The 71,479-nt window shown below is 41.5% G+C and overlaps 2 protein-coding genes across 3 annotated transcripts; both read left to right on the top strand.

Moving 5' to 3' along the window:
• The first annotated feature begins 18,900 nt into the window (after window positions 1-18,900).
• Window positions 18,901-50,695, top strand: NAP1L1 (nucleosome assembly protein 1 like 1). Of its 2 annotated transcripts, none has more exons than XM_030478258.1 (15): window positions 18,901-19,180; window positions 33,111-33,145; window positions 33,842-33,930; window positions 36,406-36,508; window positions 39,677-39,818; window positions 40,277-40,357; window positions 40,595-40,723; window positions 41,208-41,279; window positions 41,947-42,086; window positions 43,701-43,846; window positions 43,937-43,956; window positions 45,176-45,298; window positions 46,304-46,336; window positions 46,726-46,776; window positions 47,903-50,695. In XM_030478258.1, the coding sequence occupies exons 2-15, from the start codon at window positions 33,129-33,131 to the stop codon at window positions 47,936-47,938; spliced, it is 1,182 nt and encodes a 393-aa protein (XP_030334118.1). In that variant the 5' UTR covers window positions 18,901-19,180; window positions 33,111-33,128; the 3' UTR covers window positions 47,939-50,695. The 2 variants fall into 2 exon arrangements, with proteins under 2 accessions (XP_030334118.1, XP_030334119.1); XM_030478259.2 differs by having other exon boundaries at window positions 19,048-19,180; window positions 40,598-40,723.
• A 5,201-nt stretch (window positions 50,696-55,896) lies between these two features.
• Window positions 55,897-60,711, top strand: PHLDA1 (pleckstrin homology like domain family A member 1). Its single transcript, XM_030480286.1, has 2 exons — window positions 55,897-56,931; window positions 57,109-60,711. Exon 1 carries the CDS (start codon window positions 56,456-56,458, stop codon window positions 56,924-56,926), a length of 471 nt encoding a protein of 156 aa, XP_030336146.1. The 5' UTR covers window positions 55,897-56,455; the 3' UTR covers window positions 56,927-56,931; window positions 57,109-60,711.
• The last annotated feature ends 10,768 nt before the right edge of the window (window positions 60,712-71,479 follow it).

The raw sequence follows: 71,479 nt of genomic DNA, 5'->3' as shown, positions 1-71,479 counted from the left end.
GAGTTTACATCTGATTTTCGTGGAAATTCATTAGTAGTGGGGGAATCTTTTAGATAATCTTCTGAATGATTATTCCTAACAATTTATGTTCCAGTATTCTGACCAGCCAACCTTAAACAGTTAGGGAAGACAAACATGAAAGTGACTCACATCACCTCATTTTAGCCATCTGAATAGCCATCCCACCAAGAAAGAGACACCCTCAAACCCTTCAGTGAAAACAGTTTGGGAGATTGGATAAAATTTCTCTGAAAAAACCCCTTCACAGAATATCAGAAAATAATTTGATGAGCTGCTGAACCATAGTGTTTATCATCTTGTCTGTCTTGAATTTGTTTGCATGCACTGCTATAGATTGATATCAGAAACTTGCTATTGGAACAAGCATCTAAGACACATCACATGTCAGCTGTTGTCACTGTGTTTCACATCATAAACTGTAGATGTGTAAGACCAAGATGCATCTTTAATGCAGCAAGGATTACAGTAAGATGCAACACAGATTACATATACAGTATATTATGTTAAAAAGAAACAATAAGATGAAAGATTAAGAAAATAATAGAAAGAAACATTAATTTCTAAAAACCAAGCTGTCTCTTTCTTTGCAGAAATGTTGAAGCAGCATCAAATATTCCAGCCACATATGTGCAGGCTGATATTCCTGTGCCCCTCAGTGTGCTCCTCTGCAAGTGGTAGATGGAGCATTTAATTTTTTTCATTCTCACCTACAGATGCCTCAGACTCAATTCTTGTACATGTGCAGAATAAGGAACAACAGCATTGGTTTTGATGCTTCTGTCCTGAAAACCAGACTGCAGGGGAGAAAACAAAATTTCATCATTTTCATAGCTCCTTTGTAATGACATCAGGTGTCAGCCCTACAGGCTCTGGCACAGAGCAGAGGGGTTTAGTGAACCTCTGCTGACCAAGCACGCAGGAAGCAGTCTAGCCACTGCAACATGGAACTTGGCACAGATTAATTTGTCCTGCTGAGAAGCATACATTATATATAATGCCAAGACATGGCAAAAATGAATGGCTCTGTATGCCTTCTCACTTTGGAACCCATTGTCACATCTCATAGTCTCAGGGTGGAGCTTCAGGATGGATTATTACTTTCTTGCCGTCCTGCCCAGTATGCCTTTTTGGGACTGCTGTTCAAAGATTTTGGAAGAGGAAGTTTAATTTGAGACGCACCACAGAAATGTGAGATTACACAGCAACTCTTCTGCTGGAAGATACTCTTCTTCCCCACTGCCCGTGGGAAGTTTCAAGCCCAGTAACTTGCTGTTGGCAGTGTTGATAGACCAAGAAAATAATGTTTGAAAGCACGAGATACCCTCTACCCTGTCAACTTTCCAATCAAGTTGACATACAGTAGTGCTGCAAAATGCAGCCTGCAGATAAATGGAGACTCTGAGTTTCCAGTGCTATCAGTCTGGCATGTTTTCTGAGTTCTAAATTCTCCTGAAGATGTAAATGGGAGTGGTGAGGAGGAGAGCTAAATGCAATACTGGTATCTTTGCTTCCCATCAAAATGCTAAAATTAAATCTTTTTCAGTAAGAATTTCCATTCAAGAGTAATGTCAACTATGAGAGACAAGTACATTGTTACTAACCGAATAATTTTTTTTATTTTTTTAATCAGAAGACAAAATAAACTGGCAGAGAACATCCAGGATAATATAAATCCATTTAATTAAAATATTGCATTTTACATATGTTTGCTGTTTTGGGGTTTTTCATTTGGTTGGTTGGGGGTTTTTTCTTGTGCTTGGGATGCTTCCAGCCAAAGGTCTAGCAAGTTATAAATAAACAGATCAAGGTACTGCAAACATTTTTTCTCCTCTTCAAAAGTGGAAATAGAAAAACAATCCAAAAGGGAACAGGGTCAGAATGATCTTTACAGTTGCTGCAAGGACTGCCTGCTCAAAGTTGGAATTATGGGATTTTTATGCATCATCTGACCTTGGTTATTGAATGAGTGAAATGAAGCAGAAAGGCAAGATATAGTTTTCTTGCTTAAAATAATTAATGATTTATACCAACAGTATGCAGTGTGTGATAGTAAACTAGCACAAGAAGGGGCTTATGATGATGCCTGCACATGGTGAAAGGAGATGGGCTCTTACCTGGTTGCCCTCATTCTGCTGGTGCCCCTACTGATTCTGAGCCTTGTCTGGATAAGGACTGTAGAACCAGACTTGCATCTCCTTTGGAGTCCTTGGCTGAGATGAAGCAATTCACCTTCCTGCTTCTCTCTGCCAGACAGGATTTTCCCCAATGTTCACAGAGGATCAGATCTTTGCTGGGCTTATTGAGAAACCTCAGCCATAAGAATCTACATGAAGAAAAGGTGGAAGAAAAGGAAACTTCTTTATTCCCTTTATAAAGAAAAGGAAAGAAGATGCAGAGCATGTGGAATTAAATCTCAACCTGTTGAGTCCTGGGGCATTATTGAAATATCTGCCCAGTCTTATTCTCTGCAAAAGCTCAGGCTGTTACACACAACTTTAGGACCCCATGTCTAAACTGCCAAAACCTTTGTGGAACATCTGTGTGTGTGAATATGTGTCTGCCATTGAGCAAAGAGAAGAGGAAGGGGGAAAAAGAAGAGAATATGAGACAGAGCAGGAATTCAGAATAAAATACTGATACCTGTCATTGTCATCAATAGTATAGAGTTACAGGTATCAGCACCGCACTGATCAGCACCTTTTTCTTGTGATAAGGCAATTGAAGGAGGATACAAAAACAAGTGCTGTTGAGCACTGTGCTCAAGGACCTTGGTTTCTTGTAGGCTCATTGTAACTGGAAGTACTCACTGAAGGCTATCTCAAACTGGGCCATTGATAAGCTCTCTCTTCTACCTGGAGTGTTTAGTTACCTGATAAGAGAGAGGTGGTTCTTTCTGTGGTCTTGCTTATGTCCCCATGTGTTTGGTTTACAGAGCCGGCGGGAACTGTGTTACTTCTCTGTTCTCCACTTCTCCCTTGAGTTAGCTAAAATCCACCAGTAGTTTACGATATAGAGTGGGAGGAATGGCACAGTCAAGAGACAGACTGGTAGGCAGGCTGACAAAAAGCATGAGCTCATAATTACGATTTCCTTCAGAGGAGAAATTAAGATTGTCTGGATTTTTTCCCCTAACATTTGAGATCCTGCACATTAAGATTTAAAATAATTCACATGAATTCACATCTAAGGAATGGCATAGCATATTTTCACATAGCCCATTTCTTCTCTCCTTAGCATCTCTCACCTGAAAATAGTGGTGCTAAATGGCACTAAGGAGGAAAAACCTTATCAAGGCAAGTTGCTTGAGTACTAAAAATCCGTCTACCTGCATACCATGTCTGTGAAAAGTTCAGCATAATCTGAAACTCATGTCAATCATGGAAAAACTCACTTTCTCTCCCTCTCTCCCTCTCCCCTTCCCTCCCTCTTTCCCTTCCATGTTACTTATGGAAGTAACATGAGTGAATAGCAAAAGAAGTGTTCTGTGAGAGAGAACCCGCTCAGTGTGATGATAGTCTGACTTTAAGGACTAAGCATCCATTTTATTTCAGCTGCTCCATATTATTTCTTACATGGTTCTGTTGCAAATCCTTATTGTTATTTTTTTAGCTCTCCTAAACTGCCATGAGTTCAACAGTATTCTTAGAGGGATCCTGACTCTCTTATCCTTCATCTGAGCAGAAGTAGGTATTGTGTTTCCTTCCCACCACCCTTGCTCCTGTCATTGGCTATTTAATTCAAATCTGAGTTATTTAAGGGATTTATAAGCTTAGCTTTCTAAACCCTGCTTAAGTAAAATTAAATAAACCCCACATTCTGAATAGCATCTAAATTCAAAATGAGGGCAACTCATCTTCTCCTGCTCAAAAAACCTCCAACCCTAAAAGCGAGTTATGTTTGTGCTTTGAGCTCAACCCTTTCTCCCCATGTGCTTTGAGCTCAACCCATGTCTCCCTGCCATGCCTGGGTGGGGATTCACTCCCGTCTAGAAAATTACATTTGAGTTTTCTCTTTTTATTTTCAGTTATTTTCTATTCTGATTTTCCTTCTACTTTTTTTTTCCCCCCTCTTTCACAAATCCACTATCCCACTCACCTTCCTTTCCTAGCACTTTCTTGCCTCATTCCACTTTACCCTTGTAACTCACGCACTGGCCATTTAGATGCTGTTTCTGATTTTTGCTTCTCACACCAGAAAGAACAGGTCTTTGGTTCCTCTTGAACCTACCAAAGTCCACTGCTTATCTCACATTCGAGTAAAAACATTCATGATAACAAAGCCTGAATTAGTATCTTCTTGGATCTGTTGCCTTAGGGCGTACATTACTTTCCAGCAGACTTTCCCAACTGGTTAAATGTGTACATTTCAATATAAGCATTAATCACATTCTTATAATTCTTTGTTGCACAGAATCATTGCCCTGTTGAATATGCAGAAAGAGCACTGACTTAGGTAGGACTACAGAAAAAGAAAAAGAAAGGCAAAAATTCTTTAACTATGCTAAAATACTAAAAAGCATTTCAATGGACACAGGAGAACTACATGTTGTTCCTAGAGCTTGGTGGGACTTTGGGAAGAAGACGTTGATCAGATGATAAGAATGTATTTTAAAGTATCTTGAAAAGAAGAATCTGTTGCCTTCAGAATACAATAGACCTAATTCCATATTTGGTTGAACTGATAGTGTCTGAAGGTTAATCTCTGAAGTTTTCTTCTCATCCTGCTGTGACTCTTACAAAATGAAATACTCATGAGAAAAAATATGACAAAAGCTGATACCACTTCCCTATTGTTTTGTTAAGGTTTGGGGTTATTGTCTTAATCCGCTACTCATTTTTAGCTCCCACTGAACAAAAACAAGAAGTGTCTTTCTTATCCCATGAATTTTTAAATTCTCACGATGATAGGATCTTCCAAAACAGAAGGCCCTGTCGTGTGAGGCCAGTGTAGGCAAAATTGATCTTGAAGCTGGGTCAGCCTAGAATGCAGTCTGTGCTAGGTGTTCCTCAGTCTCTTTTCTTTCACTTTGCATGAATTACCAGGAGGAAGGAGGACCTATTTACCTAATATCCTCATGGAAAATCCATGAGTATTACCTTTAGGAAGTCCACATCAGATCCCAAAAGACTGTCCCAACAGAAATCAATTGAATATGTATATTTCCAAGAAAAAGAAAGATAGTTGAGAATTCACACTTTCCACTGAACAGCTGTTTCATTGGAAAATTCCGAACCAGCTGTAGCATATGGAAAGACAAGGTCAACATGACTCGGTATTGTCATCTCCTGTTCCTTGGAGGATTAATATGGATCAGTAATAACTGCAGCAGCCAGAGCAATTAATAATGGAAAAGGTGCTAATGCACATTGATGAAGTCAGCAGAGGCAGAAATTTCTTACCCGTAATATTTTTGCCTCCTTTTTGATCCTTTTTACACCATGAGCTGAGCAAAAAATTGAGTTTTTCTGCTTCTAAGGCCTGACAGTTCTTAAATAAATGGAATTATGTTTAATGATACTATGACTGCAGGTAGGTGCCTGGCCATTAAAATCCTGCCTGAGTTTCCACAGTTTTCCTGCAACCTGTGCTTCTCCTTTGGAGTTCCATGAAGTTCATTAACTCAGGGACCTGAGACATCTTTATTCTGTACATTATTTTATCCACACATGAAATATGCAGGTCATCAAAGAGGGGTGACTATGCATTCCCTGTACATGGCTTTCTTCTTCCTTTAAGCTGAGGAATCCTACTTGGTTAGGTCCTTTATAATGCTTGCATGGCCTCTAGCAAGACCCACCAGGAACACCGGAAAATCTTACTCTCTAGGTTCATCTGCTATCTTTATCTTTGATGAAAAGTCAACCTGAGCTGTCATCCAGGAAAAATCCTTGCTAGGTGCTCAGGCTGATGCTCTTTATGGTCTTCCTCTGCTGAGGGCTCTGGGCTGGATGCTGTCTTAATGAAATGACTGCTGCACAGGGGAGCTTCTTCCTACCTCCCAGATTGACTCTGCAGGGAACAAGAAAAAACCTGCACTGGGAGTGGTCTGTTGTTGGTTAAGTGCAGGGTAAGGAATGATAGGGCAAAGGAGGAGCAAGAACAAGTAGGTAGTCTCATTTTCCGAGCTGCCTCATCCTTTCCCTTTGAAATACCCTTCAATATAACATACTTCCTACCCAAAATGTCTTTGGGCCTTTACTAGAGATACCTTAAATTAGAGTTTGCCTTGTCTATTTTTTTAGTACTGTACATCTCATGTATGGCACCTGCAAAATGCCACCTGCGGTTGACAGGGAATGCAAAGCACAGATTAAATGCAAAGTCTAGAGCACTGAAAAGTGTTCTAAAAGCATGAGGTTAAGAAAAGGATACATGGCATACAAACCTAAAATTTTCCCCCTAAGATTACACAGTGGCCATTAGTAGTCACCTGTCTATCTGAGGAACTTCTGAAGCACACCAGGCTCCCATAGAAAGGAGGAGGGAACAGAAAGAGAAGCAGTTCAAGCTGCAGTCTGCAGAGCTAAAAGCAGAAATTTCTGTTTCTCTGTTTCCAACAGGAAGAAACCAATTTGTCAAGATAAGAAATAGTACAGGATAATAGTACAGGATAATAATGTCTCTTGGTAGACAGGAACATTGGAGCAGAGTACTAAGTGCTATCTCCTGCCTGTGAGGGCAAATGCATCAAAACAGTCAATGTGGCAGAGAACTGGGAAAGTCTGTAAGTGTGTGGTGATGGCATGCCATCATTTACTAACATGCAGGGCATTCCTGCTCTAAGTGACCCACTTAATGGTAGTATACTCCCAGTAAACATGACTAATGCAGATGAGGCAGATAAAAATACACATGCTCATACTAAAGAAGAAAAGAACTTCAATTATACTGTTCCAGGGAAATAATCCCATTAAACAAAGGCTGCGTACAGACAGGCCTCTGAGAAGCTGCACACTAACAGGATGAAAAATCAAAGCAAAGAGCAATTCACTGAAAGATGCCAAACTGTTCAGTTCAGGTTCAATGCAGAAGTACTTCTCAGAACCAGAGCACAGATGTGCACTGATGCATGCTCTGTCTGCTGCCTGCCCTGCTCTCTGATACAGCAAATGTAAAGCTCTGTTAAAATTACTGTTCTTTTACATCTGTGCCACATGTGGGTACCCCTGTCAGTGAGGACACATTGCCTAAGTGGGAGAGTACAACCCTGAGCTCCCAAGCCCATGGAGGAGCCTTAATCCTGGAGGATTTTTAATCTTTTCTAATGGCTATGCTTTTTCCTGCTTTTTCCAGGTTGCCTGGAGTGTACAGACACCTATCCCAACACCTCAGCAGTCGTGACAGTAACTCTTCAAGCCCAAATCAACAAGTGAACGTTTTACAGTATATAAGCCAGCTTCATTATTTTTCTTGCCAAGTAATGCATGAAGGTTCACAATCACCGACCACTGCCTCTGCTTCAGATTTTTTTCCAGAACACTCTGAAAGCAAAAAAGAAAGGATACACAATGATAAGTAAGCTACTGAGAGTATAGAACGTATTTATAAACATAGACAATGCAAACAGTTAATTAGCTGCAGCCAGTGAATTAAAATTCAGGAGGCCACACACATTTTCAGTTCCTGAGAAGCTGGCTTCCCATCTTAGTTATGTCTAATGTGCCTTTTATTAAGGTACCAACGTTTGAACAGAAAATAGTTATTGTTTTAACGATTTGTAAAACTTTACATCTTTCCTGACAGAACCCTCGGGTCCCTGCACCCGATACACTTTGTTGTATCTGCCTTCCCAGCCACTAGCTAGCAGATGTGTTGAGTTCATTGGTAGGAATGTGAAAACAAATATGGGTAATGCTTGTGAGGTAGTCCGACCTTAAATAACAATTATCATTCACAGTTATTGATTACAGGGATTGAAGGCTAACACTGTTTGGAGCCAGATGTGGAGACTGCACCGAGCTGCAGTACAGCACCAAGTGAAGCCATGCAGGAGCAAGACTTCCTTGGCTTCAGGCCATGACATGCCACACTAAAGAGCAAGGCAAGGCCACACACACAGGCTGAGTTTGGAGGGGCAATACATCAGTATTGCCCATTTTGGCCCTGGACTAGGAGCCAGCAGGGCTGGGGTCAGACTGGTTATTTAGGAGCAGGAACATGGAGAGAAGGAACAGAAGTGTGGCTGCTAATGAGATCCTAGGAGACGGAAAAGCATCCAGGTGGCTGGCTACCACCGTCTGCCGCGTGGGATCTGGGAGGAATGGTTGTAGAATTAGGTATTTTTGGAGTAAACAATAGCAGATTGGAGGATTCCTCCAGTTCATTCAAAGTCAAGAGCATATATTTGTAAAGCAGTATCTCATCAACTCATATTTTATCATTTAAAAAAACCCTAGAGCTCTGAGCATGCTAAACATCCATAAATATTTGGAGCACTACTCACCTATGAATTTATATCCCATTTACAAATTACTTAATTAGTTTATCACTATCGCTATAATACAAATAATTCCAGTAATTCCATTTTAATGTTATAAACTGTTCTGTAACGTGTAAAGTATTCTAAATACCATGCTATTCTAATGCAGATATTCATGCCTGAACGTCTAATAGGGAAGGATATAAAAGCTTTACTGTTAGATTGCATGATAAAATGTAGTAGTTTATAGTAGCAAACATTTATACTAGTATTTTATAGTACCTAATATATTGATATACAAAATGTCACCACTTGGATAGCTACAGATAATTTAAAAATAATACGTTAATCTAAATGTAACACCAGTTAGTTAGAGAAATCACAAGAGCTCCAAGGTACAATTTACTTCAGAAACAGACAAAACTTCTCTAGAACTTTATGAATTCTGGAATTTACTGAAGACCTGTCATAATATTTATTTATATAATCCTGAATTTATATAGGACATCTCACTTTTACAGAACTAATTTTATTACGCCTGTCCCTTCCTAAATCGAAGGTAGGAATAATTTTTAACTACATCTGTATTGCCAGTGATGGCTGGTGCTTATAAGTTATTTATGTTGAAATCACATTATTTTTCATTGTGCATTAGCAGTGAATTCATGACTGGCTGTCAGCTATTAAGGAGTAATCAGAGAACTGGTACTTGGGCCTTTGACACAAGCGGAAAGTTTCTTTCAAAATCCCTTCACTGATTTTGCAGAAAGCCACTTTTCACCACTTCTGAGTTCCTTGTTATTTTGTCCGCTACTAATTGTTCCTCTGGAGATGAAAAAAAGCTATTCCAAAGTGATGTTTTTCCAGAAAGTTGCTTATGTAACACATGCACATTTGGATTAACAAGTCTGCTTTCTGTCTTTTCTCTCTGTCTAGCTTCACTATTGGATCAGATTATCTCTTCAGCTGTACAGTATCTTGTTTGGATGAATCCCCCCTGCTTAAATGCTACTTCGTAACCAGGTATTTCTAGCTCACTCCAGATTTGTTCCCTCAAGGGACGCATACTGACTATAGCAGCTCCAGGCTACCATTTAGACCTTTTAGGAATCTTGACCATCTTTCTTGTCCTTCTGGCATTTGCCAGAATTGTGGCATCCTAGCACAGCAAATTCATGAGATAAGGTATCCTGAGGACAAGGAATACATCTGTCCCAAAACAGCAGAGCTGTGCTTATGGAAAGGACCAACCCATCTGATAAAATTTGCACATCTGCTCACACCTGGAATTTTGCAGCCACCATCGAGTCCCAGCAAGTAATTCCCAAGCATAAGAGGAAGAAGGGACGTAGGCGGCCACTGAGGGCAGTCAGGTGATCTCCGGAGGAGATGTTACCCTTACAGCCCCAAGCCAAACAACCAGACCCTACGTATCCTCTCTGCATTTTCAGACCCAGACTCCACTATGGAAAGCAGAAAGGAAAACCAGCACTAATAAATACACTGAGCAATTCATGCTCCAGGTGCTCTAGGGCACCACCAGCTTTGGCAGGTACAAGGTGCCCAAACCACTTCTGCTTTTCTTCACTTCAGGTCCTCAAAATAATGCTAGGGAATTTAGATTGATTCAGTAAATGCACATGCTTACATTTGAGCTCATCCTCGAGGCCTTGTGTTGTCATTAGACAGAAAGAGGCATTTCTAGAGCACAATTCATCCCACCTTCAAGGAGGCAATTAAATCAGCCCAGGTGAATCACCCTGTACAACAGCTTATCTTTCTCCACTATTAAGGCAACCCAGGAACGTGGCAATATTGAAGCTGAGAACATGTGGAATTAATTCCACCCCTTATTTTTACAGGCTTTGCTTACTTCATGTAGCAAATCCCACTTCCTTTCCTTCTCCTGTCCTTTGCAACTTCCCTTTATTTTTCTGCCTAGTTTCTGCCCTTCATCCTTTTTCAGCTAGTGTAGATGAAATGCCACAGAGTTCTTAAGAATGGCAGGTCTGCTTATTGCAGTGGGAGAGAGAAGATGAAAAGTAAAAGCATCAAAATAAAGCAACAAAACAAAATGACAAGCAAAAACTCCAAAGCAGTTTTATCAGTACTTTCAGCTTTTTAAATACTGTTATATTTCATAAGAAAACAGCCTAAGTTAGGCTACAGATATGATTTGAAATGCATAGAGATTATAAGACTAAATGATGAAGAAGCAGTCTGCTCTTCTGCAGAACACTAAAATGCTATATTTATAACCACGACCCAGCATGGCTTTATAGAAAGAGACCTAATAAACAGCAGAGAATATAGCCAACTTCCAGTTCCCCAAGCGTGCAGGCTCTCTTTCCCCATGCAAATTGGTCATGTAAATCATGGAGAACAATTCTGATTTGCCTTCTACGTGAACATTTTGGAATGAATCAGACAGATGTGAGCATTGTGTGTGTTAGACATGCTGAGCTACTGTTCCGGTGGTTTTAAGTTAATAGTATTACATTGCATTTTTCATTACGAAAAATTTAGCTGAGGCTTTTTTTCCCACCTTTTCAATCTCACATCCTTTAACATCAAATGTCAACAAGGCTTTTATGTGAATATTACAGAATCATAGAATAGTTGAGGCTGGAAGGCACCTCTGGTGATCACCTAGTCCAATCCCCTGCTCAAAGCAGGAACAGCTAAAGCAGGTTGCTGAGGGCCATATCCAACTGGGGTTTGAATATCTCCAAGGATTCAAATTGGCAACCTGTGCCAGTGTTTGATCACTCTCAGAGTGAAGAAGTTTCTTCATATGTTTAAATGGAATTTCCCATTTTCCAATTTGTGCCCATTGCCCTTTGTCTTTTCACGAGGCACTGCTGAGAAGACTCTGGCTCTGTCTTCTTTACTGCCCCCAGGCAAGTGTTCATAAACAATTATAAAATCACCCTGACTCTTCTCTTCTTGAGACTGAACAGTCCCAGCTCTCTCAGCCTCTCTTCACAGGAAAGATGCCCCAGTCCCTAATCATCTTCACAGCTCTTTTCCAGACCCGATAGGTATGTCCATATCTCTTACTGGGGAGCCCAGAATTCCAGATATATCTCATCAAGGTGGAGCAGAGGAGAAGGATCACCTCCCTTGACCTGATGTGACCCAGAAGGCTGTTGGCCTTTGTGTCAAGGGCACATTGCGGGCTCATGTTCTGCTTGGTGTTCACTGGGACCCTCAGTCCAGGTTCTGCAAAACTGCTTTCCAGCCTATCGTTCTCCAGTTTGTCCTGTTGCCAGGAGTTGTTCTTCCTCAGAGGCAGGACTTTAAATCTCCCTTTGCCGAATTTCATGAGGTTCCTGTGAGCCCATTTATCCTGTGGCCTCTCAAGGTAGTGCAACCATCTGGTGTATCAGCCATTCCCCCCAGTTTTGTATTAAGTTTTGCAAACTTGCTGTGAGTGCGTGCTGTCCTACCATCCAGGCCATTAATGAAGATGTTAAAACAGTATTGGCCCCAGCACTGACCTCAAGATACACCACCAGTGACTGGTCTCCAGCTGGACTTTGTGCTGCCCATTGTAATACTCTGGGCCCAGCTACACAGCCAGTTTTCAGTCCACCTCACTGCCGATTTATTTAGTCATCTGTTTCTCTATGAGGATGTTATGGGAGGCTGTTGAAAGTGTGCTTTTAACGTAAGTAAGAATAAGCATCCGCTGCTGTCCCTTCATTCTCCGAGGCAGCCATTTCATCATAGAAGGCTACTGGGAGGGTTAGGCACAATCTCCCTTTATTTGAGTGCATATGCTTGAGGTACCCTTCAGTCCTGTACTGCCGGTTTCAACAGCCCTCTTGTCCACCCTGTATGTGTTGCTTGCCGACCCAGCCCACCACTTCCTCACTAGGCTGTGGGTTGTCATTTCACTCCCCATCATTCCCAGTTTCAAATGCTCTTTACCAGGCTGGCCAGCCTGTTGGCAAAGATGTTTTTGCCCTGCCTAGTCAGGTGGGATCCCGTCTCTTCCCCAACAGTCTTTGACCCTCACAAAAGACCCATGGTCATAAAAACCAAATCACTGTCATTGACACCAGCTGCACAAACAGTTGTTGATCTATAGGATTTATTCACCCTTTACTAGCAGGATCAAGGACAAAACCACTTTGGCCCCGTGCCCTCACCCAGAATCTTGCAGCCCTGTTCAATAGGCTCCAGGTCTCCCCTGAGCAGCACTGGCATCCACCTGGAAGAGCAGCAGCCGTTAACAGTCTGAGGACGGGACAAGCCACATCAATGTCTCCACAGTGTCCCAGATCCAAGCAAACCTCCCTAGACAGCAGTTCAGGTTGGTAGATAGGGGCCTTGCAGCAATATTAATATCCAGCATGATCTTCTGACCAAAAGTTTGCTTTGGTTATTCCAGTAAACAGGATTGGAGCATCTTAGAATCCCATCAGGACAAACTCGTCCAGGTGCCTTCTGTTACAGAAGAGGTGTCAGTCCCTGACAGATTGTCCTGAGAAACTGTGTCTGGGAATGTGCAATGGTGACGTAAGATACCACAGCCATTGAGCCAAACTCAACAGATCTTCAGCTGAATAGCCTTCCCTTTCCTTTTTAATCCTCTCAATTTAGCCCCAGGCCAAAGCTACAGAGGAAGCAGTATAGGATTAAAGAGAGAAAACAATCATTACAAAAAAATTTTACATATGCACCTTTTCTTACAAATTTACCTAATAGAGCTGGTTCATATCCCTATGTTGACATTCTTCAGACAGCTTCTACTGTGCAGCTGATCAGCCTTTGAATGCCATCTGCTTGACGTGCTCTGTTTCCAACTATAATTTTGAGACACAAAGTTACATAAAACCTAACATTTTTTGCTGACTAAAGTCAGGTAGCTGCAATTCTTTCCACCCGTATTCTGCACTGCTATGTGATGCCAAGGTACCTGTCTTCAGGCAAAAGCATTTTCCGTCCATGTTGCTGAAAAGAACAAAGTTTTAGAAAAATGTATTGAGAAAAGCAATTGGTTCGTGTCTGTGTCTGTGCTTATGTGAAGGTTCACTGAGAAATGAGGCTGCAAGGGAGGAAGGAACAAGCTCTCCTGTGCCAGGCTGTTCTTTGATTAGAGCTGCTGAGAATTATTTTTTAAAGGGCAAGGTCAGAGATTAAATTGGTAGTTGTCAATTCACTGAAAATTAAATTGCTCATCCAAAAGGGTTAGTCTTAGCAAATGTTTCAACTCGAGAAGTGTATGGGACAAAAAGTTCTAAAATCACCAGGGTTTCACTTGACATTTTTTAATAATAGAATGCAAGATTCGAGGTTTATTGTGATTTTTAATTGGAAATAATACTAGTAAAGACACCGAAATTGTAAAAATAAAACAAAATTATTGAAGATGATCTAAATAGAACTTCTGGATTTGCTCCATCTGTGATTTTTGCAAGGAACAAGTAGGGAGGGATTATAGTCCATGAGAATGGGTTATTATCTTTTCCTCCCTGTATTTGGGATGCTATTTTTTGATATGGCTCAGAACCATTTCCTGCCCAGTTCTGGGGCTGAATGTATCTCCTGTCTCTACCAGGGGTGCTTCTGTGGGCGTTTTTAACAGTAACAGATATACTCTGCATATAGTTTTACTGTCATGTTAAGAGTTAGATACATTAGGACCAATCACAGGCACTACAAGAGATGTAGCTCCTTCTATTTAATGTCAATTTTTTTCTTATGGCTTAACTAATTTATATGCATCATAAAAAGATTTGTTCTAATGTAATAATTTAATAATTTATCCGTTTCCACATCCAGCTTCTTTAAAAACTCTATTCTACAGGGATACTTGTTAGCACAGATGCTTTTTAGATAGAATTATTTCACAGTAAGTGCAATATTTAAAAAAACAACCTGCAGTGAGTTCTAGCCCCCAGCAATGACCCTAAAAAACACCAAATGCACCGTACTTGAGATTTTAACTGCTGTACTACCTCTAAAGTACTTGCACATTCATTTCTTCATCAATTTCAATATACTTGTATCACTTACTTCCCCCCACCCGTTTATCACTCCACACTGTAACCCTATTTTCTACATCTTTCCCCTAAGTTGGATTGTTCTGGGCTTTTTGCCTGTTATTCTTGGTTTATACCTTCTGTACCTATCAGCAGTCCCTATAACGTAAGAGAAGAGTCACGGTTTAGTCCCTGGAGAGTTAAAAATATTGAGAAATGAAAGATGTTGAAGGTTTATTATGTCAAAAAGTGTATAATCACATTTCAGCACTTCACTTTTTCCAAGGCATGTCATTTTTCTTTGTCTTTTGTTACAGTATCTCAAAGGTTACCCACACTGTACTCCTTTAGTTTGCTGCTACCCTGACTGCAAATGTGTTCCCTGAGGGAAAATTGGCTCTCATTGCACAAAAGCAAAAGCAAGTGCAAACCAGAAATCTGTGAGAGGTGTTCATTCAGCTCCATGCAGGGATTTGCATGATTTGCCATGTGATAGTTCAGCAGAACTTTCTGTGCTGTCTGTGGCACTGTTTATAAACTATGACTTGTTTTCTGGGATTATGTACTTTCCTTTAGAAAACAAGTAGTTCCTCAAAAAGTAAACAATACGTGGAAGAACTAACAACAGCTCTGCACTGTATCGTTCATTGGCTAGCCATGTAATTTGGAATAATCGTTCAGTAAGAGTTGAAAGAATTGCTTTTTGCCACAGGAAAGCAATTCAGTCTTTTAAAAGGAATACTCTGGATTCACTGTTTTCATTGTGTACTGGTAAACCTAGTACTTCTGCACAGGATTTCAGTGCAGTTTGAAACTGTACCAAGGAAAAGGAATCTCTTTGTGGCACTTGGGGAACCTTGGGGTTTTTTACTCTGTAAATAGTTCAGTGAGGGTGTTCTCATTTTCGGTGACTGATGATAACCTCCATGGTGATTGTAACTCAGCCAGCTACCACAGAGAGAAGCAGACAAGGAGCGCTCATATCATCCCTCGTTGTAACCCAGTGCTCACATGAAGAGCACTGCCAAGAGATTTCAGGAGAGGGTAACCTTGGGCAGTCAGTACTTTGGAAAACAGTCAGGGGCGAGCTGATCTGAAACAGCTAAGTGCAGAAAAAAATGTGTGGTCATAGTTTCTCATACATTGCAGGTCTGCAGCGCTGAGCAGATCCCGAGTCCTGTAAAACTGAGCCTTTGGTAGGTGCCAAGCGTGCCTAGTACTCTGAAGAGGTGTCTAGGTGTTCACGTAGTCAGATCCAGGTCCATATAAAGACCTTTTGCATTTTTCTGTTAGTACAAAAGGGACTGAAAGCAGCTTAAATCTTCAGTGAATCACCCGCCACAGAGGAGTTCTTGATCCGAAATATGCACACCAAGCTCCATGATCAACACATTTTCTAAGATAAACACTGTCGCTTTAGCTTAGCTGCAGCCTGAATGCAGCCCAAGCACACAGGGTGCATGCTGGGCTCAGGAAGATTCAGCCTGGATGTGAGTGCCAAACTCGTTTGTTGCAACAGGCTGTTACAGAAATACTGGCTTCACCTTCTGCAACGGCTTCAGTGCTTGCCCTGCGCCAGGCCCCTGCACGTACAAAGCAAGGCCTGTGCTCCATCCCCGAGTGTCCTCACGGCCTCTGCCTGGAGACAGCCCCTGCCTGAGCCTCCCTCTACAGCCAGCGTGCCAGCCGGTGCTGCAAGCTGTGGGACTCAAAGGAGTCAAAGGTGAGCGTGGCTGCTAAGGCCTGCACTCAGGGGCAGGTCAGATTCCTTTGTACTTCACAGCTCCATGAAAAAGACACTTCAACTAGCATGGGAGTGACCCAGTTCGAACTTGTCTTCTGCTGATCTTGAGCAGCAATTTGACCTCAAGTCACTGTTCCCAGGAGACTTCCCCCTTCTATGCCATAGAGCAGTTCTAGTGTCTCTTATCAAAGCTCTTCCAGCTTGGAGAAAACTCTGTGTCTCTGCCCATCCAGTGATCATACCTCCACACTCCTTACATGCATGTTTTAAGGCTTTAAAAAAGCTTCAAGATGTAATAATGAGGAAAATATGTGAGAAAACTAGAAGAGGAATGAGGAAAATAATCCGGAGAATAATCTGATGCCAGTATCTAATGTGTTCTCGGGTGATTTGATTCCCATTGTTCAAAAAAAGGTGTTATTTTGACTATCAGTGCAATTCCAATGTAGTACTCCAACTACCCAGCCAGGTTGAAACTAAAAGTTGCAGAACATGATCTAAAGCATGGGAGACACACAGAAAGATGAAAATTCAAAGCAAAGAAAAATATATAGGCCATTAAAACTCAAGTATATGTTTAATTTCAACTCAAGTCTGACTTTAAAGTTTCTTTATTCTCATTGTCACGACTGCACAGATGTCAAAACCAACCCAAACTAGAAAGCTTGCATGTGTATACGATACAGGTATTGTAAGAAATAGGCTTGTCTTTTCCTCTTCCCATACACCTGTGATGGCAGGTACTATGCGAAAGCAGGAGTGGTGTCCGTATGTCCTCTCCCTTGTCCCTTCCTACTTAATTGTTCACAGAAACGGCTTCTTATTGAAAAAATGTTGTTCAAAAACTGCTAAAGAGCTGTGGTATAAGGACTTTGGTTTTATTTTGTCTCATGAGAAGGGGATGACGTACCTGACTAATGCGAAACCCCTACAGATTATCCGTGAATTTTGGATAAAAAGGCATTTACCCCAGTCTAGGGATACGCTTGCAGTTTAGGCCTGCTTAGACCTGTCCCCACACCATGTCCTCTGCTGTTGATGATCTTCCCCTCTACTCCGCTCTGTTAGCTTCTGCACATCTCCTTGCTGCTGCACATGGTTCCTCCGCAGGGGTCACCAGGCCTCACCTCGAGGTTCTGCACGTCACGAGGCAGCAGGTCTCTCCAAGACGAGCAAGGCTAGCTGCTGCCTTGTGAGTCACTTGTTTACAGAGGGTTGCCACTTTAGCTGATTGAATAAAGGGAACATCTGCAATAGCACATAATTGGGGTTGCAATAAATACCAATCCATTGCATGCTTTTATCAAATGCCTCTATACACCTCTGCTCTCTTCGTATTTCCAAGCACCGGACACCTCTGATAAATAAATAATCAGCACTTAGTACAATTTTAGAATCTGAGGGCTGCAAGGGGGCTACAGGTACTTTCACTTTAGAGTCATGTAATATTTCCATCCTGTTTCTCCCTAATTCTTATGACTTGGACTATGCTGTGCAACCTTTTGCCAGGATCTTTCTTTTGGAAAGGATTTTTCTCCTTACACTTTTGCCATTTCTAGCTATTTGAAATTACATGTTATAAAAAAGCACACCTCCCAGAATTCATTGTGCTGGGGAACAGTGCATCCTTAGATTCTCTCCATAAACTTCTGTCTCGCAGATGGGATTTCTCTACCACAAAAAGCATCTGTCATATACTGGAACAAAATGTGTGTGGCGCTGTACAGTCAAGAATAAGGTCCTTTATCTTTTGCTTGTTCTTAATGTAGATTGTATTGCAGATACTAAGCAGATCCACCAGTTTTATTTCCTCTTTTGCTTTCTGTTATCATTTCCATCATTTAAATAGCCACATTTGGACTGCAGATTGTTTTAGACAAGTAGATGCAAGAATTTAGCAAAATATAAAGAATACACATTAAATACGGGGTGATATATCCCCAGCAAACAGCTCTTATGCCATCACACCATATGTCTTGTCCATCCCAACTGTCTCTAATTACATTTGAAATCACTGGCTCGTTCCAGCCAAGGGGAGCTAAGAGTCTCAAAGACATTTACATTTCTCTAAGTATACTGTGGATCACAGATGTCTTCTCCAAGTGTGCTCCATGCTGTTACTCAAGACCATGTGCATGGGAGGGAAACCCTAGAAAGGAATCACTCTTAGGAAAGGCTTCGCTTGGAGCTTGCAGTCAGGCATCAGAGGTGTTTGTAGGAAACCAGGCTGCCTACGCGAGCGGCAGGCAAGTGCGGCAGGTTAAAATGGGAGGGTTGAAGCTGTTGCTGCCTCAGGCTGTCCATCCTGGCCGAGGCAGGAACCATCGAAACTCATGAAACAGCGCTCGAACCACCACGGTTTTCAGCCTGGTCGTTAAAGGTAAGTAGTGCTGACTGTGGTTTTGTGGTAACCTGTGCGAATAGGGTTTACCCGTTTGAGTAACTTCTATTTGTGCTCCCTTCAGAAGCGCTCGCAGTTGAGGTTTAAAGCAGCGCTAAAGCGGCCGGGGCAGCACTACACCCCGGCTCGGCAGCAGGTCACCCCGCAGGGCAGGAGGCACTTTCAGCGCCACGCCGCGGCCCACCAAGCGGGGCAGCACCTCCGGGTGCCTCCGCTCGGCGCGGGCCGGGCGGGCAGGGTGCCGCGCAGGCCAGGGGCACCGGCGGGCCCGCGCGCTGCCCCGGGGCGCGCGGCGGGTACGTGCCAGGACACACGTCCCGCCCGGCGCGGCGGCAGCGGGCACGCGGGGACGGCGCCCGCCGGGCCACGGCCCAAGCGCCCTCGGCCAACGGCCGGCGCGCGCCCGAGGCGTGGCGCGAGGGGGAGCGCGCGCGCGCGCGCGTTGCCAGGAGACCCGCGGCGCGCGGGGGAGGGGGAAGGGGGGGGTTTGCGTGGTGACGTTAATTCTATATGAGCGCGAGCGGCGGGAGCTCGGGTCTTTTTACCGCCAGCCGCGCGGCGCCTCCTCCTCGCTCCTGAGTCACCGCCAGCCCCGGCCCGCGCAGGTACCGGGCGGGGCCCCGCCGCGGGGCCAGCGCCGTACCGGGCACCGGGGGTGTGTGCGGGGGGCGAGGGTGGCGAGCGGGGGGGCGCCCGGACCCCGCTCCCGCGCGGGGAGGCCGCGGGTGCCGGCCTGGCCTAGCGGGGCCCCGAGGGCGGTGGTGCCCGCGCCGTCCCGAGCCTGTCCCCGGCGGCCCGCGAGGTGGCAGCGCGGCGGCTCGTCCGGCCCCTCGGCGGGGAGCGCTGCGCGCCGCGCTCTCCCCCACTCCCGCGAGTCTCTCCGCCGCGCCCCGCGCAGGGGCCGGAGCGGGCCGCGCGGCTCCGGCCGGCGCTGAAGGCGGGGGGGGAAGGGTCAGCGCGGCAACACGTGGGGCTGGAGCGGCGCCGGCGTTGCCGCGGAGGGGGTGGGCAGCGAGGCCGGGAAGGGGCACGGGAAGGAGCGGGTGCGTGTGTCTGTGTCCGTCCAGCGGCGGGCAGGGACGCGGGAGGGGCTGCTGGGTGGCGGTGGATGCGCACATGGCGGAGGGGTGGGGGGACGATGGCAGCGCGCTGTGGCCTTGTGCTGGCTCCCGCGCCTTGTTCGCGCTCCCGTGCGGGCAGCCGCGGCCGGGGCGTGCTGTGCTGCGCTGCTGCTGGCAGGGGGACCCAGAGATTCAGGGAGGGTATGGGCAACTCGTGCTTCCTGCCTCAGGAACCAGCGTTTTTCTGGAGTTCGACGCGCCGCTTCTTTGAGTGCTTGCTAGCTGGTGTCACCCGAAAAGAGGCGTTAGCTTTCCGCCTGGTTGTAGATGTGCTCCTTGTCCACAGCAGTGAATGCAAGAGGTGCATGATGTTTGTCACCAAGGAAGGCTAAGAAAGTACCTGGCAGATCTAGTAACTACAACTGGAAGTATTGGCTTGCATTTAGCATTTGTATGGATCTGTCTACATATAAAACATATTCTGTCTACTCCGTATTGGATGTTTAGGGGACCTACACTGCCAGTATATAACGCTTTCAATATTTAATACAAAACCTTCCACATTTGCTTGCAGAAGGGAACATAAACCTTTCTACAAGTGACTGTGCTACAGTACTAATATGTCAGCATCTTCTAGAGTTTAACTCCAAGCACACTTCAGTTTTGTGTGCGTCCTCTTGTTTGAAGCCCCATAGAGATACACTTAGATTTCATGCTTTAACTCCTTTGAGGAAGGTAAGAGAAGCAGGCACTGGGTGTTCAAGGTATGACAAATGCTTTCCTCACCCCTTCTACTTCTTTAATGTCTGGTGGTGGACATGGCACTGATAAGGCAGGAGAATAGTGCCTGATTATTTTCAATCATGAAATAAAACTTGAGTGGAGAGCTAAGGCTTAAGACTGTGTACAGCTGTAGGTAGTTCCTGACAAAAATGTTAGTAGTCATCCTGCTATGCCTGTTTTCCAGTGGTACACTCCTTAAAGAATAAAAGCACTGTGCTTGGACTGGAGTAAGGTGAATGGCTTCCAGTCTCTTGTAAATCCAGAAATTATCTTAATTCTTAGGGCAAAACAGAGTTTGAACTCTGCATACATTGAAATATGAGTGGCTTGGATGCTTCTGTACCAGGCAGAAGTTTAGGCCGCTCAAGCTTCAGCTACCTGAAACATTGATACAAGCGCTTAGAATAGGTCATCAATACCCGAACTTAAATTTGTGTGGCCCGCTTCCTCCTGCAAGGTACATATATGTATTAGCAAACTCCCCTCCTTTTTTTTTTTCCTGTATTTTTTGGCAGGCCTTGCATATCATGTGTTCTGGTTTCTGAGGGCAGAGGGTTGTAGAATGAGAGTCTTGCGCACAGGTGGTAGGTCTGGTGTTTTTCAGAGCCCCTGGTTCCTCCCTGACATTCACAGGACTAGGAAGTGAGTGTTGGGACTGCTGGGAGTGCACGGAAGTACTGCCCTGCATCTGTGCAGCCAGCCTGGAGTCACAGGAAGTGCCCAGAGCACTGGATCTGCTGCAGCACTGTGTGTACAGCTGGTCTTGTGTTTCACCTAGCCCTGACCTCACTCAGAAACTTCCCGGGAGCAGGCAGGGGACTTGTTATGGTGGTCTGCTTACTGAGCACCCTGGAAATGATTGGTCTGGGTTTTTTTTACTTTGCTGCTTGCATAATTGACAACGAACATGTGTGCACAAGTGAAACCGAAAGCAAGTTATTGTGGGCATGTATCTTATGAAGTTGTTAACAGTCTTGAAGTTTTAACAGTTTTCACAACCCTGAGTGAGACTTGGGTCTTCCAGGCTGAGACAATGTACTTTAATACAGAACTCCAGATCTTCAAGGCTTACTATATTGTTAGTTGCATTGATATAAATCTGTTTATTCAATAGCTTCTAGAAGTTGGAGTAATTGTAACATGGAGAACTTGTGTCACTGGGGCAGAAGTTGTACTTCTCCAGGGAATAAGATAGCTTCAGGATTTGAGTTTCAGTAGTGAAAAATCTCAGGGGAAGCAAGACAGACATCATCTGTTATGAATTTTTAATTGAATCCTTTGGTGAAAGCCAGTTTGTTTTAGTAGACCAAGGGGTGTAATGATCATGCGTGTGGTATCCATACCTTTTTGTTAATATCGTTGTAACCCAATTTGTCTTCAGGTTCTTGTGACACAGTTGTAAACATGCTGTATCTCAAACTGAACATCTGATTCTTATTTCTTCGGGCAACTTTAGGAATTGGACAGATAGCAGAGAATGGAGATGCAGGTGTTCTTTCAATGCCTGTTTGGTTTTCTGCATTTGTATATACATTCAGTGGGACTTCAGCTCTGGGTTTTTCCATGAGTTGATAGTGCTTTGGTATTTGTGTGGTACAGAAGATAGTACTTTGCAGACAGAAACAAGACTTTAATACCGGTTGTATTTTACTAGAGTTGAGGGGTTTTCTGAGTTAGCTTCTGCTCTGGGCGACTGCATTCCATCTAACTTCTCATTAGAAAAGCCACTAGTAAATAATAGAGCAGAACTGAATGGTACAAGTGGTGTTTAATCCAAGGAATGGTTGTGATGATGGGTTTAGTGCTTATAGGTCAGTTTTAATTTGTAAATTACTTTGAGCTCAAAAGTGATTATAATTAAAGTTAATTCAATCTAGCTGATTCTCACTCAGCTCAGAGCTTAGTGCAGTTCCTCATCACCTAACATAGTTGATCTGGAGAGTAGATCTGGTGTTATAATGTCATAATTTGTCTAGAAAACCAGGCGTGCCTGGAAGGCATCACAGAAGTTGCTTGGGGATTCAATTGATGACCTTCTGAAAAAATTAAGCTATTTAGAAGCGATGCGTGAGGCTTCTGAGGACTTCCTACACTCAACAATGTTGATGCAGAGAAAAAATCTTCATGATGAATCTCACGTATATAATGGTAACTTTGACCTTAAGTTTTCAGGAAGACTGCATATATTACAGACTAAAACTTCTCTTGCATTTAAAAAGAAAAAAAAGAAGAAAAAAGCTTTGCTAATTTACTTTTGTTATATAGTTAGTTTTAAAATAAACATAATTTAAGGTTTGAAATAATTTATGCTCTCCCTAAAGATTAATATTTTAAATGAATTTATGTATGACCAAAACACAATCTGCATCTTAACTACTGTCAAACATTAGACTGGAGATCTTTCGTAGGTGCAGAGCTGTTAAGATTTTAGTGTTGGAAAATACAGATGCTTTTGGGGGCTGAATGTATGCTTAAATGTACATTTGCACAGACATAATTTGTCAGTGTCTCAGTTTAAAGCTTAACTTGTGCTAATGAGTAGGCCGTTGCACATCAGCGGTTTCAGCTGGTCTTGGTAGACTTTAGAACAAAATACTACCAGTTGATCCTTAGTAGCTTTTTATGATCAAAAGGTGAAAGCAACTTCTTAGATCTGAAGGCTTCAGTTTCTGGATGTACCTGCAGCTGTGAAGTGTTCAGTTGCTGATTTGACATTTATTCTTTAAAAACATACCACCACCCCCACCCAAATTGCAACCAAACAACAAAGAAACCCTCACCCCAAACCTGAGAGATAGTAGAATTATTCTCATTTTCAAATGTTGGAAATTCTGGTTAAGAGATTTGACTAAGCAGGTACCTGAAATCTAGAATGGATGAAACACCCCCAGGTTAAAATCATAAATATTGTTGGCTTTTCTGACCATCTGCGGTAAAAGTAGTTCAGTCCACTACTTTATCTGGATATGTTGTTTAAAATGAGATGTTTCAAAGGAAGGAGGGGCAGTTTTCACACTTCTTGTGGGATGACTTGCCCATGATGGAAAGTTTCCTGGTCTTTTCACTAGAGCCTAGTCCTGGCTCTAGTTAAAAACCTTGTCTTAAGCATTGGAAGGTTAGGCTAGGGGGGAGGGGTAGCACAGGAGGGGACATGAAATAAAACAATTCTTTACATTCAGACCAATTTTTAATCAGTTCCTCTCGAACTTCCTTTTAACTTGGGTATTTTTTTGTTACTTCTCATTGTTCATCTCTCAAATACTAGTAATCTCAGTTTTAAAACTGCTTCTGTTCCTCAGGTATTCATGTTGCTAGGCCTTGAGCTGATCTGTTTCTTCTGTGATGTTCAGCAGTGAATACAGTGGTTTTATTAACGATATGTTACTGAAGTGTATAATAATCGTGTTTTTCATTGTGTGTTTTAGTAACCACATTCATTTCAGGTCTTGACTACTTCTGCTTGTTGAGTAGCAGTCTTCAATGGGCTGCATGCAGTTGTATCTGTGTCTTTACGCAGCATTTTTTTGACCTTTTGAATTCTGATTTAGTTTGAGTTGCTTCTTTTAATATATGTTACTTTAGATTTTAGTGCTATTTTGCCTCGCTTGGGTCACCCTTTTAAGCAGTTCTTAATTTCACGATACTCCAGTTTTGGATGTTACTCGTCTTGACTTTGGATGATTAAGTATGAGCTGGTATTAAGTGCTTTATTCTGTTCCTTGTGTGTGCAAGGGGCATCATCAGAAACGAGCTTGCTGGTTTTGAACTGATGAGATCTTCATGACATGGCCTCTTGAATCTCTCATCACCTTCACTGTTATAGAGGTATCAGGTACTTCTACTGATGCCAAAAGCATGATTGAGTGAAACTCACAGAAAAGAATGTTTATGAAGGTCACTTTGTAAATAAGGCTCAATTTCCTTGGCTTAAGTTCTTCTCTACAGGTGTAGTATATGTTTACAAATGCTTTTTAAACTCTGCACCTGTATTCATCTAAAAGTGAGTTACTGAAAACCATAACTATGCATATATGCATATACTTCTGTTGGGTCTTCCTACCAGTTGTGACATCTCGCCCCAACAGGCTCTGCAAGGTGTCAAAGTTAGGTGGTTTTAGTGTTCTTTATGTAGTGAATGTTAGATTGTTAGTTGAAAACTGGATGTTTTAAGGTTTGCAGTTTAGTAATAGCTTTGTTTCCATGGAAAAAATATTGAGCTGGAGCTAACAAAGAAGTTCCTAAATATATTTTACGAATTTCAGTGGCTTCTTGGGGCACAAATGAATTTACAATATTGCATTTACCAGGTGTTCCAGCAAAAACACGCAGTTGAAACCTGTACACGTTTTTCAGTGTGGGTTTTTTTTTTAATTTCTTTTCAGATAAGGATGTCTAGATGTTTTTAGTCAAATTGGATAAAAACTTTAATGCTGCAGTGTGTGAGTCTTGCAGATAGTGTAACTGCCAATATGGTTGTGTTTGATTATGTGGCAATCTCAGTAGTTAACTGATACTCTCCTTCATTTAATATTGTGGCAAGGTGATCTTTTAAACTGTTAAAATGCACTCTGCTACCTGAAGTACTTTGTTAGAACGCTATTTTTGTATTACTTGAACACTTTTTAAGAAACTGAGTACCTGTACCAACATGAATTGCAAAGAGAAATATTCTCTTACGAAGGTTTAAATATCTTTTTTGTATGAAGATTCTCATTTTGGCCCTTCAGGATGGCTGCTGTGCTCCCACTGTCAGTGATAGAAACAGCAACAAGCTATACTGATTAGCTCTTTTTTTTTTTTTTTTATTAAATCTTGTTTAAATTTTTCAGATTTGAATTTAAACTCTGTATTATCAAAAAATGAAAGGTTGTTCTAAATAGAAATCAGTAGGTTTTCTGCTACAGAATCTTGGCATCCAGAACAAAGGCCACATTGTGTGTTAATTACCCTATTTTTAGAACATGATCGGGGAGCTCAGATCAGTGGCAGAGACAAACATGCAGATATAATGCAGTCTGGATTTTAAATCGTAATTCTGTAGTCGGTTTACTTAGGGAGACTTCTTTGCTGCAAGAGTGAACAGGCACTACCTACAATTCAATAAAAGTGTTACAAAAATAGAGGAGTTTAGTATTCATTGATTGAATCTCCATTTCCTGATTTAAAAATTAGTTAAGGGGAGAGCTCTAAGAAGTGTTTCTGCATGAATGAAACCAAGTCCTGCAGTCGCTAGTAACTGGGTTATATATATATAAAAAACATATATTTTTGTTTTGAAGAATTTGAGTTTTTCCAATCATGTAACTGGTGTTCTCATGTAAGTTGTAGAGCACTTCAAAGTTGAAATGTGAAAAATCTATGTTTTCATGCCATAACATGTATTTTGCGGAGGTCTGCAAGCACTGTTGTATCGGCAAATGGTTGAAGCTGGGGCCTTTATCTCAGGAGTAATTAGGAAAAGCAAAAAATACCACTTGAAGGGGAGAGAGCAGACGGTTTAAATTAATTGTTTTATTACTTGGGTCAGCATTATCATGATTTAGTATTTTTATCTTCTACAGCCAGATTCTCAATTTTGTCATGTTATCACAAGATGTTACAGCATACGGTAACTTCAAACCTGCTTAGCCCTATTCATGAGTTGTTATAAAAGCTACTTGCCTGTGGTGGCCTCTGTTTCTTGACCCTGCCCTGTACAGGTCTAGCCCTGTACAAAGAAATAGCTAGCACTTTTTTTTTGTAACTTCCCAGCTGTTCAGGCACTGTTGATGGAAGGAAGGGGGTATGCATAGTTAACGAAGAACTGTGATAACCTTTTCCAGCAACGTTTGCCAGTTACGTTGACTTTCACTGCCAGACAATGTTCCAGTCAGCTAAACTCTGTGTTGCCTTTTAAAGGAGGCATTTCTCCCCTGTGGTGATGTGAGCGCTTTCCATTTTGGTCAATTTAGCACTTGCATGTAGCTAAAAATTCTGAGTGTTTTGTGAAGCACCACTACTCATCTGAATTTCTTAGCCTTCTCCGTTTGGTTTAGATGACCTCGCTCTAGCTTCTGCTAAAAATTCCCATATATCCTCGTGCCAGTTAGCATTTTTGCTGTTGCATGTCTTCTGGACACAGTGGATGAGTTGGTGCTTGCGCAGTAAACTGCAACGAAACAGAGGGGTTTGACTTACTGCAAGGGTCCAGTGCACCTTCTCGTGACTGTGTTGAGGAACCTGCATTCCTTGCTTCCATTGACCGTTTGTTCCTTAGTCTCTTTATCAGACCTTGATAGCATTTATTATGTCATACTCGTTTTCTGTGGTTGTGTTTGGGCAATTTTAATTATCTGCTCTAGGTTTGAAAACTTGAATGAATTTAGTCAATTTTTGCCTCCTACAGTAACGGAAATCTTTTGTTAATAGAGCTTCGAGGTGCTAATAAAAGGAAATTGTCTCAGGAGAGTTCAGTGGCTGATAATGTCTTTCACCAAATAGATGTGGTACCTTGATGTGATAGCGTAAGACTACTCTGCTCACTTAGAGACTGTTTTTTTTGGGGTTTTTTGGGGTTTTTTTTTCTTGACCTTCAGCTTTCCTAAGAAGGCATTTTTTTCCATAGTATGAATGATAAAATCTGTTTGCAATGCATTGCTTGTCTGCCTATGTTAGTGGTAGGTGCAATATCCTCTTGTTTCATGACTAATTTCCATGCTAATGATAATAGATGTTTCATGAATTTGTTCACACAAGTAAAAGGGAACACTTGGTCTTCTGCTTGATTCCCTTTTGAAATGGCATTTTAAAATCTGATACATTATTCAGTTGCTTCTTTTTGAAGAGGAACTAAATGCTTTCCTAGTTACTACTGAACTGTGTGATCCTTTCTCATGTAACAGTTTTCCTATCTGCTGGTTGGTACCATAGCTGCTTCTAACAGTTGTGAAACGATTGATACTGGGTTTTTGGGTCTTGTTACCAAGAAATTTGAAGTGTGTAACTCTGCCAGGTACTATGCACTTTTTAAACAGTTCAGCCATCTCTGACATGAGACTGCTCTATGCAGCACATCTGAGCTCTTTAAAGAGAGCTACAAACCTCTCTTAGTGGTTTTGAGCAAACTACTAAACAATTATTTTGAACATCTACAGTCAAAGAGTGTCTTTTGATGGATCTCTACGTGACTGTTTTCTTTTTTTGAGGTTGATTATATAAAGAAAAATGTTACAAGTTGCCCTCGTGGAATGCTAGGCAAGAACATCAGTTTGAAGTAGCTTTCAATGAATATATTGCTCTTGAGTTTCCCAGTCTGTAGTGAGAGTTGAACTTGGCTGGTATGATGTCATTTGTCTGGCACTTTTGGTTTCTGCATGCATTGCAAATAGTTTATAGGACTTAATCCTGATGATTTTTTTTTTTCTACAACTGGCTGTCCTGTAGCTGGACCTCTCTTTTTCACTGACATCTCACTTAGTCCACTTAGTTTGTTATCCTATGTTGCAGCTTCTTAATCCTATATAGGGTTCACTTGTTTTGAGGGTTTTCTGTTAAGGTATTGCTTTCAGTTGCCCAAAGCGTGCCAGAGCCAGAAAGAGACTGATACGTGTATGTCTATGGACAGGCTGACTTATTTGCAGTGCTCTGAATTATTGACTACTGAGGAAATTAGTTTGGGCAAGAGGGCAGATTTTTTTTTAAGATGCGCGTAAGAAAGGTTTGCCTGTAGTTTAGGTCAGATATCCTTAAAAAGCCCATTCGTGTTCCTTGAACTGCTTGAGAAATTTCTTCTACTTGCTATTGCAAGCTAATTGTGTGAGTAATTCCTCTAGAGAAGAGGAAAGGGTGTTTCCTGAAAGGGAGGGAATGGGCACCCTTTGTGGTATCTGCAGTGATGCTGAACAGCTGAGATCCGTTGGCAGTCTTCCAGCCTTAGGGTTTGTGCAAAAACTGTTGTTTTGCTGGAGAAGGGGTGTCTCAGGAATGTCTTGCCTCCTCAGCTGACTCCTGATTCACCCCGCTGTGGCCTGTCTTCCCGAGGCTGAGCGGATGTCAGGGTAATCTAATACTGCCATGCTTACTTGGGACCCTTAGAGCTGATCTTCAAAAAGAACAGGCCTCTTGCCAGAGCAGTTGTATTCTAGCTGTAATGCGGATGGTGCTGCTGTGCAAACTCTGACTGGTTTCTGTGGGGATAAAGGCAGACTGGAGAAAAAAAGAAAGATTGGGGAGGGCTAAAGATTTACAGTTTGTGTTTCTGTCTTCACTTAAGCAAAATTACTTAGTGAAGAAACAATAACCCCTGAAAACTGGAAGCTTACTAATGGGTAACTTGAGGCAATAGCAGTATTAGTTTCTGCATGCTATCAAACTACATTTCTTAAAAACCATGACAGATTAGAGAGGTGAACTGTCCTTTGAACATCATGATGATAGCAAATTTTCATACGGTTCTGGTAAAATTCAAGTTTTTAAGGGAGTTATAGCAATTTTTAGTAATTCTGCAGGATGCAGTCAAAACTGTGGCTAAGCTTGTGCTGGATTAACAGTCTCCTAACTTTTTGTTTTGAAAAAGAACACATTTCTTGTGATGGCAGGTAGGCTTGTGGTCAAGCTTAAGCTGTCTGTATGAAAGAGCCTCTGGAGAAGTTGCATTGTAGCTTGCTTTTCTGTGCCTTTGATTCATTTTTGTAGCACAAACTTCCTATGTGCTCTCTTTAAAGCCCTGCAAAGATAACCTTTTTTCTTGTATTTCTGCTTATTTTTACAGAGAATAGCAAAACATTGTAAGTGAGGCCTCTGGGTACCTCTCTATTTGACCATAATGCAGTGCCTAGTGGTGGTAGCTGTTTTAAGTAACAGGAAAATAAAATATTTTACAAATAAGGAGGTTATTTTTCTGCTGGCTTTTGAACAGGGAAGGAGGCTACCCTTTATTGGCACTCAAAAGCCTTTTCTTGGAGAAGGCCTAGATTATAAGTAGTATCTCAGCCTAGGGCAATCGCCTAGACACTGAGGCTTGCAGTAACACACCAGCTGTAGCCGGGTCTGTTATAATCTTGCACTGACAACTAGTGAGCTGGTATCTCCCAGGAACTACTTCAAGGAGTGAAACCAGTGAATGCTTCTTGCTGTTCACATGCCAAGGTGCAGCTGCTGTTCGCAATGCTGAATGCACCTCTGAAACAAACCGGCTGCATCTTTCTTGTGGAAAGCTGAGTGATACAAGTACTATATCTTATGGAAAGCTGAGTACTACAAGTACTTAGTTTTGGGGAAATACTGCAAAATAAATCCTGCTGTGGTATATTTTAGTATTACTGATTATGGTACATACTGTATCCAAAGCTCTGGATATGAGACTGGCACCTTGTATCAGGCATTGTGTAAAAATAGTGGAGGCTGTTTGCTCTTAAGGGATGCATTTTCTCAGCGCTCTTCTGTCTCCGGGTTTTTTTTTTTTACCAGTAGAACTGTGTTTGCAGCAGAGCTTATGGTTGTTTAAGTACGTGACAATAAATTAAATGTGATGCAACTATATATCCATGCTAGTGGGTTGCACAGATTAGTCTAAATGTCTGCCAACATAGTTGAGTTGGCATAGCGCCTTGTATCCTCCTCATGCAAGAACTCTTGTCTAGAGCTGGCAGATGACAGTGTCATGACAAACGGTAGTATCTCCTCAGTTTGCAGAAGAACTTTTCCAACTGCAAATGTTCTGATACTGAGTTGTGTAGAATGTGGAGGCAAGGTTAAAGGATGAGACATGAAAAAGAGTGATGCAAGAAGAATAGGAGAAATGGACTGAGGCAGATAGGAACACACCGGAGGGAGGTTCTGAAGTTGACAGCTGCTTGATAAGTCTATTTTAATTTAAAAAAAAAAATCTTTGAAGAATGTTATTCAAAGTCATAGAGTAGACTGGGCCATAGTTGGAAAGCATGTAGTGCTTGCATGGTTCATTTAAAAGGCAGGAAGCAGAGGGTAAGCAACTGCCCCTTGCAGTGAGGAGAGAGCGGGGCAGGCGCTGGGCTCCCACGGGGTGCTGCAGTGAGATGAATTCCTTCAGTATGGTCATAAGGTACCTGGTAAAGAGGGGAGAACAGTGAAAGGATGAAGGTTGCTGATGACAGGTAGTTGTTCAGAATGGTGAAAATGAGGGCCCACTGAGGAATTCAAGAACACAAAGACTGCTGCTAAAAATTCCTCTGCCACACAGCTGTCCAGTGTAGAAAAATCTGACTTGGTTATGATCTCTGAGCTGAATGTTGCAACTCAGAAATAGAATTTTAGCACTTGATGCTTGGGTGATAACATCAGCTTACCTGCATGCTTTCAGGGAAGATGAGGACTACTTTATGGAATAAAAATTTATTATGATGTTGTCAAATACCCACACTTCCTGAGGCAGCGTGTTTTTCCTTAATATGATTGAAAGCTAAAAGTGTTTCTGGGGGAATTCTTGCCATGTCATTGCTTTTTTTAATAGGCATCTGTTAATGGCCAGTGTTGGAGATGCCTATTAAAAGAAGCAATGACATGGCAAGACTTTAAGTTTTTAGGCATGACTTGGTCATAGCCCATTTCAGGATCTCATTTAGAAAAATGAAAAGTTTAAATGAACTGTATGAACTGTAGAAGTTGGTCTCTTTCAGGAAACATGTATCTAAGGTGTTTCAGCTGCTGTTTCAACTAGCCCACTAGCTTGGTGAGACTACAGGGTTTGTGTTGTCACTGGTCACGCTTCTGAAAGAACTGCCTCTAGTTTTATGGAAAAGCTGTATTTGATGGGGAGAATGGAGAGAGGAAATGCTGGTCTCTGCAAGGAGCAATAATAGTTATTGAATATGATCACTGTCACATTTGCATAAAAATGTGAAGGGCAGGTGAGCTGTGCATCTTGTGTTCATTTGCACAGTGATACTGTCAGTTTCCTTGAAAAGGTCCTGCATGAAGAACAAGTTAAGAGGAAATGTGTAAGGAAAGATGGTATATTTTGCAGGGATAAAAACTTCTACAAATCAGAAATAATGCTAATTGTTATGTCACTCAAGAAATAGAGATATCTAAGTTAGAGTTTTAATTGTAGTGTGCTTTCAGTTTCTGTAGGTCTTCAGTCTATCCTATCTTTTGAGAATGGCATCCAAAGGACACTCTTTGGAATTGCTATATAGGCAGCTTGCATCCGTGTGTAAACCTTAAGTCCCAAGACTGGCAAACGTGATCTGAATTTTGGGAAACTTAAAATGAGTAAAAAATGTTACTGGAACTCCTCGATTTCTTGCTGAATTATTAGATGTCCTTCTGTTTACAGCAGTGCTGCCATTCTATTTGATAACAAATACTGTATTTTTCTGAAATAAGTTGACAATTAGTTGGTTCTCTACTTTTCCTGCATACTGGGGAATTGAACCTTATTGATTACATACAGTCTCTTAAATACTTCATTGGCACTATAAAGTTGTGGTCCTAAATGAAGACATCATACTTCCTTCGCATGTAATTGTTGGGAAGTAGTTATGATACCAGGATAATGTGTTTTTATTATATTCTATTTTATACATAGAGTGTTGGAGTTAAATTCTAAAGTTTAGATTCTAACATGTCTCTTCATAATGACTGTTAATGCCCTGATCTTACTGGGACAACACTTTGACTAAAATTCTTATTGGCATGCATTATAAGGAGTTAAACTTCCTGAAGGAAACTCAAATTTGTTTAGCTTACTGGGCAGCAGCTAAAATGAGGACTTAAAGCAGTAGTTTCTATGCTTCCTGGGCCAGTGGATTATTCTTGGTACTTGCTTTTGCTTGAACTGTTGCACCCGAGACAGCATTAATAGGGCAATGTTTTCATGTGCATAGTATTGTCTCTGATTTGAAGCTACCCAAAACATCTTTTCAGAGACTAGACTGAAGTAGTGTTTTGCTGGTGGAGGATGTTTTTCATCTCATAATACATTTGCGAACATAGCTGCTTAGTGGTATGCAAGATTTGGAGTGATCTCAACGTATTTCTAGTTATTTTGTCTGGAATGTGTTCATGATGATGCTGAGATACTTAAGAAAATTCTGATCATTCAGGACATGGAAATTGGTCTTGTTAAATAGCTTGGCACCTGACATCAATTCTTTACTTAAACTTTCTTGCTGTTCTCTGGGTAATCTGAGGAACTACTTGGATTGTGTTTCTGAAGTTGGGATTAAAAGTAAAGCCACAAAAGGCTTCTTTAGTACTAAAATAAACTGATTTAGCTATATGTATCCTCTGTCTGCAATTACATGTTAGAGTAAACATTTACCAACAGGGTTCTGGCACCCTTTTTGCTTTAGTTTTTCTTGGGTTGTATTTTGATTTTATACTTAGATAGGACTACTTTTCAATCTGTGGTACTAGTACAGTCCTATGATACAAAATTCAACATGGAATTTTGCTGACACTTAAATTTATGTGAGTGGATCTACTGGTTCTAAACCAGAACAAAGTTTTTCAGTGTTCTTGTATGCTTTAAAGTGAGGGCTCAAAGTCCATGGGAGATAAGCCACTCTTCAGATTATAATATGTATTTATCCTGTTTCTTAAAGCTGACACAGTTCGTGTTTGTTTCTTTTTTTTTAGGGTTATGGCACTTGCCTGTAGACCTTGTAAGTGAAGTCTAATGCTGTGGTTCTCACTCTTATATTTTTTTTTTTTTTTTTTTTTTCCCCTCTAGGGTTTGAAATCTAGGAGAATGGCAGACATAGACAAGTAAGTAAAATCTGTAGGTTACTCTGGCTCTCACTGTGCCCTCTGCTGCACTTCAGATGGCTGTGATCTCCAGGTAGTTGATAGACAGGGTCTAGGTAAGGATCTTCTCACTGTGGCAAGATGGGAGGTTTATAGTGTGTGGAAGAAAAGTTTTAAATTGGGTTTGGGATCTTGATTATAAGTAAATCCAAAACTGCAACAAGGCACCAGTCAATATACTATGTTAGCTGGAATTCTGGAGGGGAAGACAATATTGGTACTGCTCATTACTCTTGTTTCACTGTATGTAGATTTTTTTCTATACTTTGAATCCTCATTTTATGGCATTCGAAGTATGGTCTAGGCCAGCCTACCCCCAGTTCTCGAGGCCTGCACATCGTAACAAAGAGGATGTATAGAGCATATAAAAGAGGCTTTGACTTGTTGATATGAACAGGAGCTGAATGAATTTTTTTGTAAAAAGGATTCTTCAAAATTCTGGAAAGTTGCTAGCTCTTTAAACAGTTCTGAGATTGCTAATGTGAAACTTGAATCTATGAAGACAATTTTGGCTTTGGCTATTAAGACTTCTAGCTTGTCGTAGATCAAAACTGATGCAACAGTTTGCTTCTACCCACATGATCTCCAGTTTGAGCTCTTTGAGCTCATAATATTTTATAAAATTAACTTCTTGATGTTATTGAATATTCCTAATAGCAAAGAACAGTCTGAACTTGATCAACAGGACATGGAAGATGTTGAAGAAGTAGAAGAAGAAGAAACTGGTGAAGATGCCAATAGCAAAGGTAAAGTTGAAAACAAGGTTTCTAAGCAGTTGCATACATGCTTTCTAATGAATGCATTAAAAGGATTTTTCTGCTTAAAATTGTATTTAAATTTTAAAGTCAGGACTTCTTTTTTTCCCCCAGTTGTGTGATTTTTTTATTAGTTGTCTGCATTCATTTGTTTTAGTCAGGGTTAGTACCAGTTCAGGTAGCACTGGCTACCTGTAAGGGTGTATAATTGGAAAAGAAAGGATTATTGTGGGTATGTAACTAGACTATTTCAAAATTAACATCAGTTAAAAGCTTAAAATGTGAAGCTTTGGGAAGAAAAAGATCGGGTCTGTATATGTGTGTGTATTGCTCTTATTTTTTGACCAGTTGCTCAGTAGTTTGCTGCTGAGTTGTTTGATTGTGAACAGAACAAAAATCATGCTTAGTGTTACTCTTAAAATGAATAAAATCAATAGATCTTTATTCTCTTGCCCCCCACCCCCCTGACAAAAAAACCTGAACATGTATTGGAATACTTTTTTCTGTCTGAACAGTCTTATTCATGCTTTGTAGTTAATGATTGGGAGCACAGACAGAATCTTGAAGAGCAAATAGCCAAAAGAGAAATAACTAATAATCCCTGCAATAGTATGATTTGGACTGCTGATAGTGCTCCATAATGTGATTGCTTGAACAGAATAACAACGCTAGGGAAAAGTATGATAATTTTGCTCATTGTGATGTTAGAGGCTGAAGAACAGCTTACAGTAGTTAAATGGTAGGTATTCAGGTGCTGCAAAGGAACCTAGAGATGAATAATGTGGGGTTTTTTAGTGATTATTTCCAGCTATTGTAGGTGAGGATCTGATGGAAATTACACTATAGGAATCTTGGAGGGAAATCAGATTTTATAAATCAGAAACATGTTTCAGTAGTAGGGAAACTTGACACAATGTTAAGCAATTTTTGCATCTGTAATTCTTGCTTGTCTAGTTTACTAGTGTATTTTTCATGCACAATTTTTCCTTAGGTTATACTGATTTACTCTTTTTTTAAATCTCGATAATTCCATTTTTAAGTATTTCAGAGGTCCTTCTGTGGGCACTAAGCAGTCATGCTGTAAGGAAAAAGCTCTTTGGAGAAATGGTGTTCATGAATCCAAGAACTTGCAAAACAGAGTATGTGGTTGGATCTCAGTTTTAGGGGATATGGCTGTCTGCATAGGCATACCATGTGTATGATGTGTACATAGATTTGGTAATAAAGAATACCTGGCAACAGACCCAAATGGCACAACTGGGTAGGTTTTCAAGTGTATAGGAGAGACTAACGAATACTAAGACCAGAGAAAACTAGATACCTTGACCAGAGGAGTAGTGTTGACTAATGTGAGGTAGTACGTTTTTAAGAAATAATTGCAGCTTATACATATTACAGCTATATACAGTAATAGAAACTGATTGCAGTCATTATGGAGAAACAAGTTTTGGATGTCACTTGAAACATAATTTCTCATCATGGAATTTCAGTGCTAGGACCCTAAAGTGGAAGAGAATACTCACATGTGGTTACTGTAGTGAAGGGCATAGAAATAGAAAATGGTATGCTGTTTCTAAAAGCTTATTATTCCCTTCCTTATGCATCAGGAAGGGTTCAGAAGCTTCACTCTAATTTGAATGTGTCAGAAGAATGCTACTATCTTATAAGGAATGCAAAGAACTTGTTTGCCTATCTGTAGATGTTGGGGATAGGGGGAAGGTGGCAAAACAGCATGATAAGAACTGATCGTAAATTGCTATTAAAAAATATGAAGTTGTGAAATTCATTTCTGCAGGTTGAGGCACAGATTTTGAGCAGAAGTAAAAGGGTTGGTGTTAATATGGATAATGAGAACACTTAGGCTAGGAATTTGTGTGTTTTTCATAGTTCAAAACAGGTTTCCCATTTGGACAAAGTGCTTTCTAAAGATGGTGAAGGTGGTAGACTTCAAGGACCTAGTAGTCAATAATGTATCAGACTAATGAATAATTTATTCTTTTGCAGGAAAAATTAGGCAAACCAGGATTTACAAATCCAAGTCTGAAATTGTTTTGTTTCTTTCTATTTACCTAAAATGGGATGAAAATCCCAATTCCAGCTTTATTCCCTTCTTAAAGTAAAAGCACCCATTCTCCTACTTTGCCTTTCCTAAATGAATTAAAAGTAAAAGCAGTCAAGGCAAAACTGATGCCTTCAGAGGCATCAAGAAACCTTCCCTTTTAACAAAAAAAAAAAAGCTTAGCTTGCTGAGTAGTGGCCATTTTAATCCAGGTGCTCTTTCAATGTGCAGAATACAATGGATTTGATCCATGCTTCCCAAATGGAAAGGTGTTTGAAGTACTACTATGCCTATGTCTTCTTACAAGTGTATGTATAGTAAATGTACTGCTTTTCTGTAGTATTTAAGTTCTTTTCTTTCAAGATCAGTCTAAAAGATGCACTTAATGTAATTTCTTTTTTATTTAGCTCGGCAGTTGACTGTACAGATGATGCAAAATCCTCAGATTCTTGCAGCCCTTCAGGAAAGACTTGATGGTCTGGTAGGCACATCTACAGGCTATATAGAAAGGTACAGCACTTGTTCAGTATGAGCAGTAATATAAACAGTTCTTTTGCTTTCGGAACAGTATTGTTTGTATCATTAACAGTCATAAACTACTGTGCTGCTCAGATAGCAGGAAAACTGATACAGTCTGTCTGTAGAATTGGTGAGTTTTTATTTGAGTTTTTATGAACAAGAGAATGTTAATATTTACAATGGTTGACCTTGTCCCCTGCAGTTATGATATGGCACGCTATTAAAAGATATGCTGCTGCTACTTGGAACGTCTTCCATAGCTTTGCCTTAATCATGAAAAATCAGTTAAGTATGGAAAAATACTTGGAGACCTACTGTCTCTCATACAGTAATTTTTTTGTTAGACTGTAACCACTAGTTAATAAAATTAGGAATGTTGTTGGCAGTACATCACATGGTCTCCTTACTTCGTCTGCATTAACAAATAGAATTTCTTGGTTCTCATGTGATTTCTGGTTGTGTATGAACATTTTACCACATCCACAGGAAGTATAAACCATGCAACTGTCTTGCTGTGATACAGTCCTACATTGCTATTGACTTGAACTGGCGTAGCTACTGAGTAGCAGGCATTGCTATTGCTGCTACTCCTACTCGTACTGCTTTCCTGTGATAGATGATAGTGTGGAAGAAAAGCCCATTTAACTAACAGCCTTTCTTAATAAAAACTGGCCCAAGAAAGAACATGGAGTCAAAGGGTATGCAGGTTCTCTCTCCCAGATACTGTACGCTATGGGCTTTCTATACACAGTATTTTTCTTGATTTTTTTCAGATCTTGATTAACCTCTACTAATCTTTCAGGTACTTGACCTAAGAAGTGATAACATTGATTTATATGTCATTTTTCTAGTCAGCTGCTCTCTGAGATACTGTACCATTTCTTCAATTCCAAGTACAGTAGTGCATTTTTTAGCACAAAAGCATTGCAACTTTGTCATTGTACCGAACACTTACCTAGCTTGCAATATGAAAATAACTGGAAAATGTGTGTAACTTGAGCCTGCACTTTTTCAACATACGCATGCTGACTTAACCAGGCTTTACAGGTGTCTCTTAAATGTGTTCCCAAGTATTATTTTTAGCTTAGTTATCTACAGAGTCTAGACACTGAGATGGCACAGAAGTCAGCAGCAATCTGGGATCCTAAAAGCCAGTTATGTGAGCTGTTAAGGAACTAGATGCATAAGCTGGTAGGAAACTAAACAGGTTCCAGGAAAACATCTGCTCAGATTAGAATTTGCTAATTGCTTGGCAGCTATCCAGTAACTTACCTTTTCACCTGTGCCTGGCCACAATAATTCTAATGAAACACTTTAATAGAACACAATTTCCCTCAGCTGCTCACAGGAGATTCTATTCTTGTGTGATGATAACCTTTTCTAGTGGCTTGTATTTAGAGCAACAGGTTTTACTTGCCATTGTACTTGTGCAGTCCAGTTCAGATTTCATGGTCTGCTTCTTCATTTTGGACTTACTTTAAGAGCTGTCTCTTTCATGAAACTACCTTTCTTTTATAAAAAAGTACAGAGTTTGTAAACGTAGTTGATACACAAATAGTGAAATTTGCACTGGTTGGCATGGACTGTAATGAAATGCAGCTTTGACACATGCAAAAGACTGTAGATTCTCTAATAAAGAGGTTAAAAATCTTTACTCTGACATACTGGAGCTGGACATTCTGAATGTATAGGGCGCTACCTCTTAGGAATTTCGCAGTCCTTTATATGCAATTGCTAAGGCCAGTACTCTTAGTGTAAATATATGCATGTGGCATTAAGTGGGCGATCATTGTGTGACTTACCTGTGTGCTCATCTTAATTCTTCCTTCACACTTTTTTCTTGAACTAACTGAACTTTCTACTTAAGTTGCTGTTGGACCTGATATTGTACTTGAAGACAAAATTACAGCAAGTGATTAACTTGACTAACTTCTGCAAAAATGTCAGAGTAATGAGAATGGTATCCACCCTTTATGAGCATACACGTCTAAATTTAGACATTTAGGTAGTTAGTGTAACAGATGTACTTTTGCCCAAATTGGAAGGTTAAGGGAAATCTTGATTTAATGGTGATATGCATATTATCTTAGCAACCAGAAACAGTATATTCATGTTGAGCATAAAGCTATTGAGGAGAAGGGTTCTGTATTTTAAGGTGAAAAAGAATACTGGAAGATGTGCATGTTCTATCTAGTAGACGTAAAATAGCTTTAGTAGTTAATATGAACCCTTGGTGTGTAACTTAAGCTAATATGTTCCAGGTTATTTCTTCAAACTTGAAGCTGGTCCTAACAATTTAAAGCAGTTTTTTACTACTGTGTTCTAAATAACACTGCACAACTGCTTAAATAAAATAAATATAGGAAGTTAACATAATAATCTTCGTAACCAGTTTGTCCCACCTCCCAGGCAAGGGAGGCTGTCAGCAGTCTACCCCATGAATCTCACTGGTCACCTTGATGTATGTGACTTTCTGTCCTGACAGTAAGTCTATGTTACCATAGTTTTCTAAAGTGAAGCTAGTGCTTAAAGAGTTGTAGCTGACAAGTATTTATAATGAAGATTGCCTTAATTGCTTTCCTTTTACACATGTATAATGCAGTGGCTCATTTAGCAGACCAGTTCTGGCTTGCTTTGGGAGTGACAGTTAATATGTTAGAAGGCAGTAGTACCAGCTGCTTGCCTTGGTGAAATAAAAATGTGAATTTTGAAGATTACCTTCCTTAGCAAAGAACAACTTGATTGTCTTGAACGTTCTTTCATAATACCAAGCCAATTAGCGATAAGACCTTTTTTAATTATGCTCAATCATGTGAATTTACTACGCTGCTTGTTGATAATGTGAAACTTGTTTTTTAGTATGAAGTTCTATTGCACAAGTTCGTCTCATTGACCTAGGTGGTTGGGATACTCTGGTTCTAACTGAGGTTAAGTCTTAGTTTAAAAGCCTGTGCTAACAGTTTCGGTCTGCACGGTGCAGTGGGTGATAGCTTTGATTTGTGGGTCATAGTTTTGATTTGTACAGCTTTCTAAAGCTTAAAATAGAGTATAAAATCTGTTTTGATGGAAGTCGGTTAATTTGCGAGGGGACTGGGTAAGGAGGGGTCAGTATGTGCTTAGAATGCAGTTTGGTAACAGTTCTGCCACTGAATTTTTCAGCTTGCCTAAAGTTGTTAAAAGACGTGTGAATGCTCTCAAGAACCTTCAAGTTCAGTGTGCACAGATAGAAGCAAAGTTCTATGAGGAAGTTCATGAGCTGGAAAGAAAGTATGCTGCTCTCTATCAGCCCTTATTTGACAAGGTATTTTAATGCTAATCTGTTTTGTACTTGAAAGCTCTAGCTAAAACACAAGGGAATATAAACTGAAAGCTTATTCATGTTCTGAATTACTTTGGTCTTGTATGTGTCCATGCAATTCAGTTGATACAGCTTTACCATCCATGTGAATATCAGCTAAGATTAAGAGGGAGAAAGGTTCAGTTTTTTCTATGGTTACCAAAATCACTTCAATATACCAGGTCTCATCTTGTTAATTGAGCAGATACCAGATGGTAACTTTTCTGGAACTTTGGTGTTTGTTGTAGTGCATTAAAAAGCTCTTAATTACTGAGTTGTCTTCTAGGACCAGAAGAAAAAGTTTTGGTAAATAGCTAATATATTACTAATTGTGTAAGTTTAGGATTAGGGATTTATTGGTTTGGACATTGTTGGTTGCAGTAACTAGGGAATTTGAACATATTCTTGGTTTAATCTTCCAGCGAAGTGAAATCATCAATGCAATTTATGAACCTACAGAGGAAGAATGTGAATGGAAAGCAGATGTTGAAGAGGAAATTTCAGTGAGTATCTTAATCTGTTCTCATCAATATCTCAAGCTGTAATACGAAATGAGATTTAATACAGTAACTAAAGTAAAAAAAAAAAAAAATTGGGTGCATAATGATTACTTATATAATTCTTCATGATTGCTTAAAGCATGCTCATGAAACTTAATTTGTTCTGGTATCAACATAAAACTGTTAATGAACGTTCTGGTCACTCTCTTAAAATTAAGAAAAACTAAAATTTTTATCAAGGAGGAAATGAAAGAGAAAGCCAAGCTTGAAGAGGAAAAAAAAGATGAAGAAAAAGAAGACCCTAAAGGAATTCCTGAGTTTTGGCTGACAGTATTCAAGAACGTGGACTTGCTCAGTGATATGGTTCAGGTGGGTGGTGGTCCAGGCTTGTTTAACGTTGTGTTAGTATTTAATCCAAATGCCTTTAAGAAAGGAGTGGCAACAGTACATTACTTGATGCGTGTCTAGGAACACATGGAACAAGTACTTGGATGTCAACTGAGAGCACACAGCACTCTGAAATACCTTCTTACTGTATTACTTGTTGAACTTGTTTTACCTTACTAATACACCTTCTGTACTTATGAGATTTTGGGCATCAAAAGTGTGTTAGATACTGCTAAAAACTGTACTTGGTGTTTGCACAGATTTAGGTTGTGTACCACACTGAAAACTTTCCATGCAGTCGTTGTTGCCATCTGCTGGTCGAGTTCATGGAAATGTTTCAGTGCTTTAACAAGGTTCTTGTCTTATGTAAAAATCGTTCTAAAACTGGCTTTTCATCTCTGCAGGGTCTTAAATCTGTGTATAATTTAATGTTACGAAAATTGAATAACCTGTGTTTTCTTTGCAGGAACATGATGAACCTATCCTGAAACACTTAAAAGATATAAAAGTGAAGTTTTCAGAAGTTGGACAGCCTATGGTTAGTTAACTGAATAAACAAGATTACTTTTGTGTTATCTGAAGATTTATTTGTGTATTAGTAGCATGGTCTGTGATAGCCAATTGTCTTATGGCAATTGTGAGAAATACACAGCTGCTTCTTGTCTTCTGAAGAACAGTACAAAGGCTAGTACTAGTGTTGCAGTGCCATATGAATGAATTTATGCTTAACTTAACCTTCAGATTCTGATGAGTTAATAACTAGGCCTTAATATCTGATGACTAAGTTTCACCTTTAAATTTTTATACTTTCAGGTACTTTTATATAGCTGTTGCATATAATTGGATATAATTTCCTTGCCAGAAATCAGATAGCTTATAAAGTTTTAATATTTTAAATTTAGAAGTTCTCTCTGTAGGTTAGCACCAAGAAGCTGTACACTAGGAGATCTTGTGTCATTACAGCAAGCAGTATATGAACTAATAAGTACAAGTAAGCACAAGATCAATATGGTAAATAAAAACACTTGAAGATTTATTGTACAACTTGGGCAGCAAATTCTAGAACAAGTTACGTACGTGCACTATTTCAGTATCGGAGGAGGTGGATATATCCCCATGAATGTGTATTTTTGGTTTTGGATTTTAGGTAGTTAGAAATTAAAGGTATGTGTTGCTAAAGTTAATGCTCTGCAATTCTTTTTAAGAGTTTCACATTAGAATTTCATTTTGAACCAAATGACTACTTCACAAATGAAGTATTGACAAAGATGTATAGAATGAGGTCAGAGCCAGACGATTCTGATCCCTTCTCCTTTGATGGACCAGAAATCATGGGTTGTACAGGGTAAGTACTAATAAGTAACTTTAAGGTAGTGTAGCAGTTTTTTCCTTAGTATTATCCAACTGTAGACTTGCAGCTTGGGAAGGTGCTGGAAAGATACTGCTACTTAATAACTTGTAAACAGCTGGCTTCGACTTCAGTTTTTTAGTGTTTTTCAGTAACTTTAATACAGTATATCAAATTATATATTTTATATAATGCATATGTACTATATATACACATAAATAAAAAATAATCAGTATTTATCTAGAAATAGGCAGTTGCTAAAGCTGGATTGGAAGGTGGATGGTATTTTTTGGTAGGCCTTTAGCTTTTTTCAAAATTGGTTGGATCACTTTTAATCTTTTTTGTTTGACACTCAGTGTTTTGGGAAGTCTGTTCCAGTTCTTTCCATGCTGCAGTTGTCCAGTTTGTTTTATAAATATTGAATGTTTGCCTCTGAGTCTCTTCAGTTGATCCATTTGAGAAACAAAGAACTGTCATCTCCTATTAACTCCAGGTTCCTCATGATTTTAAAGAGCTGTCATACTCCTTTCTCAGTGACGTCTTTTGTTCCAAATTAGCTGTTATTCCTTACACTAAATAATCTCCTTTTTCTGTGCATGTCCCCTTGTGAACAGAAGGATGAGAAACCTGAGTTGTATATAATTAGCCTTGTGGGTACATCGGGGCTCTGTATATAGCCTGTTAATGTGTCTTTAATGTTCTGACTCCTCTTCTGAGTGTTAGTAACTACTTCAGAGTCTATCACTGCATAGTCAGGGTTGGTTTTTCCTGTATATTAATCTGCAGTTACTGTTACTGACTTCCATTTACCACTACATCTCCCAGTCATTTAATGAAATGTATTTCTGCAAATATCCTGTAAGATTTAGTCTTAAGTGCTTGAGTAGCTTTGGTCAAACTGTTTTGTCTTCCTTAGTTGGGACAGTTTTTGAAAAGCATAAATCCTGGCAGAGGTCACTGTAAGGTGACACTCTGCTTCTGTGAAAATGACTTATTCTTAGTCCGTGTTTTGTCTTTTAACTAAGACAGCCTCTTCTTATCCCAAAACAACTCACTCCCTTCCTTTGAGTCTTTAAAGGAATCTAATCAGGAATTTATGCAAATGAGGACAGTCATGGATGCGACTTCTTCATTTACATGTCCCCAGAATTATTTTTGAGTGTGAGACAAGTCTGTAGGCATGAGTTTGCATGATGTAAAGCAGGATAGAGTTAACAAATGACCAAACAAAAAACCAAACCAAACCAAAAGGCAGCAAAACCCCAACAAATAGGCAGCTAAAACCAACCCAAAATTACACACCTGTTTGATGCGTTATTTTAAGAACTTGTTGATTACAATGATAGGTGTGATAAACCTTGGCATATGTGACCAAATATAACATTACTTTATAATTGATAGGTAGCTCTGAAAATGGTGCGATCCTCTTCTTTGATAGGAAACTAGGGAGAACTTGAGTGGGGAAAGGGAAACTTTTGGATGAAAGCACTTCAATCATAAAATGAAACTGTTAGTCGTGGTTTTGATGAATGAAGTAATGAAAAGATAGCACTGAATAAACAAGTGGAATGATAATAAGCTGCACCTGCTTTTTTTTTCTTTCCTCTTCAGTTGCCAAATAGACTGGAAAAAAGGAAAGAATGTTACTTTGAAAACCATTAAGAAGAAGCAGAAACATAAGGGTCGTGGAACAGTTAGAACAGTGACAAAAACTGTTTCTAATGATTCTTTCTTCAACTTCTTTAGTCCTCCTGAAGGTAAACTGAACATTAGTTTATCTGCATTAACCTTAAAGTTTGTAGTTTGTACTTCACTCATTTGTTGTTTCTTTTTTTTTTTTTCTACAGTTCCTGAAAGTGGAGACCTGGTAAGTTGGCTTATTTAAAATATGCAGGTGGGGGGCAAACACCAGCGGAAGCATTCATACCTTTATATGCAAAATGTTTGTTGAAATTATTTGGGTATTTATTAAACAGTTTCAGCTTTAACTGTTTCTGTATTTAACAGAATACTTGTGATGAATAGTATGCATTTGTGTTTTCTTTATTAAAAGGATTATTTGTGGAGTTGGATGACAGAGTTCAGTTTAGTAGACTTAACTTATCCTTACTGAAAGCTACCTTGTGAATTGTTAACAGTTGTGTAAATGTAGTGATCTTTGTTATTAGCCTTTGGTCTAATGGCTGCTGTAGGTCTATCTGTTTAGGCATTGTTTGGATGATCTAATGGCTGCATGTATCCAGTTTGTATTTTATGCTGTTAAAAATTTCCCAAGCTATTAATTCTTGGAGGAAGTAATAAAGCAAGAACAGAAAACTAAGAGCCCACTCTTCTGCGTGCTCACTAGTAGAAAGCTCTGAATCAATCATGTTACTGTAAGGAGAAAAACTGCCAAAACCACTTTAAAGTGCTGAGTATGTTATGTAGCTTGAGTGAGAAATCTGATAAAAGCCTCCAGAAGCATGCTGTTAAAACTCCAGGACACCAAAAGCTGTATGTTTACAATAGTAAAACAAAAAATGAAAAAAGAAGGCTTTTGAGTTGAAGATAACTTTTCAGATACAGCAGAACACTTGGTGTATAAAAAAAAGGAGTGAAAACCTGGAATTGCATCAGAGAGCATTTTTAGGTCTTGAGGTGTTTCACAATGTCTTAATGGCAGTCGTGGAGGAGATGCACTGAAGGAATTACAAGTAGCTTGTAAAATTTTTAATTAGATAGGCATGCCTGGCTGGTGGTCAGTTCTTAAGGGTATTGTGCATAAAAAATGAAAGTCTGGGAGGTATCAAACAGTTTCTCTACTTAAAAGCAAGTTGGGGGTGGGCAAGAATAAAACTTAAACTCCAGAATTTTGTATAATTAAACTTACTGCAGAAGCAGCCCCCCTCTGCATAATGCATATAGGCTGTATATAGTATAAAACATGGCTCCACAATTTAAATTTTATAAAGCAAGTCCTGAATCAAAAAAAAGCCAGCACATGGGATTTGTATAAATCTGGCCACATCAAAGTGTGTGCAACTTGTGGTTTTGTGTCAAAAATAGTTAACAGTTTATGGTTTAGGAAATAATGTTGTTTTATGCAGGATGATGATGCTGAGGCAATCCTTGCTGCAGACTTTGAAATAGGTCATTTCTTGCGTGAACGTATAGTCCCCCGATCAGTATTGTACTTCACAGGAGAAGCTATTGAAGATGACGATGATGATGTAAGTATAATGTTCTTTCAAAATGCTAAAAACTTTGAAATAAAGCTGCTTAAAGATTTTGGGGTAATTTCTGACTTAAAATGTTAGTGTTTTTAGAATGGGATGTATCAACATTAGTTTCAGCTGAACTTCCTGGAATAAAGAGCAGCACAAAAATAATTCAGCTTTGAAGTAGTGACTTCAGAGGTTTGTTGCAAAAGGAGTGGTAGAAGCTGAACATTTAGAGGATGTCTGAGGAGGATTTTGTGTGTAAGGCATTCCTAGGGTGGCGTACCCAATACTTTGGTAGAGCTATAATGAGCTGCCAGAGACCAAATTAGTCTATCTATCTGCTCAGCCTGTTCTTTGTGCTTACACTGATACTGTGCAACCAAGTTCCTTGGGATTCAAGCCTGATCCTTTTGGAGGGTATTCTTATCAGAAAATGATAGATGAGCACATTCAAATCATGAAAATATTCGAAGTGAGCTCTGCAAAAGCTTGAACTAAGTGCTTTAAAAGAGCTAAGCTTGCAAAATAAACCACAAAACCCCAGAACTTTATATGGATAAAATATTTTCTTGCCTCTGCACAAACAAGGACAGTTTGACAGTTAAGATAGCTTAGGTAAGTCCTGCCTTAAAATTTATTTTTAGAATGTAAAATGGTAGCTCTTAGCCCAAAGCCTTGGCTGGGGGAGGTAGGAGAGGGAAGTAACTGACTGCACAGATTGCCTTAGGCTTTGAGACACTCCACTCTAAGACCAGAAGGCTTATCGCAATCTAATAAGCTCTTCCAGTGTTGCATGTAAGGAACTTAATCTAGATGGTTTTCTCTGCCAGAGCATAGCTTAAGAGATTGAACATTGCTCATGCGGATACAGAAAACACTTTGAAGTCTGTCAATAGGAAGTTCTCTTGGAGCACAATACCATATGGTCCCTGGCATGTATGGTATCTGGCTGTACTTGAGCCATAAATGGCTGCATTTATGATCCTATCAAAACCTTTTTATTTTCTCTCCTAGTACGATGAAGAAGGTGAAGAGGCAGATGATGAGGTAAGTTGACAGATGGCCTTGATTTAAATAATTTCCCTTTTATAGTTTATATGAAATAAGAGTTCCTTTAGTTTTTTAATGCTCTAGACACTAAGTTTAAGTATTGCTTATGAATATAAGATACAACACATCATTTCGTGGGTGTAGGGTGAGTACTTAAACCTAACAAAAAAAAAAACCAAACCCCAAAACAAATGAAGACAACCCTAAGTTATCTTAGAAATTAAGTTGCAACTGATGTCAAAAGATGATGTGCTTTGTGGAGGGCCAACTAATGCAATATGTGGTAATGTATTTAAGTGTATAATTTAATCTTAATTTTAATGAAAATGGCTCAGGAAGCTGCATGTGTATAAGCTAGAGAAATATAAACAAGTGTTTTCTTTCAGGAGGGGGAAGAAGAAGCAGATGAAGAAAATGATCCTGATTATGACCCCAAAGTAAGGAATTATAAAGAATGTTTGAACTTTGTATATGCATACTCAACAGTCAAAAATTTATGTAGGTTAAATCTTGACTTTTTAGTTTAAATGCTTAATCAGTAGTTCCTAAGGTGAGCATATTTTGGCTAAGGCTATTTCTGTCCCAGTTCTGACAGACTAATAATGGTAGAGCAACTTTTTTGAAGTTCTTTCTCCAAGAATCATTTTGTAGAAGGGACTTTTGGCTTTGAGCACTGAAATTAGTCAGGCTTGGTTTTCTATCAACTTGTCTTGCAGCAAGTTGCTGCTAATGGTGAAAATGTTCTATAATTGTAAGGCCACACAGAGAACTGCATAATCTAGGTTCAGTTTTGGGAATCTGTCCCAAGCTGGCACAGATTTTTCCAGCAGAGTACAAAACTGAGGCTTCTTCAGGATAAATAAATAAATAGCAAGTCTGATTGCTTGAGGTAAAAGTGAAGGTTCAGGAATGTGTTTACAGCCAAGTACTGAAATGTGAACAGCTGAGAGCAACTGCCTGCTTTCTTCTTCCATGGGAAAGGCAAGTCACTAGTTCAGCTCAGTTTGCTGAGAAAGTGATTGTGAGCTACTTGGTTCATAGATTTTTCCTAGCTGAGGAAAAGGTGTATTTGGCCACCTGAAAGCATCTGATGGTGGGAGCTTAGAGTTGCAGTCAGGAAGATGAAGTCTGTGAACAAAAAATGTCTGCTGCAAAATGCGCTTGCAATTTCGAATGAGGAGGCAGCATGTTTTTCAGTAGGAGTGGTTTGAGCCACAATCAAAATACTCTTGAAAGAATTACATAATCTCAGTATTGTACCTAGAAGGATGTAGGGTATAGAACTGTTAATCGAAGTGTACAGCCTGTGTTTCATCTGCTATAGTGTATTCAAATTGCTTCCTATTCAAGAAGGTTTTGGAATCACAATGAAACATCTGCAAGATGGGCTTCTTGTGTTATGTTGCCACATCTAAAGACAGTGGTATTACTAATAGTAGGTAATTAATTAAAGAGAAAAGATGAAAGAAGAATACTGGAACTTGAGAAAGTAGGCTTAGTGATATTAATAGTTGTTTTAAAACACTAATATCTCTAAACTGATATTTCCTTTTTTCTCAACAGAAGGATCAAAACCCAGCAGAATGCAAGCAGCAGTGAAGCAGTGTGTATGTGGCCTTGAGGATTACCTGCACTGTAATAGCCTAAACACAACTATTAGTTACTTACAGCCTTATGTTTTGTATCTTGGTAGAATTAAGTAACCAATTTGTTAAAAAAAGAAATCAACCACATAAGAACCAGTTTAAAATGTAGGTTCAATCTACCTAGCATTTTAAAAGTATAATTTTCTGCCAATATGTAGAATGCAGTAAATCCCCTAAAGCATGAATGTGAATTCATTGCTACATAGTTTGGTTCTTGTGAAGTCTTTGTCATGTAGCTATTAGACTGCAGCTGTGAAGATTATCAGAACTGTTAACTGAGACCAATATTTGTCTAGAGAAAACTCTCTCCTGAAGAACCAACCAAAGTATTTTTCAGCCCAGTAGTCGGAATGGGTTTAAGTCTGCTTGCACTAGCTGTGCCTTCATTACTTTGTTATAGAACTGGCAGTGACTTGTACTAACTAGGAGATGATGATGCATTTTGAATTTGACTACTTGAGAAGATTAGTATAACTTGTTTAATTTCCAATGAGACCACATTAAACATTCATAACTGTCAGCTTGTTTATGCTATGAGTTTTGTATTTTATGTGACATAGTGATCTACAAAAGAAACCTAGTCATCATATTAAGGTTATTGTTTACCACTGGGGTGTGAATAAAACCTAGTATTTTCAGAAGCTAGTCTTGTTTTATTATGATGTGTGTATCTGCATGTGTAAACTGGTAAGGCATATCTTTCATGCTGCAGTTCACTCTTTACTAGAAACAAAAGTTGAGAGTTACTGAGAAGTAAATTATATAGCATTTTAAAACCAAACACAATAGTTTGGAAAGTTCGAGCCATACTTTCCACTTGCAGTGTGATACTTGTGAATCTGAGCTAGATGTTTCAGTAATTGGTCAACACTGCCATTTTGAAGAAGACAAGGTTTTCAAAGTGGGGCTAGATCTGATAAAGGACTTCGGTATTGCTGTGCCTGACTAAGGCAGTGGTCATTAGTATGAATTCTGGAGCCAAGAGAAAGGTGCCTTGGATTTCTGTGTAGACAGAGCTAGGTTGTCCTGAACAAAACCTGTCCTGCAGCCTAAAGGAGTGCTAGAGCACTTAGCTGTATTCTACTTTGTACTCACTGTGTCAAGCATCTACAGAGAGAAAACAAACCTCAAGGGAATCCCCTCTCCTCACCTGAAGTTTTGTTCCCTATGTTTATATCTGCACATTCTGGTTCATACTTTGTCTGTATTAATGTTCATTGTCAGCTGAAACATGGGCTTAGATGATCATTCTCATGATAACCTTATCTCTAGTGTAGAAGTGGAGGTGCTGGTGAGATGTGGATTTGAATGCATTCAGTTTGAAGAAACTATGACCTGATGCCTTCTATTTGAGTTTTCCCAGTCAATAAAATGCTACTGTATTCTGTGCAGTTTTGTCATTCACATAACTCTAGAAATTCTGATCTTATAAGAAAGCGCCCAGATAACTTTTCGAGGGATGGGAAGGTCCTTGTAGGGTTGGAAAGAAAGATCCAGCTAGCCACAGATCCATTTCTGCAGTGGCTGCTCACTCTTTTTCTTGCTTTTCTGTTTGTTTGTTTGTTTCCTTGCCACTGATATATGGACTTAGCTGTAAAGGATTAAAGGGCTGAAAAGAGTAGGGCAAGCAGGAGGCAACAGGCACAGGAGGATAAGGCCGGTAGAAGAGTTTCTTTAGCATGTCTCTTGCTTGGAGGGTAAGTAATACAGAATGAAGCTTATCCCAAGTGTCCTTCTGAATCCTCAGCGTGCCTGAAAGGAAGGTCAAATGTGCTCTGACTAAAATGATTTTTATTTTCTGTCTGTTAATTCCTTGAAGGCTCAAATGCCACACTGCTTCATTTCAGAATCCGTCAGGCTTCATCTTTTTCCTCTCCATGGAGTTGGGAGCAGGAGCTCTTGCCATGTGTGTGTAGAACAGTACTGTTGAAGCTGTGCTCATAAGTGTTTTTTAGGTAACACATAGATCATAGTGTAGAAAAATAGAGTAAGGAAAGGTTAACATCACACAATACGGTAGCTGTGTGTTAAAGTATAGACATGGTTGTGTTCTTGTGATATAGGTCCTGACCCTGCCAGTTGTTTTTCACTTAGTCTCTTTTCTGAATGTCTCCCAGGGTGAAGCTTAAACTTAAAATTCAGGGCATGTGGAGATGGTATGTTATGAGCTTGAGCAGTCATTAATACAGGGCTTTGGGGTTCATACTTTTGGATATGAGAAGTCTCTGAAGTCCTTACTTAGATCTAGCCCATTTTTACTAACGGCATTTGGCAAATGTATCTTAAAAAGAGAAAGCACTGTTGAAAGTTGTCCAATGAATTTCAGAAGTCACTGTTAAGAAATTTTCGATGGCTTTCTCATTGAATATCTTCGTATCATACAATGGGATACAGTATTTGAAAAGGGGAGTTTGTAGATGTCAAAGCTCACCTGCAGCCTGCAAGATCCAGAGCCGTGAATCCATCTCTGTCAACAGATTTTTGGTAAGCTGCTCTCTAGATTGACTTGCTAGTTCTAAATCAGCAGTTCTTGTGCTCTGCAGACTGCAGCAAAAGGAAGGATATAATCATACAAAATGAGGTGCCAGTTCTTACGGTGTCAGTTAAATAAAAACTGTTTTGGTGCTTAACGTAGTTTTGTGCTCAAACACACTTGTTTAGCAATTCTGAAAGGCAGTATGTAGCAGGAACATTAAACTTTCAACATTGATTGGCGTATTGTGACTCCTTCTTTTCACTTCTCATGGGTTTATACCAGCAGTAGAGAAACTCTTCATTTAGTATTTGAGGGGGATCAGTTACCTTGTTAACACGTTCGAGCTAGGAAAATGTGTCACTGAAATAAGATTTCTTGATCAGTTGTTGCAGTACTGCACCCAAATTTAAGATCTGTGTAAAGGTGTCTTCTGTCCAGTTTTGGTTGCTGTTTGAATGGGAAGAATGGGGGGTTGGTGAAGAAAATGGCAGGAGAATTAACTGAGACCTTGAAAGACAGGGAAGGGTGCTCAGAGCTTATGCTTGATGGAGAAGGATCCTTCTTTTGGTAGTTCTACACTTTCAGCAAATGTAGGTTAGCTTTCATTGGCACTTAAGCGTGTTCCTGTCTGGTATAACTTTGTTAACATTAAAAACAATAAATTAACTCAAAACTATCCTGAAATAAAGTAGACCAGACTTAAGCTTAGCATTCTCATGTTTTACTGTCTGGAGAAGGGTGATGTCAAGTGTAGTTAGAAATGTTACCTTGGATTATTTAAACAGTAGGCATAGCAGTGCTTCTTACCATTGTCTCCTACAGCTAACTAGCTTCATAAGCTCAGATTCTTAGTTGGACTCTTGGAACTTATGTTTCCCAAGCTACAGCAGAGATTGTAATTTTGACATGATTTTATTTGTTAAATGAAAACAAACAAAAAACCACCACCTCCCCAAAAAAAAACCCCAAACATACCAAAACCCCCCACAAACAGCAGAAGATGGAAAACTGCGAGAATCAAATGTGTTAATCTTTGCCTTCAAGCTGGTACCTAAACTTTCTCTGTGTTTTAAAGGCCCATTGTTGTAGACCTGATTCAGAAATTGATAGGGAACTTGGATACAAATAGATGATTATTAAGTTGTCTGCCAGAGATTTCCTTTTGCCTTGTGTTGGGCAGGAGGATTGTTCTGTGGGATTCACAGTGGCATAGGGAAACAAAATGCTAAACTTCTCAGTAGAAAGGGGACAGTCTGATGAAGGCATTTCTGTGCCTAACAGCCTTAATGGCCTGCTGGGCTGGGGCTAGAGACACAGATGTTGGCTCTACAGCACTTCTTCATGCTGTGCAGATGAATCCAATCCAAAACTTGTGCAGGTCAGAGAAATCATTACCACACCTTCAGTTTCATTTCTTAGCTGCTCAGTTCTGTTTGAGATGCACTGGCTCCCTGCAAGTTTTCAAGAGAGCGATGAATAACTTAATTGCTAATGCTTACCTAAAGTGAACATAAATCTACTGAAAATAATAAGTCTTACTTCTGTACACTATCAAGAGGAGTTAGAAGTTTGTCTGTGTGGCATGTTGGACAAGACTTGGCTCATCACTCCTTAAATCCCTGTTAGGCCTCTGCTCAGACCTAGTAGTCTTCCACATGTGGCCTTTGTCTCAGCTTCTGTAGGAAAATTGGAGCAAGCAAAGCGGACAAGACACAGCGCACCAAGCAAAAGATAAGCTACTCCACATTTGGGTCTGCTTGGTGTATGCCAGGAGTTGGGTGCCCAGGGAGTGTGGGGCTGTGGCAGAAGGGGTCTTGTTCTCCAAGGTATCCAACTAGTGTGCTGAGTTGACAAGAAGAGTTGTCTCTGCAACTGTACAGAGGGCTTAGTTCCTGAACTTAGCTGTTGTGAGCTTTGCTTTTATAGGCTCAAAGAGTGCGATTATCTGCCCAAACTTCTGTTTACCTTGCAACTGATGAGAAACGGTATGTTCTGAACTCACACCATGTTTTATTGTGGTGGTCAAATCTGACAAACTTTTAAACCCTCTTGGAAGCTGGCTTGTGCTTTACAACATACGTTTAAGTGCTTTTTAATGTTTTTGGAATACCTCTATCTCTGAAGAGCGAGTTCTTTGGAAAAGCCAGGCTGGAGCAGCTGCAATGCTAATAGTCTGACCATTGCACAAATAGACACAAATAGACAAAGTTTCTTTGTTTGGTACTGCCATGGGTTACAGGGTATGCTAAGGTCCAGGGCAGTATGGTTGATAGTTATGATAAATCTTGCATCTATCTATGGCTGGTTTACTATGGGGTATATACAGGTGTCTGGGAGAGTGAGTTCATGAAAGGAAAAATCTGCCCCCAGGACGACATGTTCAGTGCTCCAGTGTTCAGTCAGTAGCATGTTCCAGTGAGATTACTGGGAGATGGTAAAGGTCAAGAAAAATAAGTAATCACTTACTAATTGCTTTAATCATACATTGCAACACATTCATTTGTCTTGTATTTCTCAACCTTTGACCCTTCCTTCTGTCTAGCAATGACCAGCTCGTACTTCCTTTGGGTTTTCCTCTTAACCATTTTTCTGTTATAGCCACTTCTCAGTAATGGAAGAAATGATCACGCTTAAGGGTTGTCAGTCAGAACGTTAGCATCCCTTTGAAACTAAAACAGTTGAGAGTTGGTGTCAGGCAAACTCGTTACCCAGGGAAACACTAGTAAAATTATTGGCTTTTTTAGTCTTTCACGGTGGCTTCCCAAAACAGTGTTTAACTTGTCTCAGGATTTAAAAAGAATGCTCATTACTTGTTCCGTAACTACTCTTTAATTAAGGTTACATGTAGAAAATTTCAACTACTTAAGTCTAACTTAAGGAGCTCTTGATATAGGAGACAAGCGTATCTAACAACCGAACATTTCTGTTACCAGTATGAACTTTGGACAGGGAAAAGGAAAAACTTGTTAAGGAATAAATCCATCTTAGATGTACAGACTTTCAAGGATCAATTTTTTTTCAGGTTGTAGTATTTCAGGTTTGTCAGTAGGAGGCATCTGCACATCAGATATTTTGGGAGGAATGGATGCAGAACCTGCAATAGTCTTCAGTGGAACTTCAATAAAGGTAGCAGACATGGAAAATGTAATATAATTGCATAATTGCATTGGTTTAAATATATATTTAAAATCTCAGTGGGATAATGTAATGTGCTTAACTGTGTTGAATATGTTTTTTCAAAATACTAGTGTAAGAACCATTTCCAGAAGTTTAGTTGTGACTTCCATCTGGGCAAATGAAGTTTGTTATCCTTTATTGGCAAATTCTGCACAATTAATTTGGGTTATTTTGTTCTTTTAGCATGAAATCTTGCCCTAGTCTCCTAGCTTTTGACTGATCTGGTGGTTTTGGTCAAATGTGTAGTGTATTTTTAATGGCTGTTACTACTTGTTGGCTTACAGAGTACAAGTTCAAATTGATGTTTTGCATGTTTACTTCTGATCACATGCGTAGGTGAATTTCACCAGGAATAAAGAGGAGTTGTTGTGAGTCTATACATTAGCAGAGTATGTCCGTCAGTGTTTAGAGTTGGGTTAAAAATCTGACAACACTTCTGCAAACTTTATGCCGTGGGAGGCCAAAGTAGAATGAATTTAGTCCCTCTCTCCTGTATATTTGAAAGTCTTTTGGCATTTGCACTTGTCTCACTTTTTTGCTTTGATTAATCACAAATTGCTATTAGCACTGAGAACAAGCAAAAAAGCTCACATTAAAATATATAGATTATGTGCTAATGTCCTTAAGTGTTACAGGGCAGTGTTCCAAGCGGCAAAAGGTTCTTGAGTGCTTGTTACAGACTGATGTGTGGAACTCCTAAGTCTAGTGCGAGTTTCCAGACTGCTGGTTAGTGCATGTCCTTGGAATCAAACTACTACTCACCTACAGCAATGGACCTGCAACCAAAACTGACCAGGTGAATTATGAGAAATTAAGTCTTCTATAGGTTTAGTTCAATGCCCTGTGTGTTACATTAACTTGTTTTCTTAATGCAGTTGTTTGGTCTAGGTGAATGCATTTTAACCAGTTTATGTTTTAGCTTGACAACTGCAAAATTAAGTCCTTGCTCATGTGACACAGAAGTGAAGAAATAGGTGGTAAAGCACATCAGGTGAAAAGGCAAGGAGTTCTCTTGTCTTGTTCAAGCCGTGTGTGAGGCTCATTGTATGTGCACCAGCAGCTGAAGCCACAAATATTTGCACTGGGGGATTTAGGCTTAAATGGTGATGAGCTGCAGATCGAGACAATCGTGAATGGTGTTCAGATCTTTTGAAAATGAGCAGGGGCCTCTTAAAATAGGTGTAAGATGGTTGTGAGGATGAACTGGATCTCATAGTGCGTATCTTAAGCTTTAAGAACTGTTATTTAGATAAATAAGTGTTTCTTTTTTGTTCAGTTTGTGGCTAGCAAGTTGCTTTTATTACTGATTTGAGTGTCTTCCAGTTACCTCAGGAAAGGTAAAACAGCTTAAATAATCTTAATTGCTGTTATTAGCTTAATTGTTTGCCCCTCAACAACTTATCAAAATTAACTTGGAACTTCAGGAAGAAAAGATTATAGGAGGAAACTCATTTTAGAATGTTATCAGAGATAAACTGCCTTAAAGTTATCATTAATACTGAGGTTTTTTTCCCCTAATGTGCTCCCACTGACCTATGCTACATGATCTGCTTCCTCGCTGCCAAGATTACTGTGAGAAGGGTTTTTATTTTTATGGCCATGTTAAATAGATGTTTAAAAAACCTAATGCTCTCAGAGTCTGAAACTTCCAGCCTTCAGTTTACATCGGCGTTGCCAGCCAAATTCAGTTATGTGGGCTTTTTGATTTACATCGAATACATCAAAGGACTTAAAAGTAAATAGTTTAATGTTAACCTGAGGTCACTTTTCTACTCAAATAAATGAATTTAAAAGCTAATCTCAGGAGAGAATCCAAACAATAAGCAAATGCTTGGCAACAAAGCAGAGAGTTACAAGAAAAATGGTCCTACTTCTTTGCCAGCTTGGTTTTGTTTGGGCTCTTTTTCCCAGTCTACTTGTGAAATTTCCAAGTACTGAGGTTCTAGTGTTTCCTCTAGGAAGTGGTATGGATACTTGCTTTCTTTGGATGTTACTCAAACTGCTGCAGCAAGTAAAGATTTATTTTATATATAATTTTATATATACAGTAGATGCTGCTTCTCCGAGGCACAGTCGGGAGCACTGAAAGCGTAGGGCTAAAGCTGTTGTGCCAGGTTGTGTGTCAGGCTGTTTCCTTTGTTAAATGGAGCGATGATGGTTTAAATATCGGTGCCGCTGAAAACTGGCAACACGGTTTTATTGGACTTGAGTCAAAAACACCCAGAAGGGGGGGTTCTTGCTGTTGTTCCCGCGGCGGGGAGGAGGCAGGCTGAGGACCTCAGTTCCGAGCACATGCTGCTGGCACACCCTGGGGGAAGCACATGAGCGCTGCAGCGCATCTGAATGGTTACATTAATCCCGCTCTGAGGCCACCGGTAGCTAAATAGAGCGGGGCAGCCCTTCCCGCAGCACCTCCGCGGTCTGTCCTCGCCACCGCCCGGGGCCGGAGGGGCGGCAGGTCCGGGCCGGGCTCGCAACGTCGGGGAGCGCAGCAGGGCAGGGGCAGCGGCCGGGCCGGGCTTCCCCGGTGCCGGCGGGAGGAGCCGCCTTTTCCGCTGGGTGTCACTCTGGGGAGGGGAAGGCGCGTTCAAAAGCGGCGGGGAGGGAAAAGCCGCCGCCAGAGCCGCCCGCACCGGCAGCGCGCCCGCCACGCCGCGGCACGGGCGGCAGCCGCTCCGCTCCCTGCGGGCCGGGGCGCTCCCGGCCCTCCGGCGCGGCGCCGGCGCGGGGCGGCGGGTCATCGGCTGGTGCCGCCTGCCCCCCGAGCACAGCCCCTGCGGGCGGAGGCCCTTGGCCCCGCCGGCCCATGCGAGGAGGATGTTGGAGAGCGGCTGCAAGGCGGTGAAGGAGGGAGTGCTGGAGAAGAGGAGCGACGGGCTCCTGCAGCTCTGGAAGAAGAAGCGCTGCATCCTCACCGAGGAGGGGCTGCTCCTCACCCCCCCCAAACAGCAGCCGCCGCAGCAGCAGCAGCAACAGCAGCCACAACAGCCACCGCTGCCGGCCGAGCCGACGGCCAAGATCAAGGAGCTGCACTTCTCCAACATGAAGACGGTGGACTGCGTGGAGCGGAAGGGCAAGTACGTGTACTTCACAGTGGTGATGGCCGAGGGGAAGGAGATCGACTTTCGGTGCGCGCAGGAGCAGGGCTGGAACGCGGCGATCACGCTGCAGATGGTGCAGTACAAGAACCGCCAGGCCATCCTCGCCGTCCGCTCCACCCGGCAGAAGCAGCAGCACCTGGCGCAGCCCCACGGACCGCGCCTCCGCAGCGCCTCCAACTCCGCATAGACCAGGTACGGACCCGCACCCCGGTACCCCTCCGCTCCCGCCCCTGGCGCGGCAGAGCCCCGCTCCCCCGCGCGGTCCCAGCCCCGGCCCCGCAGCGCGGCCCCCGGCGGGGAGAACGAGCTCCCGGCGCGGGTTTTCCTCGGCTGACGGGCTGCGCTTTGCGCTGTGCTGTCTTATTGCAGGTGAAGTTAACGGAGCGCTTCGGGGGAGCGGGACTGAGCGCGTTCGCCGCGCCGCACTTCAGGTGGTCAGAGACTGGGCACATGCCGGAGGTGCAGGTAGACTGGAGAGATGCGGCTCAACAACCTCGACCCCAGCTGCTGCTGTGCTGCTGCTTTGCCGCCCTCGGTGCCGAGAAGCATTTCAAATCTGTTATTTATGAACCTTGGAAGGGATCCTTTGGTGCGATGGGACTTTTAGGAGACATGATGTACTGTAACTTTATTTTAATGTATTTTTATTTTATTTATTAGCTTGTTTGGTTTTATTCTTTTTTTGTTGTTGTTGTTTTTAAAGGCTTATATTTGCAAGACATTTCTGAATGTAGGCTGTAACTGAAAAGCAAAGGAAAAGAACAATGTGTGTACGTTAGCACCCTAAAAAGTTATGGGTAGCTTGGCCATGTGTAATTTGACAGAAGTTTTTCATTTTTACCTAAAATACACTGTATTATGCTAACATGGAAAATGTGATGTGTGGTTTGGAATTTGGCTGAAAGCCATACTGCATACACAAAAAGTTTTCTCTAATGAGAATAGCAATTATAGTCTGGGTTTAAAATTATTTTCTTTTAAATTATTACTTGTGGCAGAAGATGATAAAACTTATTCATGCTTGGTTATTCAAGAAAAACCATTGCTTGTCATCCTGAGATTAAAACCAATCTGTTTTTAACGTATGAGCGGAGGGGAAGCCTGACCGACTTCTTTTGTGGTACAGGAATCCCAGTTGGATTCCAGTTACCTGCTTGCTCCTAGGCGGGAGAGCAGGACCCGAGTGGCATTTATGAACATTTCTTAGTGTCCATGGCTCCCTTTGCACAGTTGGTGTGTAAGTAAGTGACCCGAGCTCTCGACCTGTGTTGAATTTTCATGGCGGTTTTAAAGTGTCTTGCATTAAAGTAGCCCCTAGTTTGAACCCCATTTTATGTATGTCTTAGTGTGCGAATGGATTCTTTTGGTCACGGTTTTCACAAGCTGGAAGTTGCTCTCTAGCTGAGATGAACCAGATGAATTGTGGTGTTTAGTGCTGTCAGATGTCGAGAGAGGCGTGCGATCTTGCCTTGGAAAACGGTGACGAAGCCGTGAAGTTGGAAAACAAAGGGCTAATTGCACAGCTGGTGTGGCTTCCTCTTAACACTCCCTGGGAGTTCGGCTGTGGTGCTGGTGAGAGTGGGTCGGTGCTGTTTGCCTGGCGCACAGGAGGGAGCGGGTGCAGGCTGGTGTGTGTTCCAGGACAGGGCCCTCCATGTGATGATGGGCGGTTTCACGCTGCTGCGAGCCGCTACAGCCCCGGTGCTCAGGAGGCTGTAAGCAGGACGGAGCAACGTGGCCCGTTATATCTGATTAAAGTTGCAGCCATGGGGCTGTTTATTTTAACTAGTGTGGTGAGGAAAACGGCTTTTGGCCGCTTTACAAGTTACATGAATGTAAACAAAATCTTCTGAAGCCACACATTCAGGAGTTTTCTGTTTGTGTAACTGAGGTGTAGCTTGACTGTAAAAGCCCCATGTTATTGGTTCAAGCTGTTTCTGTAAGTGTTTAAAGCAAAAGACTGGAGTGATGCTCAAAGAATGATCTCAGAATTGGGTACGGCATGTGATAATCTCTTCCTCTGCACCGTAAGCTTAAGCTCAGCCCTGTAAGGAATAAGTCGGGATCTCTTTTAGCCCTCTTGTGTTCCTTACTCCCAGGTGACCTAGCCATGCAGAACATATCATGGTGCAGAATTAAAGCCTGACCTTGGCGGTTCTCTGTGGTTGCTCCCGAGCACTGGTTTCAATCCAGCCCATGACAAGGTTTTGTGACGAGCTTGGGGTGGTAGATTACAGCTGTGCTAACAAAGTTGTTATTTTGAGACTAATTGAAATCGAAGGTGCCCCTGCATCTTCTAGGATTAGATTCGCTGTCTTGGCAATCATAATAGCCAATTTCCACATCTCTGTACATCTGCCATTATCATTCTGCTAATGCTTGGATGTTAGAGCTGCAAGGGGATTCTCTAATGAGCTAGTCAAAGACTCACAAAATAGACTGTAATTTGTAATTTGGCTCCTCTCTTTAGAGTCATTCATTACAGTTTACTGAGTAACTAATCCACCTTTTCAGATACACAGACGTATCGCTGATATCTCACCTACTAAAATACATCTTAAGCTACTGAAGGATAAATGTAGTTAATGAAAATTAATTCCTATATGATCAGACAGACGTATTTCTCTAAAAGAGGCAGGTATTCTTGTCCTCAGTGGATGCAAGACCCTGAATGCCACAGAAGTCTATGGATCTAGTCTAAAGCTGAAATTTTACTGCTCTTCTGGAAGTATTTGTACTTTGAAAATGAAAGATTATAAGTTTTAGTGTTATAATTGCCACTAAGGTTTGAGAAAACAGCTTTCACTTTGAATTTACTGCTCTCTTTCACTGGTTGAAGGTCAATGTCCCACTTTCACCTTATGTTTCTGAAGTTGGTCTGAAGGATGCTCTCAAAACCACTTGGACTGATGTAGTTCAACAGCTTTTTGCTGGGTGTCCTTAACTGCTGTGTTACCTTTTTAAAAACATTGGTGTCAGCCCAACTCTTAATGTAAGAGGTGGTCCTGTCACAAAATCCACCTTGAGCTGTTCCTGTGCCTGCAGCCCGCGTGGATGGATGGGTGTAAGAATCAAACCCCCCCTGTCTTGTGCCTCCAGACTGTCTCCTGGAAACTGAATGGGAACAAGTTGGCTGGGGTCCCCTGGGGACAGTTGGACTGTGTGGTTCATGCTGTGTCAGGATAAAGAAGGCTAAATTGTCTGACATGGACAATCTGACAACTCTAAATCCCACCTTTTTTTTTTTTTTTTTTTGACTGATAGTAATTTTAGACCAAGAAATTGATGTTATAAATGAGGTGGGTTTGGGCCCTTTTTTTTTTTTGGTTTGCCCTTCTACTACTGTGTAATCTTCATTGGAACTACTGGGTTAAATACTGTATGTCACTGCCTTGTAAGCAACGGCTATGAAAGTAGGTCCAGCAGATCATGCTCCATCTTATTGGAACTTTGCAAGTAGAGAAATCAGGTTGTCCTTCCTCTTACAAAAAAGGGAACAGCATATGGTAAAGTCATTAGAGAATAAACAAAAACGCCAGCAAAACACACACAGGCAAATGCTTAGTGTAAGGTAGTAAAAGTGTGGACAGTCAGCTCATAAAGAGGTCAAGGTTACATGTCTTAATTAAAAAAAAGTGGCAGATTCAAGAAGTAAATTCAAGCTGTGGTGACCAGGGACATTTAGAAACTGGGGGAAAAGGAAGATCAATTGGATGTTGTCTCTGTGACATCCTGAAGTAATTCCTCTTTTTCTTTTAAGGTTCATGATATGCAAATGCCAGCTTCTGAATTATAGCTGCAGTGATGTACCAAATGTTTTCTAGCACATCTTATTGTGAGCAGAAATATCAGTGTTGTCAAAAAAAAATTGTGTGTAAATATGACTCATAAATGATTTCTGAGAGATGTGATTTATTTTTCATATTTTTCAAGATGCATTCCATTTCAAATAAAGAGGTATCTATTGAAAGAGCTCTCGATATGTTGGGGGAATGGTGTTTGGTGGGCTACCTGTTAATGATTAAAGCCTGATCTAAGCTTTTCCAATGTCTTAAGCTCAGTCTAAGAGCCTTAGAGGAGCACTTTGAACCTGTGTAGATTCCTTCTGAAGGAAAGACCTACTTAGATGCCCCATTAATCTTTATACATAGCACAACTACAAGGCTCAGAGTCCTCGGTTTGGCTTCTTGCTCTGTGTGGTGTGTGAGCACCCGCATAGAGTCCTGCTAATGTCAGCGATACTCTGCTTAGCTTTGCAGTCCACATACAACAGATCTCTGAGACTCAGACTTCAGGCTCACAATCTTTATCCATGAATGCCTTGCTCTGTGTCACATTTGGAATCTAAAATGAAGCATTGTGTGTTCTGTTGCTCTTTTTTTATGTATCTGAAGCACTGTGATTGAATTTCAAGTAACCTGAAAGTAATCCAGAATGAACACTTCCACCGTTCAGTGTATCCTCTGACCCATTCTCTTCTAGCATTGTGGGAGAAGAAATGAGCTATGACAAGAAAAATGTATGATGACTTCTGATGCGTTGGGGTCTCTGCAGAACTGTGGCCGTTCAGATGCCTTGAACTCCCCTGGGATGTATTTGTATTGCAGCAGGTCCTCATTTTTAAGCATCTTCTGAAAGTGTATTAACTTTAGTGGCACAATGTGCATTGACCTAGACTTACTGGTGCTGCCTGCCTGTGCTGGAGAGATGTCAGTAACCTCTTCCATCAGAAGGCTATTGCTGTAACAAGTACAAGTTTTCTTTTCAATAGTAAACATCCAAAATGTAGGCATTTGAACTTAATATTTGATATACAAATGATGACTTAAAAAGCTGACCTCTCAGAAGCACTGGTTCTCAGCAGCTTTGAAAAGCCAATTGAGCATCTGTGGGTTTACTGTCTATTCAAGGGCCCAAAAAGCTGCTTACAGCTTTTAGAGATGTCCCTTATGAGCTTTTAGTGATAGTGATAAGTAACTATCTCTTTAAGGGCATAAATATAGTAGAACAAGAATTTAATAATTTGTCATTTCTGCTCCTGCATCAGTGGTGGTATCCTTATAAAGGTGCATCAGAAATGTGTTTCTCTGCTTTAATGGCCTTGAATGTCTCCAGATATGGCACATCTACCACCTCTCTGGGCAACCTGTTCCAGTATTTTACCACCCTCATTGTATGAAAGAAGACCAATCTAAATGTCATCTTTCCCCTCTGAAATGAAGTCTAGACCAGAACAGTTTCTTGCAATTTCATACAATTCACAGCATAGCTGAAATGGTACCATTTTCTTTGCAATTGCACCCAAATCGGAACTAAACCAAAGCCTTTACTTCTTTGACTGCCTGTTTCTAGGCAGGAACGTCTCAGTCCTTCCTAGAAAGCACCTGAATGACTTTCCTCGCCTTCCCTTATTTATTTTAAATCAACTGTTAAGTAATTTTTAAAAAGCTTATTTCAAGTTTATGAAGTTACAAACAGTATTATGGGTGCTTGTGATGATGTTTGTTCTGTCTTTCTGCTGAGGGATTGTTGATGTGTGAGGCAGGGACCATGGAAACACCGCACTGCTGTTACACACTGCTCACAGTGTTGCTTTGTGCCTTCCCTGCTGAAGATGGGCAGAGAAAAGGACAGTGACTTTTGTCCTGCTAAGAGCTGAACACCTACCTTCAAGGTGTCCTGACACCCAAAGGACATGGGAGCTGCTTGGGACCTCACAATGGGGCTCAGCCACTTTTGGGGTCTTGGCCTAATGCTACACATTGAATTTACAAGGAAAGGGGCAGCATCTCCTGGGAAGTGAGGTCGTATTGCTAGCTGGCACCCACATGAAGTTCCTGCTCTATGTCAACAGCCCGGTTTGACTGTGGCACCTATAGGTTTCCCTTAGGGTACTTGTAGGGAAAGCTAGAGGTCATGCTTTTGTGCTTAACTGCTTCGATTTTTTTTTTGTTTTATTTCAGGTTCTTAGAAGCAGAGGCATTTACCCCAGTATAGACTTATCAAAGACACTTTAAATTAGCCAATTTTACAGCCCTTCCAAGTAATTCTGCTAGACATCTCTAGCAATGCCAGCCACCAGTGCAGGGAAAATGGTGGTTTGGATGGGGGCTTGATTTACCTTTTGTATAACATTGTGCTATGACAACAGTGCATTTTGCATAAGCAAAGTTTTTATTGACCCTACTTCATAATCTTTCTCTTGCAATAGTTTGTAACCAGCCATAGTAGATTAACCAAGCCAGTAAGTGCATATAGAATGACTAACTGTTACAGCGAAGCATACAGCGCTCTGTGGTCAACAGAATATTTTACACAAGACAATTTTCCCATGTTTTGTAAGGCTTCCAGCAAGATGAGGAAATCACTGCTTTTGTTTTTAAGATCTTGTCAGTGTTTTGTAAATACTTCTGATATTTATGACTATACATATGGTTTTGATTATACCTTGCAGGAGGCTCAAGGATTGGGTCATAACTCTTAAAGAGGGGATTATTTCATTAATGGTAATTTCTGTTGGGTTTTGTTCCTCAGCCTTCAGGATCTTTTGCGCTTACTGCCATTTACAAAGGTAAAAGTACAGTGTGTAGTAACAGCAGTGAACCTGCAACTCGGAGAACAAATCCAGCCTGTTCTTGGCTTGGGTGCCAGAGCCAGGGTCCTTTGAGGGAACGGCTCTCCTTCATGTTGCTGTGTGCTTTGGACCCAGGCCTGGGGATGATAACTCCCTGTACCGGCGATAGCACCTCTCTGCAAGGCTCTCAGCCCACTTGTATATCATATCTCTGTTTTGGAGAAGAGGAAACTTGGGACCGGAGAGCCTGTGCTGCCTGCCCAAGGTCGTGCCTTGGGAGAAGGAGAGCAGTGTTCCATCCGTAGGCAGGGTCCCTCTCTCTGCCTGAGAATCACTGCCTCTCGCAGCAAAAGTACTTTGTTTTCTGGGCTTAGGAACTTTCCTTAGATCCAACTGCAAATGTGGTGTCAAAGCCCCCTGACAGTGCCACGGGTCCTTAGATGGAAACCCAAATGAGTGATTGCCCTGCCAGCTAAGTTCCAGCCTTAGAAGATCATCATGGTGCAGCTACTTGCCTGGTGGAGATAAGACCAAGACAAACCATTTAGGTTTAATTTGGGATTTAGCAGAGTTTTGGGATGATTTAAGATTATTAAATCAGCTTCTGGTGATTTCCAGCACTAGGCAAACAGGTTACTACAAGCAGAGGGATCTGTGAGTTGTTGCCCATTTCTGGAGCAATTAAGCTCCTCTATTTACTGTGGATTACAAGGACAAAGAGAGGTTATCAATGAGCCCTATAATAACTTGAAAGGACTGTATAGATATGAATGCGGTGTTAATGCAGCTTTTCCAGCCTGCTAACAGCCTTGACTAAAATGTGAAGCTAAGGAGGGGAAAAAAAAAAAGGGGGGGGGGTGGTGGAGGAGAGAATAGTTTTTTTCCTACCATTCTGCTACCACTTGAGCATTTCACTCAGAAATAAGGAGTTTTGAGAGAAATCCTTTTAGCCAGAAACACTTATCCCAATCATGTGTTTTTCTACCAGAAAAAAAACAGGACTAATGCACAAAGCTGTAGTAGCTCATAGACAACTGACTTATCCTAACCTGCTGCCAGAGGGAGATGGAGCTGTGAGAGTCTATCTTTGTGGGCTTTTGCAACAGCCCCTCCCAGTTCTGTGGAACTGGGAACCCCTCCGTGCTCTTTCCCGTGCCAGCAGTTACTGCAATATGCAGATGACCTTGCTTAGGGGCTTTTCTTGTGCACAGACGAACAGGAGAAAAATTACTCTATTCTTCTAAAAGTCAGCCTTGAAGTGGAAAAGCTATTTCTTTATTGTCTTTTTGGGGGCTGCCATTACTCTGAGCCCGCCATAGAGTGCTGCCTCCAGCTGAGTTGGACGTGTACTGGCTGCTTTTTTCACTTTTATCACGATTGTTAATATTTCCTGTTCCACTAAGCCACGTTTCCCTGGTACTCGTCCCTAGTGCTTGGCTCCTAAACAAAGTCACAGCTCTTGTCACAAGGCAGCAGGCTGCATGCTTATCCTTCACGCAAGTGATGACTGAGGGCTCAGCAGTGGGGAAGTAACGCTGACAGCTCTGCTCCTGGACGGCAGATTGTCAGCATTCCTCACCAGGGCACCCGGCCGGCCTAGGAAAAGGCTATTGTTTGTGAGGGGAAGCTCTAAATTAGGCCAACTTTCCTTCCGGAGCCAAGGAAGATAAAGAGGGATGGTTGGCTGATCTCCTTCTGAGCAGAGGTGGAGTCAGACCTAAGAAGCTGTAAAGCCCAAAGCAAGTGCTATGGTTCTGCAGGCACAAGCTGAGTGGTTGGGTGCAAAGAGAGGGGAATCTCATGGCTGAGAGGGCAGCAAGACATTATAAAATGTTGGCAATTATCAACAACAAGCTATTTCCTCCCCCCTATTCTTCTTGTTAGAGAAAAGACTAGCTTGCATCCAAGGGAGGATGCCGGCTCACTGGGTAGATATGTCTGGGATGAAACTAGCTGAGATCATTTCTGCAGCTAGTCTGTGGGCCCACTCCTGTGTTTAAGAATCAGCCCAGGGAGAAGCAGCTGCAAAGCAGCATTGAGCTGCTGCCCCAGGGAAGCTGCTACAATCACTCCCAAACAATCTGGAAACTGTTCCTCTGTGTTTTCCTGAGGGCTTAAGCAGCTCGTAGTCATGGCCCACAGACATCTTGTGTTGTGAAACTGCAGCCGTGGGGTGGCCAGCCCTGCCATCCTCCCCATCATCCTTACTCACTGGGAGGGAGGCCAAGGAGGTGCCTCTGGGGTGACTCAAGGCAGGCACCCAGGAGGACTGTGGGCTCACCTCCCTACTGCTGGTGCTGGCTATGTCTGCTGGAGAAGCCTTCATGCTCTGAAGGCTTCTGGGCATGCCAAGGATGAATGGGCTTTCTCATGAATGATCTTGAAGGTGCTTGATAGCCTCCTGGGATGTGCCATGCCACTGCCTTGCTGGTGGCTTCACCAGTGCTGCTGTTCCTCGCCGCAGTTGTGCAGTGGTAACACTGAGCAGCTGAAGGAAGTTGTCTCCAGAAAACAGCAGTCTCCAAACCACACACAACCCTGCAGTTTTGCTGCGAATAACCTCAGGAATAGCTCTGCTGACCTGCCTTGAACTGGGGAAGGTGCAATAAGCTGAACATGTGAAATAAGCGTACCTTGAGAACAGAGTCCCCTCGCCCTGTGAGCAGGGTGCTAGCTGTGCCAGATGTGGCAGTGCAGCACCCATGCTTGGCACATTCATTTGCAGGCTGGGGGTCATCTTTCTTCCTAGGTTTCCCCTAATTCTGCTTGTCTTGGCTGCAGAGCCACCTACCAAAGGGCGTTTTCTTTCTCAAAGGAAATTCTAAACAATTTGGTCATTTTTCCTGTTAGCTGAAAATCTGCAGCAATCTCTTTTGCTGCCGAAGCTCCATGAACAAGGATAAGTGCTTACGCAGGTAGTCTCAATGTAGTATTTAATTTTCATTTGGGGAAATGGCAGGGCTCTAACACAATGCAAAGCTTGCATAAAAGTAAAGATTATATGTATTTGCAAAGCTGGCATGGCAACAAAGATCATTTTGCTGGCTTTGATTTCCTAATGTTTCAATTTAACTGAATCTGAGGAGATTTAACGGTTAATTTTCAGACCATTCACTTAAGGATTTTTTTTTTTTTCCAGTGCGTTCACTCAAAATAAAGTAGAAACCTTAAATCAAGCTGAATTTGGGAGAAGTAATTTAGTTTTGCTGAGCTCTGGATATGCTTAGTCTTTCTCTAGCCCTCTTTTCCTTCTCTCATCTCTGAGTTTAGCACACAGCACTTAGTGGGAGAGGTTTGCAAACCATGATGATAGCAGCTGTTCCACTGTCCATTCTCTTATGTCTTACTGATGAGGCTAGTGCCTTGTAAAGATATGGTAGCCCTGGAGTAGCCACAGCTATGTCCTCTACTCAGTCTGCACCCACCCGTCATCTATTAGGTTTGCCCTTGTAAAATGAAACTCCAGCATAGCTGGGGCTTGCTCTCAATTCAGCTGTCACAGCCATCCTTGAGGTTACTTGATAGGCAAAGCCCTACCATGGCAATCCTGCATAGGTGTCCTTCAGCAGGGGCTTTTTCATTGCCACACCTTTATTGCAGTCACTGGAAAACATTCCCAGACGTGAAGGAGATGGGATTGTGCTTTGCCTGTCACAGCTGCTAACACTGCTCCTGTATGTGATTGATTAAGGTAAAATCTGGTTTGCCTTTGCTGCTGTCATTGCTGTCTTTCTGCTGCAGGCAAGAGTTAAGTTGCGCTGAAAGCAAGGACAGACCTAAAAGCAGAGTTTATTTATGTGATACTTTTAGCAGGTCTTCTACTCTTGTGCCTTGTGGCCGTTAACCTTGACTTTATGCAGTTGCTGCAAAATCCAGTGGCTCCCTGACCCGCAGCCTGGGAGAGGCAGGCTCAGCGTGGTATGCTTTGTATGTACCATTCAGGAAAGAAAAATGCTTTTAGTACCTAAACAATGCCCAGTTCATGGAGAAATGCAGATCAGAGGGCCAGCACCTCATTCAGCATGGTTCTTAATGCAGGACCCTAGCTCCTAATAGCATGTCTTTCTCTGGACCTGACAGGGTTAGCCCAGATTTAGGGGCCCTCATGAGACACCCCTGTTGCTGTGCACGAAGGCACCAGGATACAGCTGTTTTCAGCTCCCAGCTGTTGACTACATAACACTAGAAAGCTGTATCTGCAATTTACTGCAGTTGGTCTATTTAACAGTGTTGCTATAACTGCTACAATATCAGTGGGCTAAGTAGCTCAGAACTGCTATTTTAATTGCTGTGCTCACTCCCAGCCCATAAAAATCCTCTGCTTTTACTAACCCTGTCACTGTTCTCCCTTCACATCCTTTTTAATGGCCTTCTGAAGAGGAAAGCGCAGTTTCTGTATATTTCCCCTCCCTCCTCCAAGAAACCTTGATCTTAAGTTTGTCAGCAGCTTCAAAGAGATTTCCAACCTCAGGTTTGCATGCCGCCTACTCAGGTGTTCAAATCCTTTATCTTCACAGCTATAAAGTGCCAGGAATGAGGAAAAAATTAGTCTATCGAGCAGCCAGAGATGTTCAATAACTACCCATCCTCCAGAAGCTGTCATATTCCTACACCTTGCTGCTCAGGACATGAGACGCATTTGTTAGAATTTTTCATGTTTGAGGATTGCAAAGCTTTGGGGTCTGTTCTGCTTGTGAAATTAAAGCCTGTACATCTGTGTGCAGTGGAAATGTGTGTACCACCAGCATGGTGCATGGAGGTGGTGATAGGGGCATTGAGGGCTCCCTGGCAGGAGCCCAGGTGCCCGTGAAGGAGGGGAGTCCCTGAGTGAGACATCAAGAAATAGCTCAGATTCCTCCTCTGTGGTGCCCTGGCACCCTGCAAGGGTTTTGTGCGGAGGATGGATTTGCTGCGTGTGGTCATTACGCATGTCAATGGAAAGTGAACAGTGGAGGGGGCTGCATAATTCACACCCCTTCCTCTGGTTAACTACGTGACCCCCTTGGCAATATGATCTCCTAACGATGCAGGCTGCCCCAAGCGGCAGGGCACGCCATACCTTAACACTTGCCCTTCAGCCTGAGCATTATCCTGTGGCATATGGAGAGCCTTCAGTGGGAGCGATGCATTGGTGAGATGGCTTAAGGAGCACGGTGACCTCGAAAGCAGCAGCTCCATGGAAAGGTCTTGGGAATATGGGACACCAGGGCCCCTCCCTGCCCCTCCCTGGTCTTGCAATCAGATTCTGCACCCATATCTGAGGGAATTTTTCTAATAGGCTTCAAAACATGCTGGTGGAAGCTTTAACAAAGGCCAGACCTGGCGTTCCTCAGCTGAGCGCCACCCAGCCTCGTGGAGATCCCTTCCATCCAGAGTGAACATGCATCTTGCTGTGGTAACATGCCTTTGCTGTGGTAACAGCACTGATCAAAGCTCTCCAAAAATTTAGAAGGAGCAGCTAAAGCGTACGGGGCACTCAGGAAAACAGAGAGGAAAGCTCTAGAGGTGAAATTACAGCACCGCTGAAACCTATGGCAAAATGTCATTGACTTTGTGAAGAACACATCCCTTCAGGAATCTGGAATTAAAATGGGAAGGTTGGGATCCTATTCAATGGAAAAAACACATCTTAAAATAGTTCAGTCGCGTTTGTTGTAATTTATTTTAGCTGCTGCTTTACTAGGAGAAGAAGGGGTGGACACCACAAACAAAAAGCATCAGATATTCAGGTATTCACCATCCGACAGCTGTGGTGACACAGTTCTACTTTCATGATTCTCTTTGGGAATTCAAAATTGGTCAGTAGTAACAAAATAGGTGTTCAATGTTTAATCATTAATGATGAAGTTCTGCCATCTTTCTCCTTACTTACATTCCTCTGCAGGAGGAATGACTATTGGCCTCTTCTCAGCAGCAATCCAGAAATGACAAAGTTTTATGAGTTGTTTCTCACGATACTGTTAACAAAAATGTGAGAAAAAGAAGTGTGGCAGCATTAGATAGCATCCTAGAAGAGGGCATGTACTGAAGGGAATGGACATTCTGCAACAACATACCCAGGTTGCTCCTGCTCAGGTGAAACCTGTGCACATCCTGATGTGCTGCCACCTGCTCAGAATCTGTCCTGAGGCTGGGAATCACTCTCCAGCCTCCTGACTGCAGTGCAGCTTCATCCCTGCTCGAGCCTGTTGGCTTCTGTGTTGCAAAGCTGCCATGCACTTGCAGAATGGCATGCGTGTATAAGTGAAGCCCAGGGCTGCCCTCGTCAGCCCTTCAGGTAAAGGCGCTCATGGCTGCCCCGAGCACCATTCCCAGAGGGACCTGTTTGTGCTACCTGGGCTTCCCCAGCTGCTGGTACCCCAGCTCCAGCCCCGCCGGCCTCTGTCGCCCAGCAGGCATCGACGGTACTGCTCCACCAGTGGGATGCTGCAGTAGGGAACATGGCTCTTGAGGGCAGTGAAGGAGAAGGTAAACCTCTGTCGTGCTGGTGGAGCCGGGTGCTGTATGGCACCAAGTGGCTGAAACGCTGTTCTTGGTGGCTGGTTTCCCAGAGCTGCTCTTAAACTGCAAGGCCTGGCTCATCTTCGTACCTCTGCCTGCTTGCCAGCAGCTGCCTAATAAGTCTTTTCTCTGCTCAGTATAAATAATTACTGGGCTGTCTTCTCCTCTGTTGCTCACCCTGCCTCCAGCCAGCCCCCACTACTAGGGTTGCATTTATGCCATCTGTCCCTGGGGCTGCCTGCAAGTCCGGACACGCCGCTTCTCAGGGAGTGGGGACATGGAGGAGGCAGCACCATACCCCACATGGCTGCCCCAGGGATGCTCTACCAGGTAGACTGATGCTTTCACTGCAAGAGCATGTTGGCTGTTATACCCTCCACCCATAATCAGTGTTCAGTGGTGGAGAGTCTATTATATCTGGTATGTGGAAAGCAGCTTGTACCTAGACACCTAGTCATTTGGGGGAACTCTCACTGAAGGAGAGTGAACAGTTTGCCATTACTGTCTTCCTCTATGACAGCTTCTCATAGAGGTACAGACTTAAAACTAAGGAAGAAGTCTTGTTTGCCAGGTCCTGGTGACATTCCTGCCAGTTTAATTAGCCGTTCTGGTTATAGCTGTATGAGGCGTGCTACAAGTACCTCTCTATTGGGCAGGGGTCAAGCCCAACAGGGTGTGATGAAGAAATGGAAAGTTTGGTTCATTTTGGTTGTCTTTGTGTTTGGACTGAAATGAAATCTTGGATGTTTAAACTGGGAAGTTTTGATGAGGGGTCGCCTGGAAGTGGTAAGGACCTCCTAAGTTGTAAGGCTGGTTCACAAAGGAGACAAAGAGGAATTTGTCCTTCTTCCTTGTGTTTGCTTCCATCTGCTGCACCCACCCCTGGTGACATGAGTGCAGGCTGAGAGCACTCTGGGTCATTACCTTGTGTCTGTGCAGCACGCCGACAGCAGGCTGATCACTTGGGATTGGGCATCCCATGTCCTGAGGATGTTGCTAATAAGAACAATATTATTCTTTAATGACTGCTGATCTGCCACTGTGAATCCCACAGACTGAGTGTGGCAGGAAGGATATTGGGTTTATTAACTCTTAAGCGTGTAAATTTTTGTATGAGGCACTGACTTCATACTATCTGTGGTGAGGAGACCAAGGGATTTCATCCAGTTCTGACCTTTCCTTCTCAGTCTTCCCTGGTCTGACTTACCTTCTCATTGCCTCATTTTTCCATTTTGCCCCAAATCTGTTCTTCTGTGAGCGTACCCGGCTCACAGCAAACATCTTCACCATTAGGACAGACAGGGAAGCGGTTGCGTGATGTTGTTGTCAGTGGATGGTTTATCTAGTTGCAATTCCCATGGCTCCAGCTCTGTGAGTGCTTATACACAGACCTCATTTTGCAGGGGTGGCAAGGGGAAAGGTCAGTCTTTATGAATCATTTCCTCCTGGCTGTGGCAATGAGGTTGGTTTGTGGAGTGAGTCATGGAAGAGTAGCCCGGGAGGCGACAATCTCCAAGCGAAAGACCTTCAGGTCCTAAGTGACCGTTGGACATTGCAGCCAAGTTATCATCATCATCTCACATCCCTGGTCACAAACATCTTTGTTTACTTAAAACTGTAAGTTCTGTAGGTATCATATACTTTGTATGTGAGAAACCCTGCTTC

Source organism: Strigops habroptila, chromosome 3 (genome assembly GCF_004027225.2).
Source record: "Strigops habroptila isolate Jane chromosome 3, bStrHab1.2.pri, whole genome shotgun sequence".
NCBI lineage: Eukaryota > Metazoa > Chordata > Aves > Psittaciformes > Psittacidae > Strigops > Strigops habroptila.
This window is presented reverse-complemented; position numbering and strand designations above follow the sequence as displayed.

Bases quoted from the DNA above. Each gene is read 5' to 3' on its own strand.
- NAP1L1 (XM_030478258.1), top strand. The intron at 43,847-43,936 runs GTAAACTGAACA...TTTTTTCTACAG, and splicing joins CTTCTTTAGTCCTCCTGAAG to TTCCTGAAAGTGGAGACCTG. The intron at 43,957-45,175 runs GTAAGTTGGCTT...TGTTTTATGCAG, and splicing joins TTCCTGAAAGTGGAGACCTG to GATGATGATGCTGAGGCAAT.
- PHLDA1 (XM_030480286.1), top strand. From the start codon at position 56,456: ATGTTGGAGAGCGGCTGCAAGGCGGTGAAGGAGGGAGTGCTGGAGAAG.